Source organism: Nyctereutes procyonoides, unplaced genomic scaffold, assembly GCF_905146905.1.
Source record: "Nyctereutes procyonoides isolate TBG_1078 unplaced genomic scaffold, NYPRO_anot_genome, whole genome shotgun sequence".
NCBI lineage: Eukaryota > Metazoa > Chordata > Mammalia > Carnivora > Canidae > Nyctereutes > Nyctereutes procyonoides.
This window is the reverse complement of record NW_026575046.1, coordinates 21,856,849-21,928,937: the sequence shown is the minus strand read 5'-3', so window position 1 is coordinate 21,928,937 and position 72,089 is coordinate 21,856,849. Positions and strand designations below refer to the sequence as shown.

Here is a 72,089-nt window from a genome sequence, read left to right as displayed (position 1 = left end):
TCTTAGTATATTTCCAGTGTTCAATATGGTCTTATTAAGAATATTCTTCAGGCATGTGCATTAGATCTCTAGATTTATTCATCTGGCATAACTGCAAATTTGTACCCTTTGACCACCACCTTCCCATTCCCCAACACACATCTCAGCATCTAGTAACTATCTTCTTATTCGTTGCTTCTGTAAGTTCAACTTTTTTTAGATTCCACATGTAAGTGAGGTCATGAAGTTTTTGTCTTTTTGTGTCTGGCTTATCTCACTTAGCATACTGTCCTCCAAGTTCATCTGTGTTCAACTCTTGCTTTATTTGACTCCTCAGGAGCATCTGACACTTCCTTCTCACATGCTCTTACTTTGTCCTCCTCAACACCCCATGCTCCTACTTTACCCCTTACTTCTCTGCTCACTTTCTACTTCAGTTGTAGTTGGATGAATGATGGTGCCATTCACTACGTGGGGTCATCAGAAGAGAACTAGGTTTTAAGGAAAAGAACATAAGTTTGGATATGTTGAGGTTGAGGGCCTTTGAAGTATTCAGAGATGTTAAGAAGGTGGTTGTTTATATGGCTAGACATTTAGAAAGTGGTCCAATTGAAGATACAAATATATTTGGGCAACATTAAAAAAGTAAGAGGCTGTGGAGACTATGCCTTGTGTAGTCCAGAGAAGGAAGAATGTGTAGGGAAGGCCTGAGGGAACTAGAAGTTTTACAGGCTGATTAGGAAGTTGCTTAATTCCAAGCTATGTCATCTGTAACCTGGATAACCTCCTAATTGGTCTTTCCATAACTACTGAAATCTATTCTCCCCCAGGCCACCAATGTGAGTTTTTCCAAATGCAAATCTGATCATGTCAACCCCTGCTAAAAACATTTCAATAATAGCACATTTCTCTTAGGATAAAGATCAACATCCTTATGATAGCTTCACATCTCTGCCTAATATAGCCTTTTCTATGTCTACAGAGTCACCACATATTCTTCTTCCCTTCAGCTGTCATGTTCCACCTTACGTTCTTCAAACAAGTCATGTTCCTTTCCACCTCAGGGCCTTTGCACACAGTCTCCTCTGCCTAAGATGCTCTTCTTTGTTATTCTTCAAAACTCAGTTCAAATTTTACCCAAGGCAATCTTTACAAATTTTCCTGATAGACAATCTCATAGGATTCAGTATTTTTCCCAATACTAACCACCATTTATAATACATATTTATGTGTGGTTATTTTATAGATTTCTCACCCCTACTAAAAATGTAGGTTTCATGAGAGTGAGAAACGTACATTTCTCTTATCAATGTATCCCTAATATTTCCTAGCATCATCCCTGTCATACTCAGTATTTGTTGGATAAAGAAATAAATCCTAGAAATTATCTTCCAATAAAATTCCATGAAAATCCTAACCCCATTATGCATTAGCTTCTCTACTAATGCCACATAAACTGATAATTAATATCCCAATATCTATTCTCCCTTTCTATTGAAAAAGAATCACAATTTTTATCCAGGAGTAGGTACCATTATGGTCTGAATGCTTATATCCCCCAAAATTTATGTTGAACCCCTAACCCATAACGTGATAGTATTTGGAATTGGGACCTTAAGAAAGTAATTAAGTTTAGATGAGATCATAAAGGTGTAGCACCCATGATGGGATTAGTGTCTTTCTAAGAAGAGGAAGACAGACCAAAGTTTTCTCCTTCTCCCTCCCCATTATGTAAGGACATAGGAAAAGGTGGCCAGCTACAAGCCAGGAAAAAAGTTCTCATCAGGAACAGAATCTACCACCACCTTCTCTTGGACTTCCCAGCCTCTAAAACTATAACAAATATATGTCTGTTGTCTAAGCCTCCAGTCTACGGTATGTGGTTATAGCAGCCTGAGCTAAGACAGGCACTCAGAAAAAAGGGAAGGAAGTAAAGGAGGGAAAAAGGTAGGAGAAAGGCCGGTCTCCTTTGCACCCCAGTGGAACCACATGAACAGGTCTGAACTAATAGGATACAAGTGCAACCTCCTGGTCACATCCTTAAGAGAAAAGGCAATACCCTCTCCTTTCTCCTTCATGCTGGCAGAACAATGTGGTGAGCAGATGAGAGCAATACTGAAAATGGAATGACCACATGGGAAAAACTAGGCCCCTGATGACTCTCTATGCAGAGTTACCATAGCTGCCCAGTCTCATGAGAGAAAAAGAAGAAAATTTTATCCTATTTACACCCTTGTTGTTTTTAACCTCCATTACAAGCAACTAAACCAACATCTAATCAATACATTCTACTAATTAATATATTCACCATGAGAGTATTCCTTGGAAGAGTGACAAAAAAAAGTTGTCACATAAATTCCTCCTAATCAATAGGGCTATGCACAGAAGAAGGTTAAGAAAGAAGAAAAAAGGAAATCTAGATTCAGAAATAAAAAACAAAAACAACCTTCATCTACTTACAGCAATTTTTTTTTCAGGCCTACCCAAGTCAACCACATGTCCAGCTTATGGCTGAGCTTTGTCATCAAAATATTTTGTTGAGCACACTACCATCCCAGTCTGCCCTCCAAGCTCTTTAAAGCCTTCAAGGTCCTTAAAGAATCCATCCACCTCCAGCTGTGGTCAGTTCACTTTACATCTGCTCCCTTCCCCCGTCCTTTTCACCCTTGCAGCTTACCAAACCTGAGATTCCAGGTGCACGCTTATTTTAGACAGGAGGCAGAGGAAGGAGAAAGGGAGGAAGGGAGGGAGGGAAGGGAGGGGAGGAGGGGAAGTGAGGGGAGGGAAGAGGAGAAAAAGAGAGTCTCTCTAATTTAACCCAAATACAGCCCCATGAATTCATCCCACCTCATGCCACCACTTGCCCTCCAGAGACTGTTTACATGTGCATTGTGGTAACCGCTGCCAACGCACAGGTTGTGATCCCAGCCATGGCCAGACTCACTGGTTTTCCCTGGAAAATTCAAGGTTTTCCCTGCAGCTGCTCAAGGCAAGTTGGAAGTATCCTGGACTGTCGGTGACTCTGTTCACCTGTGTGCTCTGCTTGTTTATCTTTCTCTCAATACTTCTATTATCTCAATTCCAAATCATTTGCTCAGAAATTAAGCAAAACATGGAATAAGATTCGGGGCACCTGGGTGGCTCAGTGGTTGAGTGTCTGCCTTTGGCTCAAGTCATGATCCCAGGGTCCTGGGATTGAGTCCTGCATCGGATTCTCTGCAGGGAGCCTACCTCTCCCTCTGCCTATGTATCTGCCTCTCTCACTGTGTCTCTCATGAATAAATAAAATCTTTTTAAAAAATGGAATTCTTCAGAAGATTCTTCAGAAAACCAGTTCATGCCATTGATATATCTATATATATTACCACTCCTAAAAAAAATCAGTTAGTCTTTTTTTCATCTTTCTACAAAGGAAAAAAATAGAATCAATGAGAGAAGCTATAAAAGAATGACAAAATACATTAGTGTATTTTTTATTATTAGTTATTCTTTACATGTAAATGTCAAAAATTTGGGGAGTAAAATAATCATAGAATGAAGAGAAAAAATGAGCATGTCTTAATGATAAACCAAATAAATCCTATATCCCTCATCATTGCTACAGCATTTTATTGACTCTATGTCATGTTGCCCATATGATAAGATTTAATATAGAGAGAAAGCATTGCCTGCCCAAACATAGCTTTCTTCACCATCACCAACTGGCATAGAATCCAATATTTCACAACAAGAAATTAGGGATCCCTGGGTGGCACAGCGGTTTGGCGCCTGCATTTGGCCCAGGGCGCGATCCTGGAGACCCGGGATCGAGTCCCACGTCAGGCTCCCGGTGCATGGAGCCTGCTTCTCCCTCTGCCTGTGTCTCTGCCTCTCTCTCTCTCTCTGTGACTATCATAAATAAATAAAATTTAAAAAAAAATTATTAAAAAAAACAAGAAATTAATTTATTTAGCTTAAAATGATTGCATTTTCAAGAGATCCCTATAAAAATTATTCCACTTGCATATCACCTCATTTGCATAAAGCAATTTTATTCAATCCTCACCACAAACCAGTGAAACAGACACCAGTGACCTCATTAAAAAATAAGTAAAAATAAAAGAAAGTAAAGTCACGTAGCTTGTGAAGGCTGAATGAGAATTCAAACTCTGATACTGAGATCCGTGTTCTTCCTCACTTCATACTGCCCACTCTGGAATGCAGTCATGCCAGGCAGAGCTTTGCAATCAGGTCCTCCCTGCCTCAAGCCAGAATCAGGAAACCCAACTCAGATTTTCTTGCAGAGCAGAGAACATTGCAACTGTAATCGTACAATGGGGCCCACTTATTTATTTCCAGATGCCCCCTGTTCAAGAATCCCTTATCCTTATGTTTCTATACAGATGTTATCTTCTTATTTGCCAGAAAACATGACGATAACAATGACAGAGAGTTACAGGGCTTAACTGACACTTAATGAATTTTCCTTTTATAGGAGTCCAGCCAAGTATTCAACAAACCATGCAGCTCTCAATATAAATGGCATTTCCTCCATTCTGAAATAAGCTCACCCCTAACGGGTAGGGCTGACCCTTTGTCCTCTTAACTAAATGGAAAGTGCCTGATTTTCCAAAGGTCAGAAAGTCAAGGCTGACAAGGCCCTTATGTAACATCAATTGATAACGTTTCTTAAGTATAGGAATTCAGACACATTTGAAATAGACAGAACTGAAACTATTTCTCCTTTATATCTTGCCAGCGAGATTTAAAATATAAGAAATTTTAAATATAAGAAACAATTTTAAAATATAAGAAACAATCAGTTAAACAATAGCCATTTGTTACCCTCCGTATATAGAAGATAATGGCACCAAAAGTTTGATTTAACGTAGTAAAGACAATGAGGAGGCACATATAATTATACCTCAGGGAAGTAGCTCCTAAACTTTAAAAAAAAAATGAGAGAAGTCCTTCAGGCAAGAAAGAGAAAACATCATACAGATACAGATAGCGCATACAGAAACGAAGGGGCACAATTAAGGAACATACAATTGGTTGGTTAGAAGAAGACTGGAGAGGTAAGTATCTGACCCTTATCAGATGGATTAGGTGAGGCCATTTCAAGGCACGTAAACTCTTACCTGTCATTCCTTAAACTGGTACCACCACCTTCAAATTATGAACTCAGAACCTGAGCAGCTGACTCTGGGATCTGATCGGCCAACCTGAGCTTCCCGCAGCACTGGGCATCTTCCTCCCCTACCTGCTGTTATTCCCCTTTCACCAGCAAGGACACTGAGAGCAAAAGAAGTGAAATAACTACCCAAATGTATGCATTAGTGATAGAAGCAAGAACACAACTAACACCTCAGCCCGACCTCCAACTCCAATGAAATGTCCATACATCCCATGGAAATAATAACTTCAGAAAATTATAAATTCCCATCATTTGTTCTGTTCTATTTATCTTACAAAATAATTTCTAATGCATTATCTGGATCAATTGCCACAACAACCCTATGTGAAGAAAATTTAAGGCTCAGAGAGTTAGGGTCACCCCATTCTCTGCTGCATAGAAGTTATCTGAGTGGGGGCACTTCAAACCACTTCTGGTTTGGTGCCGGCTGATTCAGATTGCTGTTTGCTCAAATAAGCTTCAGCCTTGCATGGTTTTAATGTGCCTCAGTTTATCTTTTAGCAGTTCTGGTGTCACAGGAAGGAACGGAAGGACACCCCGACAGCCCCAGCAACCAACCAAGCATGGGCACCTGAGGAGGCCCTCGAGCGGCCTGCTTTCTCGCTGCCTCTGGAGGTGGTGGCTTAGTCTCTCTTGGACTTGGAGTCTAGTTCCTTGACTCTTGCACTGAGAGCCTTTGGACTTTATAACAGAGCAGTTTCTTCCCTCCCCACCCCTTCTTCTCCCCCCACTAGCCTGGAACCAGCCTGAACCGACTGGGTCAGACTTAAAAACCTGGACTGGGTCCGACTTAAGCTGAACTGGGTCCAGTGTGAGGCCTCAGGTGAAAAAAACTTTAAGGCTGAACAAGTAGGTTAACCTTATCAAAGATAATCTTGAATTACAGTGGCCCCTGTGGAGAACTTTTAACCATCTTAGATAAGCTTATCCATTTTCGAGGTGCCCTAGAGAAAAAGAAAGTCTCAGCCAAGCATTCACTATAAAGGTTTATTTTTTCTCCTCTACAGTTTCTGATGACCAGGAGGAGACCTGCTGGGACAATCCACTCATTCTAGAGAGTGCAGATGGTATTCTAAGAAAATTGGCAGAAGTCAGCTAAGGGTGAGAATTCTTACCAGAATCAGCTCTCTCAGCTCTCTATCTGTGGTGCCTGGTCAAGAAAGGAAGGTAAAATTTCACTCTGTCCCTTCTTTTCCAAATTCAGATTGCCAGGAAGGAAACATTAGTTATCAATTGTTTCTCTCCCAGGGACAGCTGTTGCCTTCTTGTTTGTCTCATTTGTGTCCTAGGAACTTGGGTAGGTAATCATCAGCTTGGGAACCCCAAAATATGGCCAGACAGAAATGGGGGCTGTACCCCATTTGCAGCTAGATATGGTATTAGCAAAATGAATTTGTAAAGAGCTCTGAAGAGTTTGACAGTAACTCTTCCTAGCATTGGCTCCAATAACATGCTCCTGAATTTTCTCTAGCCCTTTCCATTGCTCCTTCTTAGTCCTTAAGGATTTCCTTTTCTTTAAACTATCCCAGCTACAATCCCTGCTTCTCTTCTCTCCCTACCTTATTTACTCTCTCCTTGGATAACCTCGTATACAACCAGGACTTTTCTTACTATTAATTTTATTGACATTGAAACCCATCAGCCAAGACCTCTTATCTGGATACCCTGATGCACATCTCCAAATATCCTCTCGATTGCCCCACGGTTTTCTATTCTCATACGTATGTTCAGACCTGAACCCATCATCTGGCCACCCAATTTATTTTTATGTATACCTGTGTTGATGAATACTAGTTGCCTAAGCCAGAAATTTTGGAATCCTCAGCCACTATTTCACTTACCCTCAACCCCATTTCCAATTATTCCTCAGGTTCTCCACATTCTTCCTCCTGGATATTCCTGGAATTTGTCCATTCTCTCTGTTTCTACTGGCACTATCTCATAATTTGGTTAGTCCACTTAATGATCTCCAACTTAAATAAATCCCTGAAGACAGTCTTACCCTTTCCAATATACCTCCTACTCAAATTGTCCTCAAACTGTGGTCCCCAGTATGGTAACAGTCTGCAAATTGTTTGTCTCTTGCCCACAAGGAGATAAGGAGCTTGCACCAGAAGGTCACTAAAGCACACAGCTTAGTTCAGCTGACAATTTGTTTTGTTTTGTTTTATTTTGTTTTGGTATTCATTCTTTTTCGATGAAGGAAGCAAGGCATTACTCAGAATGTTGTGGCATAAATTCATCTCTTTGGGGATTTTTAACCAATAGTTCTTAGACCAGCTACATTGAGCAGTACTGCTGAGGCTGCACCATCTCTGAAGGAATCCCATGTTCTAGTCTGATCATACCCGCCCAGGTCAAGCCACATTGTTCTCACCCCTCTTTAAAGCTTGCCCTGTCCCTCTTCCCCTGGACTGAGTCATGAAAACCTTTTGTACTATGTGCTTACAGCAATAGGGACACCTATCATATTACTTTAAGCATTTTTACTCATCTATTTCCTGCCATGTTCCATAAATTTTAGCTGAATAAATGATTGAACCAATGGATGAATGGTTTATACAGGAATAAAGTCCTACAGAATCAGATGTGGTACATTTCTAGCCCACAGGCTTTTAATTAAATTAAAATATGTTAAGTATGTGCATATTTTAAAACAAATAGTTTATTGGCTTATTCAAGATGACATTAGTCATATGACACACCATATACCTGATACAGAAAATTCTTCTGTAAGTTGATAAAGAAAAATTCTGACCTACTACTACTATTTTTGGCAGCAATTTCTGTAGACAATTTACTGTCCAAATCAGATTTGGCACTTGAGATCCATTTCTACATCTACTTGGCCCAAAGCTTACTGTACATATCACTTGAAACCTACTTTTTCAAGACATTATGCTGTTTTTAAATTTTTATGAGCATGCATTTTAGTCCCAGGATAGGTAAATATGTGTGTGTGCTATATTCTTGAAGGCGCAAGGAATGTGATTTATGTAAAAAGCACGTACACACACACACAACAAAACAAATACAACCAACTGTCCTGTACATTGAGAAATATGAATATTTTCAAAGCAACAGCTTGGAGATATATTTGGAGCTATATTTTCCTGTTTACAGTTGGCAGCTGCTTATGCAACTGGCCACCATCTTCAAATATTTACACCTATGACTTGCAATTATCTCTGATGTGTAGATAATGTACAAAAAAGGAACATTTATTCTATCTTCCCCCCCCCAACACCCCCTCTTCTGCCTCTAAATGAAATCTCAAAAATGGCAACTCAGCTTGACCTGTTCAACAACCTTTAGGCCTATTCAGTGGAGAACGTGTATACAGTTTGACATGGGGAAGCTGCATTGCTTTCTAATTCCTTGCAAATGAGATCTTCATCAGTAGTATTGTGATTTGTTTGAAAGGCTGCAGATGTCCTGACTGTCAAATGTCTTTCTGTACTATTGTAAGCGGAGAAATACATTATCTAATATTTCTGGTTTAGGATACTTTGCTATTTTTTCCCTTTCTGGGGCCCTGCTCATCTCCAAAACCAAGTAAACAAAAGTTAACTCTTTTATTATTTGAATTATAAATCACATTTCTTTCATATTTTAAGAGTTCAGAAACTGGGATGTGTCTGAAAATCAGTGCATACATAAATGAGGCGGTTTCTTCTTTTCCCTGCTAAGTAGTTGTTATACTGGTGATGTGCCTAGTAACTGACAATACCTTAAACTTGATGAAACGCCATGTTAAATTCATAAAGATGTGCCAAGTAGTGCTTATTGAAAAACAAGTACACTGATGTCAAGTAACTTATTTTTTTAATGTCCTTCATAAAGGCACCCAAGTTACTGTTCAACAATATCATATTCATTTCCACTAAGGCAATATATGGAGTTCAGTTCGTTGCAGTGAGTCTTTCAGGAGTAAGTGTGAGGCTTCCCTGCTAAATACATACCCTAGTACATACTAGCATATGGTAGGCTCTAAAAATCTCTCTACTGAATGAAGGAGTGAGTTTAATTATTGGGCACTGGAAAATCACAGTGGGTGTCTAAGCTCAGCCCCACCTGTGAGCAAGAATTCAACAGAATTATAAGACCTTCAGAATCTCACAGAATATATGCCTTCCAACTGTTATAAAATTCCCCACCTGGCATTTGGTCTTTAGAGTTCTTATTAGAGCCAGGGGCCAGGGGGGAAAAAAAGAAAGAAATTAGGAGACTTCCTTTTCCTAAGTCCCAGATTTCTGTTGCACAGATCCAGGAGCAGAAGAAGGTACTATTTTGTTTTTATTTTTATATATTCTCTTTCCATACCCTTCATCTTAAAAGGAAATGAGAAACGGTCTTATCTAACCAATAAGTTTGAGACTGAACTCCATAATTAACATGACTTGCTTAAATTCATGCAGCTTCTAAAGTAGCAGACCTGGATTCGACCCATGCCTATTGACTCCAAAGCCAGTACTGTCTTCACTGCCATCAGTTCTGCCAAAGGAAAGCACCACCTCCCTAGACAAGGGGTTGCAAATTGACCTGCTCAGTAGCAGGTCAATCCTGATGTGATGCTCTACACAGAATCCCCCTAAAGTTCAAGTAAATCATGGTCTTTATCCTCACCCTAGGCAGAATAATTACCTGTATTGTCAAAGCTAAGAGGGCAGATTACACTGTATCTGCCCTCAACTCCATTTAAAAATTCTTTTCCTTTTTTCACAATCTACCCAAACCTTCTACCCATGGATTTTCCTAACCATTTTTCTAGGGCTATTTGCAGCCACCTCTGAGATCTTATATGTTAGAATCATGAAGAAAGCTTCACTTTATTTAGGTTAGCTTCTTGCAAAATGATATTTACTTTTGCCAGTGTAGTTTTATTATCATTTTATACTGCTTTAGCTTAATTCAATAAAGGCAACCAAGTTACTGGGCTTCATCTGAATTTTCTACTTTATTATTCACACATTTTCTTTTTTAACTTCCCGGTGTTATAATATGTGGTTTAGTCCCTCTAAAATTTGAAAAAACAAAACTAATGAATATTTTGGAGGCCATTTGTTTTTACTTTCAATTCTGTCCTCCTGAGCCTTCTGCCTTGACTTTATATCTAAGTATCGCCTTTCTTTTCAGCATTTTCTCTGCTTTAATTTGGCAATCATCAGCCTAAATTTTACTTTTCTTGGTCTCACTTGATTCTCAATTACAATCTAACTGAATTATGATGGCTATCACTCTGTTAAGCAGTCCCTTATGTCTACATCGCCAACCATTTCCTCTGTGTTACTCAAAAGACAGACATAAATTATTTCCTTTCTTGTTTGTTCCTTTAAAGTCCATATTGGGTAACCAACCAGTTCCCTACCGTATACACAAATGTGAAGTTAAACTGATTTCTTTTAACATCCTGTGGGCCCATTATGTCCAAATGGGTGAACACTTCCATAACCTCTTATTTATTCTTTTCATATATGCTTTCCTTGTTTTTCCGTTCCCTCAGACAGCATTAGCCACATTCCTCATATCAGTTTACCCTATGACTAAATTTAATTTTGAGTTGCTTAACAATGATACTACAGTTCTTTAAAGGTCTTCTCACTTTCTCAATTACTCCCAAACTTCATTTAGTTAGAAATTTGTACTTCCAAATTGGGTGAAATAGTCACATCTTGTTACATAGGAGAGGTGGGAGGGTGCACTTACAGTAAAGTGTAGATGAATCTGAAGAATTATAAGCTTTCATCAAGCTGTGTATACAAACGGAATTTCTAAAACATCTGAAATGTCTGAAAATAGTTTCTTCCCATAAGAAACTATTGCCTGTGGATGGGAATTAGGAGTCCTGGGCTGTCGTCCTGTCTCCATCATTAATTACAGCATGGCTTTGAGACAGTTTCTTAAATTCTATGTCTTATTCTGGAAATATGACTTTCGTTGTGATGTAATTAAGGCTAATAATTTACTCAGCAACCATTCTCTCAGAGACTGTGCAGTGTCAACCTAAGTCAGCCTTAAACCACATCATCACAAATTCTGAATAAATTAGATCAGAATTAATGAGTTTGAGCTTATTTTTTTAATTTTGAGAACCAGTGGCACAGGACTCCTTTATTAAAACAATTAAGGAGACCATTACTTAAAAGAGAATAGAAAAAGAGATCATGCACATCTCCAACAGCCAAATGAATGGGAAGGAGAAGGAATGATTTCAAACAGTAGCCAAATGAATAGGAAGGAGAAGGATGATGATTTCAAACAGTAGGCAATGTAAAAACTTATTTTCTATAGACCCAAAAACAGAATATGAGTAAGGAAATAAAAATGATAGAGAATATCCTTTTTTCCAGATTTATTGAGGCATAGTTGGCAAATAAAATTGTATATATTTAAGATATACAATGTGCTTTGATACATGTATATGCTGTGAAATGATTCCCAATATCAAGTTAATATATACATCACCTCACAAAGTTACTTGTGTGTGTGTGTGTGTGTGTGTGTGTGTGTGTGTGAGGACACTTAAGATCCACTCTCTTGGCAGATTTCAAGTATACAAAACAGTGTTATTAACTATAGCACCAGGCTGTACATTAGGTCCCCAGAACATATTCATTTTATAAGTTTGTTTGTACCCTTTAACCAAGATCTCCCCCTTTCCCCCACACCTCAGCCCCTGACAACCAGCATTCTGCTCTGTTTCTATGAGTTCAACTTTTTAAAAATCCAAATGTAAATGAGATCATACAGTTAATCGTTGTGCCCTCACCACATCCCAGCCAAACACATAAGTACATCACAAAAATTATGTTACATAATTCTGAATTAGAATGAATTCTGCTGATGAAACCAGGTCACTGAAACTGTCTGGCTAGTAAGCTAATTTTTGGTTAACATATTGTTATATCTCCAAGGGATCTAGACATTCTTGGTATACAGAGGACAAGATCTTACCAAAGACTGAGGTTATTTCATCCTGTCGATAATTAGAAGCTCACCAATAACCAGACCCCGGAATTAGTTCCATTAGGAAATGGAACCATGAGAAAAGCTTAGAATTGCCTTTGAATCTCATCCACGAGAGTACAAGATGACAAGCAGGTTATTCTTATGTGACTTGAGTCAGAGCTTTAAGGAGGAAGCAGCAAATGAAGATCAACAGAAGTTGGCACCAGGGTTCAGAGCAAGAAAAGCCTGAAGAGATGCTTGGGGTGGGAGGAAGACAAAGAGTAGACGACTTGCTTTCATAAGGTTTAGAGAATAAGATAAACCTTCTAGTCTCATAAAACTTATCTTTAATTTTAATAAATACAATGAAAAATCACCATTAGAAAAAATAATTTTGATTTAAAAAGCATGATTTTCCAAATAATTTAAGCACATTTTTTTAAATATCTGATTTTGAAGGATATGAAACTTGAGATTCCAATTTGCCACCAACATTTTAAATTATATACATGAAATGTCAGACCCATTCAACTGGTGATTATGCAGAAAGTGCACTGATACATTATAGTGATCAAAACCACCTACAGAACAGACACTGAGTGCCTAAAAAAAATTAGACATAGTCATAAAAACAATAAAACAGACTTTTTAATATGGGACTTTTTAAATTTTTTAAAGATTTTTATTTATTTATTCATGAAAGACACAGAGAAAGAAGCAGAAACATAGGCAGAGGGAGAACCAGGCTCCCCAGAGGGAACCTGATGCAGGACTTGATCCCAGAACCCCGAGATCACAACCTGAGCCAAAGGCAGACAACCACTGAGCCACCCAGCTACCCTGATATGGGATTTATTTTAATTTCAATCCCCTACATATCAATGAAATGCTAGTTTAATATTTAGAAATAGGTAAGAGGTAGATGGAGAGTGAGTGAACAGATGGATAGGTCGATAGAGAAATAATCTCTGAATATCTTTTTTTATTGTGTAAAAAATATATATCTGTGTATGTGAGATCTAAGAATTAACAAATTCTTTTTTTTGAATTAACAAATTCTTAATGGTGCATTACAATATTTTTAACTATAAACATAATGTTGTACAGGAGATCTTCAAAGAGAATTATCTATAACATAGATTGAACCCATGTAAGAAGATCTCTGAAAGTTAAGGAATTCAATTCTAAAGCAGAAGAGCTTTTTTTAAACCTTGTAACATTGTTGAAAATTCCCCCAAAACTCTCTAACTAGTGAAGATTTTATGACATATATATATATATACAAATGTATATTATATATACATAAAAAGCTGCATGGATAGTAGACTAGTTTTATAGTTACCATTTTGTTCTATTAGGTTTATATTTTTATATAGTTATATGTATTATAAATATATCTTTCCTTGAAACAAAAATAAAATACATTATTTTTTTATATAAATTAAATTTTATTGGTGTTCAATTTACCAACATACAGAATAACACCCAGTGCTCATCCTGTCAAGTGTCCCCCTCAGTGCCCGTCACCCATTCACCCCCACCCCCCGCCCTCCTCCCCCTCCACCACCCCTAGTTCATTTCCCAGAGTTAGAAGTCTTTATGTTTTGTCTCCCTTTCTGATATTTCTCACACATTTCTTCTCCCTTCCCTTATATTCCCTTTCACTATTATTCATATTCCCCAAATGAATGAGAACATACACTGTTTGTCCTTCTCCGGTTACTGTGGCCAAGTTCAAAAAGGGTGTTGCCTGAGTTCTCCTCTGGGATTTTGATGGAATCTTGTCTCACATTTAGATCTTTCATCTATTTTGAGTTTATCTTTGTGTATGGTGCAAGAGAGTGGTCCAGTTTCATTCTTCTGCATGTGGATGTCCAATTTTCCCAGCACCATTTATTGAAGAGACTGTCTTTCTTCCAGTGGATCATCTTTCCTCCTTTATCGTATATTAGTTGAGCATAAAGTTCAGGGTCCACTTCTGGGTTCTCTGTTCTGTTCCATTGATCTATATGTCTGTTTTTGTGCCAGTACCACACTGTCTTGATGAACACAGCTTTGTAGTACAACCTGAAATCTGGCATTGTGATGCCCCCAGATATGGTTTTCTTTTTTAAAATTCCCCTGGCTGTTCGGGGTCTTTTCTGATTCCACACAAATCTTAAAATAACTTGTTCTAAGTCTCTGAAGAAAGTCCATGGTATTTTGATAGGGATTGCATTATACGTGTAAATTGCCCTGGGTAACATTGACATTTTCACAATATTAATGCTGCCAATCCATGAGCATGGAATATTTTTCCATCTCTTTGTGTCTTCCTCAATTTCTTTCAGAAGTGTTCTATAGTTTTTAGGATATATTTTGAGAACCATTTGAATGGTAAATGGTTCTCCACCCTTTTATTTTCAGGTTGTAGGTGTCTTTCTGTCTAAAATGAGTCTCTTGTAGACAGCAAATAGATGGGTCCTGTTTTTTTATCCAGTCTGAAACCCTGCGCCTTTTGATGGGGTCATTAAGCCCTCACGTTCAGAGTTACTATTGACAGATATGAGTTTAGTGTCATCATGATATCTATTTAGTCCTTGTTTTTGTGGATTGTTCCACTGAACTTCTTCTTAAAGGGGGATTTTAAGAGTCCCCCTTAAAATTTCTTGCAGAGCTGGTTTGGAGGTCACATATTCTTTCAGTTCCTGCCTATCTTGGAAGCTCTTTATCTCTCCTTCCATTTTGAATGAGAGCCTTGCTGGATAAAGTATTCTTGGTTGCATGTTCTTCTCATTTAGGACCCTGAATATATCCTGCCAGCCCTTTCTGGCCTGCCAGGTCTCTGTGGAGAGGTCTTCTGTTACCCTAATATTCCTCCCCATGAAAGTCAGGGACTTCTTGTCTCTTGCTGCTTTAAGGATCTTCTCTTTATCTTTGGAATTTGCAAGCTTCACTATTAGATGTCGAGGTGTTGAACGGTTTTTATTGATTTTAGGGGGGGATCTCTCTATTTCCTGGATCTGAATGCCTGTTTCCCTTCCCAGATTGGGAAAGTTTTCAGCTAGGATTTGTTCAAATACATATTCTGGCCCTCTGTCCCTTTCGGCGCCCTCGGGAACCCCAATTAAACGTAGGTTTTTCTTCCTTAGAGTGTCATTTATTTCCCTTAATCTGTCTTCATGGTTCTTTAATTGTTTATCTCTTTTTTCCTCAGTTTCCCTCTTTGCCATTAACTTGTCTTCTGTGTCACTCACTCGTTCTTCCACCTCGTTAACCCTCGTCGTTAGGACTTCTAGTTTGGATTGCATCTCATTCAATTGATTTTTAATTTCTGCCTGATTGGATCTAAATTCTGCAGTCATGAAGTCTCGTGAGGCCTTAATGCTTTTTTCTAGAGCCACCAGTAGCTGTATAATGGTGCTTCCGAATTGGCTTTCTGACATTGAATTGTAATCCAGATTTTGTAACTCTGTGGGAGAGAGGGCTGTTTCTGATTCTTTCTTTTGAGGTGAGGTTTTCCTTCTAGTCATTTTGCTCAGTGCAGAGTGGCCAAAAACAAGTTGTATTGGAACACGGGGGAGTATCACTGGTCCGTCCAGCTGGTCTTCTGGGGGAGGGGCCTGCTGTGCTGATTCTCAGGTGTTAGCACTTGGGGGAGCTGCTCTGCCCCTGCCTGCTGCAGGGCTCAGCGGGGGTTGTTTACCCCGTGGGGCCCCAGGAGGAACAGCCGCAGTTGCTATGGCAACTCTGGAAGCCTGGATTCAGCCTCCGCAGGAACTACGGGGCTCGGGGCTCTCGGCTCTCCGTCTGCAGGGCCTGGAGGCTCCGGGGCGGGGCCGCTGATCTGCTCAGCTCGGGGCAGGAGCGTCCTCGCTGTCCTGGGCCCTCCCGGCCTCTGCCTGTCCCGGGGGAGGCCGGATCCTGGGCTGTGTCCCGGCGCCCTGTGCTCCGGGGCCTGCGCTGTTGGATTCGCGCTCCCGCCCTGCAGCCCCCTCCCTGGAGCCGCTCCCGATCCCCTCCGAGCTGCTCCGGTCGGTCCCTCCGCGCGCTGCAGCCCTTCGGGAGCTCGGAGCACTCTCCTGCGCTCGCAGGCGTCTGTTAGTGTCCCCGGGAGCCCGAGGGCATCCCCGCCCTCCTGGGTCCTGCTCCACCTCCCTGCGAGCCCCTTTCCGCCCGCCCGGGAAGGTTGGTGCAGCTCCTGCTCCTCCGGGACGGGGCTCTCCTGTCCTGGGGACACTCGCCCCGGCCTCAGCCCGGCTCCTCGCGGGGCCCCTCCCCCTCGGAGGCCTTTTGTTCCTTTATTTCTTTTTCCCCGTCTTCCTACCTTGAGAGAAGCGCGGACTCTTCTCACTGTAGCGTTCCAGCTGGTCTCTCTTTACATCTCAGGCCGAATTCGTAGATTTTCAGGATGGTTTGAAGGTTATCTAGGTAATTTGGTGGGGACAGGTGACTCGGGGACCCTGCTCTTCCGCCATCTTGCCCCTCCCAATAAAATACATTATTAAAGACCCATCTGGTACAGGGTAAGAATTTGCAGTATGATTTCATACAATTCACTTGGAATTCCAAATCGTACACATACGTTACATTTTGAAGAGGTTTTCTCCCCAATGGTGTAACAGTGTATTACTAACAATACCAGGCCCATTGATTCTGAAAAGGTTCATCTTTTAATATACTTGTTACAAATTTTTTTCTCTGAAAGAGTTAGCCCCTTGCTCTAAGAATGAAAACATCTTTCTTAGAAAACAAATGGCAAATGATGTGACTATTTTACAGGTTCAATATCAGTATTTCTTGCTACGTTTTCAGATTTTTCACTTTTAAAATTTGTGTTATTTTGAAACATGTTTTCATTGATCTAAACTTACTTTTTAGCTACATTTAGCTTGCGTTGCAGCATAAAAGTTGTTTTTATTTCTATTAGCCTTTAAGGCATCAAGTAACTCATTTTTCATGCCCCCTCTTAAGACATCATCCTAAGATTAAAAGGTTCAAAACTAATTTTGCCATCACCACAACTTCAAATGTTATGGATTTGTGTTTTTCAGTTAGCTTCACATTAGAATATAAACTCTTCTGGGAGTAAGTTTCAATCTCAGAGAGAACCTATTATATTGATAAGCTGCTTTAACTATTCAATCCCTAATGTCCATTTAATGCACTCAAGGGTCACCTATTAAGAGATTCGACATCAAATAAAGCTGTCCCAAAGTCCCTAAACAAATTTCAGACCTTGACTACTTCAGACTAATTAAATGGAAAGAAGGGAGCTAGCAATCTCAGAAATTGAGCTTGCTAGACAGTCTTAAGTAGATATAAAATGATGTCATTGTTAATTTCCAACCACCAGTCTATAGACTCTAGGGATTTCAAAACAGTTTGAAGCATCCTATCCTAAATCTGCTTTTGTAATAAGAAAATTTTATCTTTGATTCACCGTTCACCTTATCCTATAAATTATGCAGATTTGGAATTTTAGGGAGTATGCTCTATCTCATTGATTACCAATATAGCATTCAATTTGCAATAGAACTTTACATTTCTGAACATACTTCTTTTGAAGAAACAATTACACATTTGGTAAGAAATTGGTCCTTTATACTCACTTGATCTTCTCCCACAATTTCTATCTACAAATTTCTGAGTTCATTTAGCTTGTTCTTATCTTCTCCCTTGAATGAAATTGTTAAAAAGCATAAAGTGCAACGAAAATTAAAGCCAAGTTTCAAAGGTCAAATATAATAGAAGAATGATTTTTTTCAGTGTATTTACATACATACTGAAAAATGATACATGTATCATTTGGTTATTTATTCATTAATCAAATCCTGAACACTTATGCACAAGGTACTCATCAAATATTTACTGAACATTTATGTACAAGGTACTCTTCTATTCAAATAGAAGAAAGACATATTTAGATGGATCATTTAATTATTCACTCATTCATCAAATATTTACTCAATACTCATGCACAAGGTACTGACAATAAAAGATATATGCTATAATGTAATCTTGCTCTAATTGAGCTTATATTCTAGTAGAGAAGGACAATAAGTAAACAAATAAATGAACAAGAGAATTCTAGATAAAATAGTTCTAATTGTTTATAGTCAATGCAAGTAAGCATATATACTAAACATAGACACACATATAAGCATGTATAAAGATAAACATGTACAAAAGCTTGACATCTGTAATTCTAAATAACTATGATGGCATTTCCATCAAGCATTTGTAACCAAGAAAATGATGTTGGTTCTCAAAACAAAGATGTTTAAGGAGGATGTCTCAGAAAAATATGTTTAAAAAGAATAAGAAAAAGTAAAAGTGATAATTTTTCTCCAGATCCATTCAATTCTTTGGATGATACTTTAACTACATGCCCGTTTATAAGACTTATCAATGAGGCAATGACAATAGCCAATGATAGAATTATCACACCTGCTTGAAACTAAATAGATTATTAACCTTCTCCTCATTTACTAATAACTAAGGGAACAACCTTAATACAACTCAAGCTGATGAGTAAGTGGCTAGATGCCACTTAAATGACAATCTTTCATTCAGTGATATGTTGGACTTGGCTTATGCCCCACTCATGAAAGCCAATAATTAAAATGTCCGGAATTAGGTCATCTGGTTGACATCATGTTGGTAGCCTGAATCAGCTAGAGTGGGAGTGTTTACACCACAGAAATTGGCAAATTTTCTAAAGAGTCAGGGGTTTTGTGTTTGCTTTTTTAAGATCAGTAGTGAAATATTTCTACTTCTTCCAGTTCCAATAATAAATAATAATTATATTAAAAGCCACTATTTTTCAAGCCTAACTTGAAAATTCAGCATGTTGAGGTTATACACAACCTAATTTAATCTTTAACAGTAACCAATAAAGATAAGATTATCATTAACTCCATTTTACAATGAGAACACTGAAACACAGGAAGATTAAGCAAAATGGCTAGCATCGCACATCATTAGCATTAGCTAGCTAATGATGGAGCCAAAAATCAAACCTTCAGGTTCCAGAGGTCCTACTCTACACCCAAACAATAAACTGAGGGAGTCACCTGGGCCAGGATCTAAGGCAAAATAGCCACTAGCTCCTTTTCCTGACTTTACTTCAGGGCTGGAGCCTGGAACCTCAAAGACATCATAGACACTGTTGATCTGTCCAAAATCCACCCCTCACCCACACACACACGTACTCTTCTCTGTTGGTTTATAGAATCCTACCTGATATCTATATTGTTGATGATAATATTCTCAGGGAAGATATTCAGAAGATTTTTAGGTAATCTTGCTTTATAATGCAGCTCATTTCTCCTCTCTCCATAATCCTTTAGTAAAAATCTTTTAACCTTCAGTACTTCTGGAGTCATGTTTGACTGTGTGTGGTTTTCTTTACTATAGCAACATATGACATTGGCAAAAGAGTTGATGTAGGACAAGATCAGAGACTGCTGAAAAGGTATGTGATGTACAAAATTTACATTAGTCAAAAGTAATAACCTTTTTGTTTGAGACCAGTGTTAAGTATTGTTAATTTTGCTTATACCAAATCTGTTAGAAGAAAAATAAACCCACAAGGTCTGGAAAAGAGAGAATAGGTCAGGAAATAGGAATATATCACTAAGACCTGGCCCTCATGCCTTAGTGTGCAAACCAATAAACAGATTTCCTACCTAAAATAATATTGCTTTATAATATTAGTAACTATTACTACATCTCTCTGACCCATTATGGCATTATCCTTTTTCACATGCTATCACCTCTATGATGCTTGTTTCCCTCAGATGGTACTATTACTAATTATCTGTATATTATTGTAGCAACATTTAACTATATTCTGAAGTACGTAGTTTAACCTTTGAATCCTCAAACATACTGACAACAATATTAGCAGCAATGCATTTGATGCTTCTATTTTTTTAAAGATTTTATTTTTATTTGTTTATTTGAAGGAGAGAGGGAGAGAGTACAGAGGGAGAGAGTGAGGGAGAAACAGACTCCCCACGGAACAGAGAACCCAATGCAGGACTCATCCCAAGGACCAAAGGCAGATGCTTAACCAACTGAGCCACATAGGCACCCCTTGATGCTTCTATTTTAAAGATATTGGAAACTTTGACCAAAAGAAGCAGCTTTCTAATTCAATCTCAAAAACATTTTTTAAGATTATAGTTATTACCAAGCTATTTGATACAAGAGCCTATTTATAAATTTGCATTTTAAGATCTTCTCCCATGTATAGTGACATGAATATTTTATTGATGATATATTAAGAGAAGTCTGAACCTTCTACTAGAATAGTATTCTTAAGAATGATGACTAAATTTCATACAGAGTTAAGAATCACATAGATGACATTGACTTAAATGACAAAACCTAACCTTCAAATGAAAAACCTTTGCTCACAGGTACCAAGTTGCATTTAGTAATATTCTAATAAGAAGCAAAATAAAAAGTCATATTAAGCTATTAGAAGTTAATAATTTGTTTGAAATTTTTATCAGATTAAATAATCAGAACTAATAGAACTACAGCAGAGAATGAGGTAGGCATATTTTTATGGAATAAGAAAATTTTAGCTACGTCATACCAGCCTCACAAGTTGCATATCCCTAGAGACACTCACAACCAGCACAATTACTTTGAAAAATTATAAACACCAAACTGATATTTCAATTACATTAATATTTTTTTTACATTTATATCTTTACATTTTACATAATTCTTAATTTTTCTTCCTTCCACCTACTACTATATGCTTTTCTAAAGTCTCCATAATTTCCAAATTAAACTTTAAAATACCTCTTAAAATAATTTATAAGACAAATACTATTCCACTTGCATGTATTTCTCTGCCCATTTGTGTGGATACAGAAGTATGCTAAAGGGTTTAAAAATACAGATTCACCTAATACCAAATTTGGAAAGCACTCCATTGAGACATTGCTTTCAGTAAAATTTCAAAGGCGTTTGTGACACCTACCCCAAAATGTTACAAATCACTACCCAAAAATGTTTTTTAGTCTTTTGATTTTCACATTTCTTCTCAAATTCTCCTTATTTTTTAGCTACTACTGATGCAAATTTAGTGGCTTAAAGCAGTATTTTATTACTTCCCACAGTTTGAGGCAAAAATTTGGGAAGGGCTTGACTGGGCAGTTCTAGCTCAGGGTCTCTTAGGGGATTGCAGTAAGATGGTAACTAGAGCCCAAATGTCTAGAGGCCATAAACCTGGGGGCTGGCCAGCATCTCTGTCTCTTCATGGAGTCTCAGGCGAACCTCCATGTGGTTTTCTCACTTTTAGTTTGAGCTTCTTCACAGCATGGTGGCCTCAAGGCAGTCAGCCCACTTACGTGGATGCTGAAAGCTTCAGAATTCGTATTCCAACGTGCAAGACAGCAATTTCATACTCTATCCATTGAAGCAGTCACAAAAACCCACCCAGTTCTAAAAGGATTTTACCTGTCAATAGGAAGAGTGACAAAGAATCTTTGGACATTTTAAAACCACTACATCTTGAATTGTGTGCATTAAAAATTATCAATAAGGGGTGCCTAGGTGGCTCAGTCAGTTAAGCATCCGACTCTTGATTTGAGCTCAGGTCATAATCTCAGGGTCATAAAATAGAGCCCTGCACTCAGTGGGGAGTCTGCTTGAGATTCTCTCTCCCTCTCTCTCTGCCCCTCCCTACCATGTTCTCTCTCTCTCTCTCTCTCTCTCTCTCTCTCTCTCTCTCTCTCTCTCTCCAAAAAAGGAGTGCCTGGGTGGCTCAGTTGCTTAAGCATCGTCTTCAGCTCAGGTCATGATCCCAGGGCTGTGGGTTCGAGCCCCACTTTGGGATCCCTACTGAGCAGGGCTCTCTGCTTCTCCCTCTCCTGCTCCCATTCCTTGTGCACTCTTTCTCTCTGTCAAATAAATAAATAAAATCTTTTTTAAAATAAATTAATTTAATTAATCAAGATAAAAAGCTTCTGCACAGCAAAAGAAATGGTCAAAACTAAAAGACAACCTACAGAATGGAAGAAGGTATTTGCAAATGACCTATCAGATAAAGGGCTAGTACCCAAGATCTATAAAGAACTTATTAAACTCAACAGCAAAGAAACAAACAATCCAATTATGAAATGGGCAAAAACATGAACAGAAATTTTACCAAAGAAGACATAGACATGGCCAACAAGCACGTGAGAAAATGCTCCGCATCCCTTGCCATCAGGGAAATACACATCCAAACCACAATGAAACACCACCTCACAGCATTTGATAATGGTGAAAATTAACAAGACAGGCACAACAAATGTTGGAGAGGATGTGGAGAAAGGGGAAGCCTCTTGCACTGTTGGTGGGAATGTGAACTGGTACAGCCACTCTGGAAAACTCTGTGGAGTTTCCTCAAAGAGTTAAAAATAGATCTGCCCTATGACCCAGCAATTGCACTGCTGGGGATTTACCCCAAAGATACAGATGCAGTGAAATGGCAGGACACCTGCACCCAATGTTTATAGCAGCAATGTCCATAATAGCCAAACTGTGGAAGGAATCTTGATGTCCATCAAAAGATGAATGTATAAAGAATCTGTGGTCTATATATACAATAGAATATTACTCAGCCATTAGAAATGACAAATACCCACCATTTGCTTCAACGTGGATGGAACTGGAGGGTATTATGCTGAGTGAAGTAAGTCAATCGGAGAAGGACAATCATTATGTGATTTCACTCAAATGGGGAATATAAGAAATAGTGAAAGGGATTATAGGGGAAAGGAGGGAAAATGAGTGAGAAAAATCAGGGAGGGTGACAAAACATGAGAGGCTCCTAACTCTGGGAAATGAACAAGGGGTAGTGGAAGGGGAGGTGGGTGGGGGGATTGGTGACTGGGGGATGGGCATTGAGGGAGGCATTTGACGGGATGAGCACTGGGTATTATTATACTGTATGTTGGCAAATCAACTTCAAAATATATATATATATATAATAAAAATAAATAAATAAACCTTTAAAAATTATTAATAAGTTAGGTAACAGCAATTTTCTGCATAATTCAGGACCAAATAAAAAAGCTGTTTGGATCCTATATTATGCCAAACAATAACATTATGTTTTATGGCTTCTAATAAATATAGTCTGCAATGGCTGTGACTAATTTTAATTTTTGGTTTGCAAATATTTATACATATAACAAATTACATATAAAAATAATTCTATGATTCTCATAAGAATGAAAGATACTTCTCTAATCAGGAATAACCATGCCCTGATTTATCTCATGTATTCAGGTTTTAACTATAAAGTTTGCTCAAAGGTAGATATTGTAACCTAGAAAGTGGCACACTTTTGGCAAATTTTTGGTGAATTATTATGTTAATGTAAATTAAAACATTTTGGTCATGAGTTATTAATCTGTTTATTGATAAAAGGTAAAGGTTAGCAGGTAATTAACAATTCTTAAAGCCTCAGCCAAATTTCTGAGCTACACTTCAAACCATGAGAAATCTTTGTAACCAAGTATTTGGAAAATTCAGTCATTTATTCTTCAGCATCATCGTCCCTGAAACACACTTCAGACATTCAAATTTCCTTAATAACACAGATGTTATTTACCATACATTAATTTATTTAGAACCGTTTGGTATAATTTCTAAATGGCATACTTTTATTCTACAATTTATTCCTTAAAGCCTTGCTGCTGTATTCATGACAATATTCCTTTTTTTCCCTAAAGTTTATCTCTTTCACTTTTCAAAGACTTTCTCCACTTTTAATACTCTAAAATGTAGAAATGCCGTAAACCTGTCATTGCCTACTAACCCACACCCACCTCCATTCCACCCACTCCAAGCACGGGCCCCACTGAGGCTGGTCTTAATCTTCCTAGCCCGTCTTCATAATCTGTTCCCTTCCCATGTTCATTCCTCTTCACTGATGTAATTTCTCCCTCTCCTTCCCACTGTCATCTCCAACAACATGACAGACCTCCTGAGGCTCAGAATTGAACATGGAACCATTTGGGTCAGTGAGATAACATTTCCTGTCTATTTCCAAAATACTTTCAGCAAGTTATAAATTAAATTTTCCATGGGCTCTTAAATGTCAGTAGAATGATATAGAATCAATGGCCACAAAAAAGACAAACAGAAGATTCATCAAGATACAGGTAATGTCCTGGCACTAACTTTATTCAGCATCCAAAGGCCACAAACACTGATGTCCCATAGTTAGTATTCCATTAGCACGTTCCATCACTAATCAATATACTAGTAATTTTTTCATTTTCTGTTGCGGTAACTCATGATCAACTGTGAGAACACAGAGACAATTCCAATAACATATTTCATGCACCTTAGAATATGAATGAAAAAACAAGAAAATTCTAAATAAGCTTTTCAGAACACAGACACAGAGGAGACAGGTCTACAAGCCCCTTGGGCAAGATTGCCTTATTTATCTCTGTGTCCACAGTACCCAGGCCAATTCTGAGATCATCATAGCTCTCAATACATATTGAATGCTGAATTTATTACTGACAATCATACAATGTTATAACAAAAATAAACCTCAGAAATCATCTAATCTAACCTCTTATTTTACAGGTGAAAAAAACTGAAATCTAGAAGCTTTATTTTGGCAGAGCCTCAGGAATTTATCCAAAATTTAATAGCTAGATAGTTGACAAACCAATTAATCATTTTTCCATAATAGTATGTTTTATCTTACAACTTTTCTAGAAATTCTGTTTGTTTTTACTACATTTTAAAGAGATAATTTTCCAGGGAATGCATATTCACACTTCACATCCTAAAAAATAATCTTAATTGATACAACATATTAATTCAGTTGACTATTTCCACAGTCTCAAACATGTCGACATTAAATTTGGTTAGACTTCTTCTCATCACACCCCTGTCTCCTGACCCTATACAGAATCCTGAACCAAATGTTCTATTTTTTTTAAGATTTTATTTATTTATTTGACGGAGAGAAAGAGAGAGAGAGAGAGCACATGCAGGGGTATCAAGAGAGGATAAGGAGAAGCAGACTCCTCACTGAGCAGGGAGCCTGATGTGGGGCTCAAACCCATGACATTGGGATCATGACCTAAGCCAAAGGCAGATGCTTAACCAACTAAGCCACCTAGGTGCCCCCCAACTGTTGTTTAATCTGGCTCTGTTCATTGAGTCTGATGTTATTGTGCCCAGTTACATTATACATTGCTAATTTTGTAATACGTGAAGAATGACAAGGCTACTGAAATATCATGATATGAACTACAATAGAAATTTATAAATAGGTGGCGCCTGGATGACTTTGTCAGTTAAGTGTCTGCCTCTTTGTTTCAGCTCAGGTCATGATCTCCACTCAGGGTCGTGAGATCATGCCCCGTGTTGTGCTTCCACACTGATCATGGAGTCTGCTTAAGATTCTCTCTCTCTTCCTCTCCCTCTACCCCTCCCCACCTCACACTCTCAAAAGAAAGAAAGAGAGAGAGAGAGAGGAAGGAAGGAAGGAAGGAAGGAAGGAAGGAAGGAAGGAAGGAAGGAAGGAAGGAAGGAAGGAAATAATCGATTCTATATTTTAAAAAAAGTAAAAAATCATAAATAGAATTTCTTTTCAAACCCCCTGAACAAAAATCATTTATCTCTGTTTTGTGTAAAGACTCATATTCATTGCTGTGATGTGGGTTCTCTCCCTTGAGAAGCAATTAATTCTTTGGGAGCAATTAAATCAAACTGCTTGAAAACAGTGAGGTTCCATGGAAACTCCTTTCAATGACTTAAATGACTTTATATGTACACCTATCTCTTCTCACTAGCCTCCTTGCCATTTGCTTCCCACCCAATTTGTCTCTTTTTTTATATGTTTCAACAAGAGGTGCATGAGAGTAAAGGAGATATAGAAATGCCCACAAAGGGAATTCAAATCCCTTGTCCTTTGCATACTGCCCCTGATTATAATATCTACAAACCACAACATCAACATCTGGGAAATAGAGTTAACAGCATTGAAAAAAGCTTCCAGATATCATATAGCCCTATCTTTTCTACCCAAGTCAGACGGTCCCTAATGATAACAAACAGTTAAACATCTCCACAAAAAGAGCTGCTACAACCTCCTTTGGTATCTATCACACCAACTATGATAAACTGATGGAGTGAGTGTAGTATAGGCCATGTTCTCATGATCCAGATGGTTCTCTCTTACACAGTGGAATTACATGTCAACAAAACAAGAACATAGATGTCTTTTTAAAGTCACGTGCGAGAAATGCACAACCTAGCTTATGCAAGAGTTGTCAAGGGAGAAGAGAAGAACAGGAAAGAATGGAGAAGTGGGGAGAGAGAATTTGCTCAATTATACATTCATTCTCCCATGACATCAACATTTAAAGACCATATGCCTGGCCTTATTCAGGTATCACTATCAGAAGGCATGTGTATACAGGACATCTGGGTTGCTCAGTGGTTGAGTGTCTACCTTTAGCTCAGGTCATGACCCCAGGGTCCTGGGATCAAGTCCCACATCAAGCTCCTCGAAGGGAGTCTATTTCTCCCTCTGCCTATGTCTCTGCCTCTCTCTGTGTGTCTCCCATGAATAAATAAATAAAATCCTTTTTTTTTAAAAAAAAAGGTATCTGTATAAAAAAATGAAGACAAAAGTTGACCTTTTGCACAGACATTGCCTCTGAGAGATGACAAGTCACAAACCAAGCATTTAGGCAATTTGTTGGTAAAACACCAGATGTAAAATGAATCAGATGTCTCACTCTTTATACCGATGGATACTATCTATTTAATATTTTGATGATTTAGCCAATATATTATCTTAAAAATAAAGAACTAAGTTTTACTCAATACAGTAATGACAGCTTTCTCAATGGAAAATAGATAACCATATGTATAAATCAAGTAAATGAATAAATACATTATTGTTTGTTTCCTTGACTATCAAAGGAGAAAACAAACATTTATTGAATCATTTATTTTTAAGCTGTACAACTCTATGAGGCAAGTACTAGTACCTCTACTCTACATAAAGGGAAATTGCACAATTGGCAAGTGAGAAAGTGTCCAGATTCAAAACCTTAGCATTTCGGCTCCCAAAACCACATCGTGTTTCCACTGGGCCACACAGGAAAGAAAAACATTGTTATCTTCATGTTTCCCCTGCAAACAAGAATAGATTTGTTTTCTAGTGAGAAATGATTCTTACACACTGTGGTTACTGGAAATGTACTCTTTTAGAGGATTTGTTAAATAATGAAACTAGAATTTCGATTTACCTTTTGTGATATTGAAGTCTGTTATCCATGTAATTAACTATTTTATGCCTACACTACCTTGGTCAGGGCCTTATTCTTAAAATTTCTCGGCTCTCTCTTTTCATCCCACCTCTCACATGCACCTTTGGAGAATCAGGCTTGAAAGGAGAAGAGAATGGAGGTAGAAATTTCCTTAGGTGAATCCCTACTGTATGAGAAGCAGGCTGTTAGGAGCACTTCACACTCTCTCATATGTTAGAGTTATTCAAGTAAATGTCCTAGATCTCCTCCTCTTCGAGGAGTCTTTAATAAACAAAAGCCGTACTTTAATCACTTACAGATTCCTGTACTAGGCACAAATAATCTTTTGAATGAACTAATTTCGGCCAAATGCCTCTGGTTGAACATTGAAGGAAGACGTTTAAACCAAGTACGTATTTTTTGAATCTAATCAAATATTTTATTCAATAATACATTATTAAATAGCATGTTTCTAGAATCAGCTACCTTAAACTTTTCTGGAACAAGGAAGGCCAGAACCAACAGTTGCAGAATGTCCGCGTTTATCAGAACAATGTATTTTACTAATGAGGAAGCCTTGGTCTACAGAGGTTAAATAATTCGCCTAATGTCACATAAGATCATGGCAAGCCAGTACTGAAACCCAGGCCTCCCATTTAGGAATGAAGTGCCGTTTCTCTTCTGTAACTTGCACCATCCTTCTTCTCACATTTCTGAGTGAATAAATAAACTGACAAGTCTTACCAAATACGGAAAGGGATTAGACTACTAGTATGCTATGGACTGACAATATCAGAGCCAGCCCTTAAGGGATGTGATTCTTGCCTCCCCAAAAGAGATAATCTGACACATATTACATATGTGGACATTTATAATAAGTTACAACAAAATTATGCTGTATTTCCAAGTCACCTTCATCTATTTTAGCTACCTCTGAGGCTCACTGGGCAGTCACCTTTTTCTTATTTTAATCTGTTGTGTTTGTGCTTAGATTTTTCGAAGATGCTATGATGATAAATCAAATTTCAGTGAAGGTTTTGGAATGCCTCAGAACCCAAGCCTCAAAAATGTGTTTTTCCTGCCTGCTCCTTCTTTCTCTCTCCCATTTTGCAGGTTAGTTTACAACAAAGGGGATTCATGAATCATGATTTTGGATGGAAAACATGCTATCTCAAGGCATTCCCAGTGTTTTGTGGCTGCTGTGGAGATCATACAACAAACCCTGGGAGAGGGGGAGGCTGAGGAGAAAAGAGGCTCCACTGATATGCCTGTGGCTCCGTTTGTTTCTTAGCAAGAAACGAGAAGGAAACCACAAAAGCCATAATTTGCAGGTTGCCTTTGCCAGGGACACTCCTGAAGGCAGTACATCCCACTGCGGTCTTAATCTTGTGACTCTTGACTCAATTCTCTTGAAAGAATGATAATTCAGAGCACCATTATAAGTGCCCCTGCTCCACCCAGATCTTCTGCTCTCATCTTTTTAAAAACATTTCTTTGCTGCTTCTTTTTTTAATGTTGGTTTTTCCTTTAGCTCTTCTTCCTCTACTGTTTCCCTCATTATCATGTTCAAGGAAAAAAACACTTTTGTTCATGCCTGCTCAATGTCATAGTCTTTCTTATTTCTAGCAAAGTAACTGATATAAGAAGCATCAAGAGAGACACCTGGATGATTTAGGAGGTAAAGCCTGTGACTCTCAATCTCAGGGGTGTAAGTGTGAGCCCCACAGTGGTTGTAGAGATTACTTTAAAAATAAAATCTTTTTTTAAAAAAAGAAGCGTCCGGAGAAGCAACAGCTGTAAACACAAATCACAGAACTCATGGGGTGTCTGGGCAGCTCAGTGGTTGAGTATCTTCCTTTGGCTCTGGTCATAATCTTGGGGTCCTGGGATTGAACCCCACATCAAGCTCTCCACTTGTCAGGAAGTCTGCTTCTCCCTCTGCCTCTCCCCCTACTCATGCTCTCTCTCTCTCAAATAAATAAATAAAATCCTTTAAAAAAGAAATTACACAACTGATGGCAGGAGGATTTATGGAAAAGAGTTATTAAAATATGATCATATGAGGCCACCTAAGAACCCAAAAAGAATAAGGCAATTTCTCTGAGAATAAAAAAGTCACAGCTAATGTCATTAGCTAACTAGTCCTCATTTCTTTCTAGAGACTATAATCAGAGAACAAATATTAAGAGACCTGCATGTCACTCCAACTCTGCAGTAAATACAATCCTTACTTTAGATGAATTCCTTCACTTTTGTGTCTCCTAATAATGGCTAGAGATAAAAACAACAACAACAATAGAGGTTAATCAAAGAGTCTTAGAGCCTTAGTGTTAAAAGAACCTCACCCCTCTTCATTATGACACAAATGAGAAAACTGCAGTCCAGACAATTAGCCTCTATGAGATCCACAACCAGTTTGAGGCACAGTTGGCATCAGACTCCAGGACTCATATTTCCAATTCAAGGTTCTTTTTTCTAAAAGCTCATAGTGGAATGATTCCCCAAAAGGAATATTTCAATTAGTAAGAGAGAAGAATTCACATGTATATTAATTGGTATTCTATTTGCAATACTAGCATAAAAAAAAGTGTCTTTCTATTTTGTAAGACTCTATGCCTTGACCATATTGCACAAAATAACTAAAAAGAGAACCTCTACTGCCTAGGAAAATAAAACATATCACTGTTTAACATTACTGACTCAAAAGAAAGTTTTTAAAAATTATATATAGAACAATAATCACAGGTATATCAAACACCAGGGCTTTTTTGTTATACCACTCTTTGCTAATCAAATCCAAAATATTAGAGAACAAATAAGTCTTTGAACCACTCACAATTTCTTGAAAACACGAATCTGTTTTCTTGATGATTTATCCCCCAAATCTAAAACTTGTATAAATATTTAATAAGTGCATGAATGAACTTATTATACTTACCCCATTGAGCTTTTATGCTGTAAATCCTACAGCACCATCCATTGGTTGTCCTTTGATACGTAACAACCTGTATTGCAAGATTATTGCAGAAAGCCCAACATATACTTAAACCAAGAGGCAAAATGGTGTAGTGACTAACAGCCTAGGTTTTTTTGTTTGTTTGTTTGTTTTTAAGATTTGCTTATTTATTCATGAGAGAGAGAGGGGCAGAGACACAGGCAGAGGGAGAAGCAGGCTCTTCTCAGGAGCCGGATGCGGGACTCCATCCCAGACCCTGGGGGGGATCACTACCAGACCCGAAGGCAGCCGCCCAACTGAGCCACCCAGGCATCCCCAGCCTAGGTTTTAATTGCCATTCTACCAATTACCTGGGGCCCTTTACTTAACTTCCTGTGTCTTATAAGTTAAATATCAATGATGATAGTAACAGAATAGGCCTTGTTTAGTATGGGTATTAGCAAAAAAACAATAGTACACTCAGTGTTTGAGGAGAGTTTAATGAAGGGACTATTTACAAAGTTGTGGACAGGGCATCAGAGCACCCCTGAGCTAGCAACAGCAGAGAGACTTTACTACCCCTACGCCCAATACAGAAGAAGAGGAAGCTATTACCAGGACCCAGAGACAGACTATTAAAGACAATCAAAGAAACAGGAGCTATGGTCTTTGAGAAAGGGATATAGCCAACTCACAGGACCCAAAAGGAAGGGCACTAAGAAAATAAATATCATGACCTCACTTAGCTTCTACCTTCTGATCTCATCCTGGAAAGTCTCATTGGCCAAATGCGAGCAGAAACCAGAAAGGAAAATATTCGTTACTAAAGATCAGTCTTTCAAGGCACAGAGCATGTATGGAAGGATGGAGAGTGTCTGAAAGAGTAAATAGAAAATGAGCATACCTCATTTTAATCTTTTATGACGATTAAAACTGCTAATATACATAAAATACACACAGTAGTATCTAGCACATGAAAATGCTAGCTATTATTAACTCTTTTTGAGAGGAGCCACAATATAGCATAATAAGTTGAAGCCACACAAATCTCAATTTTGCCTCTTACTAAGACTGTGACCTGGAGTAAGTTTCTTAATTTCCCTGTCCCTGTTTCTTCTTCTGCAACATGGAGATAAAAATAAAACTCCCGTGGAGTTATATGATAATTAAATGAATAATACACGTAAAATAAAAGGTATTACTCAGTTTACTCAAGAACTATTGACCTAAACAAGATTTTGTTTAGCTCTTATGTAACAAGACCTGGAAAGCAATCCCTTTCTGGCTGAAGTATTTCCCTACTTACTCTAGGGAAGTATGTAGAAGGTTTGTCAATATAACCAGTACAATTAGACACTTCCTTAGAGCACCCTCAGGTAAGGAAGAGCAAATACAAGAGGAGACATGGTTAAGAGAGAAAGAGAAGTTCAGCTTTCATAGATTTAACAGAAACTCTAGAAAGAAAGCATCTTAATTTCAGTATCCTCTAAATTCAGGTGGCTTAGCATTGGTTTAATTTGAATAATAAACTTGGAGTTAGAGAGATGAAGAGAATAATCTTTCTGGTATTTGGGGTCTCTTCAAGACTTCATCTAGGGCTGGAACTCCACCATTTGCTTTTAGTTGTTTATGTGTGTATATCCATTTTATTTAGAGATAATGCGATCTCTTTTTCAAATTGCAATGAGGACAAACAGGAGCCTATCTGGAAAATGGAATATAATAATTGAACATTTAGTATACAAAAGGCATTGTGTTGGGCTCTGTCCAATATAGAGACCTTTATCAGAATTACTTTTATTTTTCATTTAGTAAAGCCACTAAATAATAGAGACCTTCATGTACAAATGCAAAAACATTTAGTGTTTTTTGGGATATTCCAAAACAGCTTCCCAAGAAAAGATATCTCAAACTCTTTCATCTTTCAGGAACAATTTTACACAAAAAAATTGTGAAACATTTTGCATCTGTGACAGCTAAACAATCTAAGCATTTCAAAACCAAGCTTTCCTTGGGTTTTCCTATTGAAAGGAAAAGAATATACTTTTTTAAGTTGGGCATTAGCACTCCCAGGTGTTATAGAATTTTAACTGAGACTTAGAGTAACTTTAATAGTGAGTTCACCTCTCTGCTACTCTGATCAGTCATGTTCCTGCTTTCAGCTGGATTGAGAGAGGATGGTGGGGTTAGTGGGGAGGGGATGGGAATTTAGCTGAGAGTGGACCAGCCAAACCAAACCCACACTTCAGGTTACTTACTCAGTTTGCCCAGCGCCCTGTCGTCAGTCCAAACATAGAGCCCACGATAGTCCCATTTCCTCTCACTTATTCTTTGATACCACCATGGAAGACTCTGGCCATTTAAAACTCAACAACCACATACCATTTCCAAAGGAGGAAAAGAAAACAGGTCCCACGTCTCCTGGAGTTGAAAATTTTTGAAATACATATTTTTAGTTCTTCAAAAAAAAAGTTTAGTTTTCAAAAACACTGTTTATAATAAATCATATGCCTCTGTTTTTAAATTGTAATCAACTATATGGTGAGAGCAGCTCTTTTATAAAAACTCTAAAATTAAAACAACCACTTAACACTCCAACCTAATGCCTGCAGTAAATCAAATGTCTTTGTTGTTTAGATTTTAGCTGAACAGGTCCAATATAAAAAAAAGGAGTTTTAGCACTATTTATAAGAAGAATTGTCTCTCCAAACCCATCCAAAAATTTTTTCATTCTTTAGGTAAAAACTTCAGCAGGAACTTTAAGTGGGGTATAGGCAGGCTACCAATAACTTTTTGTGCGACATTATATAACAAGGTCAAATTTAATGTACACACAAATGTACAGCAGCTTAAAAGAAGTGGTTGTTCAAAAAAGTGTCCAATAAATCATTGCCAAGGAGCAAGAAGGGATTTAAGGGCATTTGTGTTAAACCACAGCTCTGTCACTAGTATACTGTGTGACCTTAGACATATCACTTAACCCCTCTCTGCTTCTCAGCTTCCTCGTCTGATTTCTCTACTACTCACCCTATGTCTTTTCAGTTCTAACTTTCTATAGAACAGTCCAAGAGCATAGGGAGCATTCCTTTACATTCTCCCAAAAAAACATTTGCCTCTTTCTATAAATCTGTCCTGAGAAGACCATAATCCCATGGCTGTTCATTTCTAGACAAAGCAGGCTCTTCATTGTAACTAGATTTTCCATTCTCACCAAAAGCAGTGGAAGACAAAGATGAAAGCAGCACAGCATAGAGAAGAAAAAGAATCTTACTATAAGTCAGGAAAACCAGTTTCCAGCCCTGACAGTGCCACTGCTTGACTTGGGAAAAAAACACTTGAACTTCTAAATCTCTGTTCACTCATCTGTAAAAGATTAAGTTAGAATATGATCTACTCCTAAGAAAAACTGCGTAATACTGGCACATAAATAGACACAGACCAATGGAATACAGAAGAACGTCCAAAAACAGATGCAACCACCTATGGAAATCTAGAATTATGGTAAAAGGAGTATCTCACATGACTAGGACAAAATGGTCTTTTTAATAATAAGTGATGTTGGGCCAACTACATAGCCATTTGGAATAACGATAAACTTAGATCCATTCTTAACAACATATACAAGAATAAACTACAAATATGATTTAGAATCAGATCACAAAGGTATCTGGAATCATCCACAAAGGTGTCTTTTGTTGTGTTAATGGGACTGCACTTAAGGATGGGGACTGGTTGCCAAAGGGAGCTAATCACATGATTCAAGGATGGAACTTCCAATCCACCCCTCTAACCTCTGGGAAGGAGAAAGGGGCTAGATGTTGAATTTAGTCACCAGTGGTCAAAGATTTAATCAATCATGCCCAAGTAATGAAGCCTCTGTTAAAACCCAAAGGACAAGGTACAGAGAGCTTCCAGGTTGGTAAACATCTGCAGGTTTGGAGAGAGCAGCTCTACCGAAGAGGGCATGGTTGTTCCACAGCCCCTTTCTTCATGCCTTGCCCTATGCATCTCTTCCATCTAACTGTTCCTGAGTTACACACTTTTATAATAAACCAGGAATATAGTAAGTAAATATTTCTCTGAGTTCTGTGATCTGCTCCAGCAAATTAATAAGATCCAAGAGGGAGTCGTTGGAATCTCCAATCTATAGTTGGTGGGTTAGAAGCTCAGATGGCAACCTGGACTTGAGATTGACATCTGAAGGAGGTGGGAGTGGTCTGAATCTTTAATGTGTGGAATCTGATGTTATCTCTGGGTAGAAAGTGTCAGAATTGAGTTGAATTATAGGACACCCAACTGGTGTCAGAGAATAGCTTGGTGGTGTGGGGAAACTGCACACATACAGATGCATGCCTGTACTTTGGAATTGGGTATCAGAACTATAATATACAATAAAAGAATGATTAATAATTAGAAACTTTTGTATATCATAATCAAAGACTAAAAATAAATGGCAAATACAATACAGATTACAGATAAGATGCTAATTTTTCCTTTAAAAAAGCTAATTGTTCCTAATATTAAAAAAACATAAAAAATTTAGAAAAACACATCATAGAAAAATGGGCAAAAGACAAACAGAACATTCAGGAAAAAGATAGTTTAGAAAGCTCCTTAAATATACGAAAAGGTGTTCAAGTCCACTCATAATAAGAGAAATGTAAACTTAAACCAGACTGAGATATTTTTTTCTCTCATCAGACTGAAAATATTTAAAAGCTTAACAATACATTTTGTTGGCTACACTATGAGGGAACAAGGCTTAGAAGCAATAAATGAACCCTAGTAGCAGTGAGCAGCAAAACTGGTGCCCATCTTGTTTCCTAAACACCATTCTTCACTTAAAGGAAAACAAACTCCTAGGAGAAATGGCCATTCCAAGGTATCAGGGAAAGTACAAGGTGTGCCTGAAATAGCTTTTGGGACCAAAAATAAGAAATTACTCAACATGATGATGATAGCATAGCAAAAAGACATGGATACCACTTTGAAAAGACTCCAACTAGCCAAATCTATAATAATTTGAGCATGAAAAGAAGTGAGGCTAAATAATAGGTTATGAGATATTGAATAAAACAGGAATTCATAAGTCAATACTGACAATAAATAGGTAAATAAAGAAAGGGTTTTTCCAACACGTAACTGTGAAAGGAGGAGAGAAGTTTGAAAATCAGTGACAATGATCACAGTAATAATTGGTACAGGAAAGAATCATCAGTGGTTGCTAAATTTTGATGAGAAGGAGGATAATTTGCATGGTCCTAAAATGTCTCCTCATTAATTGCTCGTTAGTTGCAAGAGAGAAAATAGTAGCTATACAGTGGAGAAACCAGAGAACACCTTGGCCAGGTTATCAAAATTCAACATCACCAATGAAAAGCAAACAAATATTTACTTCCTGATTTGATAGTTTGAGGAAGATATGACATCCTTGTGTAGTTTTCTGGCTGACAATGCAAATCCTGAATCTGATCATAAGGAAATACACAGACAAACTTAAATTAACAGACATCATATAAAAACACGTGGCCCATTTTATTCAAGAATGTCAATGTTCCAAGAAAGATAAGGAAATGCGGAACTATTGTTACAGATTAAAGGAGACTTAAGGATCACAGCATCTAAATGGAATAGGTGCTCTTAGAATCTTCTTTTGAAAGAGAAAAAAATGTTTAAAAGGGCATTACTGGGCAATGTGTAAAGTTGAAATATGAACTATAAATTAAAATATCATCTCAATGTTAAATTTCCTAAATTTGATATCTATACCATGATTATATAAGAAAATTTCCCTTTCTTTCAAATATACACAAGAAAGTTTGAAGAGATAAAGGGGCTTGCTATGTGCAACCTAATATCAAATCATTCTAATTAAAAATAAATTCTAACATGGTCTTTTTAAGACATGATTTCTCACATACTAGAAAGGATAGAGTATGAGGTTTAAAGACAGACTTTGGTGCAAATCCTGTCAGTACTCACCAGTAACAATGACGTTTGGCTTTTGACTTTTAATAAGTTTTAAACTTTCAGAATCTTAGTTACGTCATTTGTTAAAATGGAATAAAAGCACTTGCCTTATAGTAGGTTGTGAGTCCAGAATAATCTATTTCTTAACAATTGCCTAGCAGTATAGAAAATACTGAATAAATTGCTAGCTTCCACTTTCTCCCTTCTAACTAAATGCTAGGGCATTTGGGAAACTCATTAACTCTTTTAGACTGCTAGGATCCAGTGAAACCTGTATGGGTATAGTTGTCATCAAATGAACAGAAGAAACCCCAAAGAGTTAACACATAGTGTGTCAAGCCAAAATTCTGTATCTGTTATGTGTAGAACAGTTTCATGGGGAAGTATGGCATTCTGTGATAAAGTTGCGGTGTCCTGGACTTGAACACCAGCTCCAACTTTTACTAGCTGTGGACTCTCCAAACCCCAATTTTCTCACCTTGCATGATTGTTATAAAGATTAGAAAACAGTTTCCTGGCACAAAAGGTACTTTAAGAAATGGTAAATATTATATGAATATGGATATTCATGAATGTCTACTGATTCTGTTTTACATTCTCAGACAAGAGGGGTTTTTTAAGTATAAATGAATATATTTTTTAGAAGACATCAGATTACGGAGTTTGTTAGGGTTTAGATGCTCAATCCTTCACACACACACCCCCCTTTAAGACTGCCAATCAAAGGCAGTCATCTATATTTAAGGAAATAACAACCAAGCGGAAACTGGATCTTACTGATCAATTGTTAGGAGAGAGCCCAATAATACACAATTCCAGAAACTATGCTGAGTATTTAGGACATAAAAGTGGCTAGTGATGTAATTAAGACCTAAAGAGAGAGGAAGGAGTAGAAACAAAAGACTTTTAACTTCTTTTCTGATTTGGGAGGAAGTAGACAGTAAAGGGACTAAGAATGGGAAAATAGCTATGGAAAAAAGGTCATGGTGAATGAAGTGCCACCCAAGTGGTTTGGGAGAGGATCCTCCTAAAAAGTTGAAATTGAGACCTCTGGAGAAGAGTCAGGCATCATGATAAGCTTCAGGGTTTAGGGGAACCAGACAATTTCTTGGCCCACTTTAATGATCTGAATGACCCTAGAAACTATTCCAGGATGGATTCTCAGTTTCCTTATGTATGTACTCCAATAGATTCACTTTTAGTAGTGGTAAATGAAAGGGAATGACTTTCTGCTAGTTTCTAAAGCTCTGTTGATAGGGCTAAAGAACTGAGCTTTCCTCCTGTGTGGATTTCTCCCAGATGTGCTATATGGGAACTCAGCCAATAAGATGTGACTTCTCATCCCTCCCCAATAATATGTGACTCCCCATCCCCACCATAGGAGTGATAACCAATTATCACTCCTTGATCTGAGGATAAAAGTGACTAAGAAAGTTTACAATTTAGAAGTCCCAAATTGAAGTCCATGGAACACTGAAATACCATGAAAAAATATGGCAAAACCACCAACCATGTAATTATAAGTTCAAAAAATCCAAAGGTACCAAATAACTGAAACTAGACCCCAGAATCTTTGAAAGATCACATCTGGAAATGTCATTCATATTGATGCAGACAGTGGCGCCATAATGAAACAAATCAGGTACGATGTGGAATACATTAAAATTTTGGAAGTATATTCACTTTCCAAATGTCAGTGTAACCATCCAGGATATTGTTAAGTCTGTCTTCCAATCCATATTTAGGTTAGGCCTCACCCACTAGGTACAAACTACTTGAGTACAAACTACCTCAAGTAGGTACAAACTTCTTGAATCTCAGCCAATCGAGAAGAGACAGGAGAATGAATATTTGCCTTTTCCTACTATAGTTTCTTTCAGGCAATAATGCCAATTAGAAGAACAGGTGAGGTATTGCGTATATTTAGTAAATGGCTAGGTACCTCATAAACTGGAGAAGCAACAGATCTCCAGGATCTAAGAATTTCCCAACCACATAGATTTGGGTTTATATATTTCTATAAGACCACCTCATAGCCTCCTCCTTTACCTTCTTTTGACTTGGTCTGGATTCCTTTCTTCTACTTCCTTTAGGAAAGTCATACAGGGTCACCCACCTTGAACATAACTAGGCCAGTTCTTCCAAACACTTCTTTATATTATAATTTTTAATGTAGGAGTGGTTTAGAGTCCCATTTAGCTAAGCACATACTTAGGCCTTCCTTGGTGGGAACACTTAATAACCTGAAAGCCAACTTTTTTGGTCCACATACTCTACTTCTCTGGTCAAAGCTATATAAGAGCTAGGTAATACTTACATTATATCTTGAAATTTCAATTGACATTAAGCTATTTTTCACTGTCTTGTGTTTTTGTTTTAGTTTCTTGGCAAAGATCTCTTTTCTTGTCCTTATTCCTATACACTTGTATCTAACATATTATGAGACTGGGTTTTTTTTATTTTATTTATTTATTCATGAGAAACAGAGAGAGAGAGAGGCAGACACAGGCAGAGGGAGAAGCAGGCTCCATGCAGGGAGCCTGATGTGGGACTCGATCCTGGGTCTCGAGGATCACACCCTGGGCTAAAGGTGGCACTAAACCGCTGAGCCATCCACGCTGCCCAAGACTGTTTTTTATATTTTATTTTATCCCTTGTCACATGGGACTCTCCCATGTCTTTGTTCTACTGACATTGAGCCCTGGGTACACCAGACATTGTCCATATTGGGCCAGTTAGAGAGACCAAAGAAGTTTAAAATCAGAGACAAGATTCTTGGAAAGATTCAAAAAGGTTGACATAGGACACACTGACAAAGCATTGCTGAGTGAGACCCTGAATGAGATGCCTACTACTTCATATACTTGAATTAGGTCAAGTAACCCATTATTATCTTTGCTTCCAACCAAGGCAATTGTATAACAAGAAACTCTAAATATACTAATTTTTTCTTGCCTTTCTGGACCAAAAGATCATCATTCAAATAATGCTATACATACCAAAACAAATGTAATAGTCATAAAATTCACAGCCAAGAAAAAAGAAATTCACATTAGTGAGAAACCATTCCTGAAGAAAGATATAAAGAAAATATCCTTTAAGATGTCTAATATAGCTGCTGGCCCATGAAAAATATCACATACATAAAATAGCATATAAAAGAAAATAAAAGGAGCTTCTAAAGCTCCAAAATTTTAATCAAGATCAATAGGATAAATAAGATGGCTGTGAAATTTTAACCCTTCAACAGTTCAGCTAAATATCTTGTGTTAAAAAGTAAACCTCAGGCCTCTAGGACATGTGTTTGCTCCCACATAAGAGTAAGGTAGTATCAATTCCTCATGAAGCCTTTTATTCTAAATTGTCGATCTTTTCTCATAGTTCTTTGAGAAGATCATCACTCTCCCTGCTTTTCAAGCATATTTTTCCAAAACTAAAATGGTTCTAAATTTATTTTTGGTTAAGCATACTGATTTCTAAAAGAGATCCTTTCCAGTCAAGATCTTCACCTTACCCTGTTAGTTTACAGCTTCTCCTCATCTTTCTAGAACTTACTATTTATCATTACAAAGCCTAGAGTGAACAAAATAAACATGAAAAAGGTGAAAAGCATAGACTACATTACTTCCTAAGATACTTTCTAGGATGCCCACCATCAAAACATCCCCCACCCTTCATCCCACAACTTCATTCCACACAAATCTATCCCCATGATCCCTGGTTCTTGAGCCATTTTTCTCCATCAAACCCATGCTATCATATCCAAACCCTTATTTGATCCCTCCATCATTAATTATATAAAAAACAGTGCAACTGTCCATTCTGTGTAGGCCTGTAAGTTAAAAAATATAAACAAGTTTCTGCAAACCAAGCCAAGCATTACTGTTGAGTAGAACATGATTTTCTGTGAGTTAAGCGTGTAACTGTCGCTAAAAAACTCTAGACCTATCAGACTCTATACCTATATTGCAGATCTTTCATGATTATTCAACCAACATACATGGTAGCAAGTCTTACCAAGGTGCCTCAAGATTCAACCCATTTTCCATGCTTCCTTGTTTGATTTCTGCCCTTTCAAGCAGGGTCATATCCCACCAATAGAGGATCATGCAAGAGAAAACAGGAGTTCAACTCCAGGGTAATCCAGAAGCATCTCTTTTCCTAGGCAAAACTAGGGATCGATACCAGAAGATGAGTCTTGGGTCCTATGTAACAAATCCATTCTTCTCCCAGCACTCCTGAAGCCTGAACCATTCTTTTCCCAGCATCCCTGAACTTCTTCCAGCACCCTTGAACCAGAAGATGAGTCATGGGTCCTATGTAACAAATCCGTTCTTCTCCCAGCACCCCTGAACTCCCAGCCAAGCTATAAGTTTTCCATGAACAAATTCCAGCAACTCATACCCTTTATTCCTCTTTTCCTTTGTCTAGAAAGAAAGGAATTACTAAAACAGACAAGTTCCAACAGAGGATTTAGTTAAGCTCATCCCAAGAAAACACTTTTTAAAACAATAAAAGAAAGATTATCCCTGTCTTGAGATTAAACTGATATTGTATAAATGTATAGAACTGTTTAAGGTTTGAGAAATTTCCCTCATCTCCTGGGTCCTGTCTCTTTCTTGATGCCTGGCTAATGCCCCTGGTTAAAATCATTATGCTGGCCTATGCGCAGCTGCTTCACCTAAACCTCTGTACTAAACCTTATCCAGGATTCCTTTTCTTGCTCCACCAGGCTGCCACAGACATTGACTTCTGCATCCTCTAACCATGGATTTGCCTATAACCTCTACTCACTTTGAACCTGTAAGTGTCCACCCCAATCATCTTCTTAAATTCTGAGATGTCCAGTTTTGCCTAACTTCTGAGGTTTTAACCTCCAGTTTATTCCAAAAGCTCTTATTAGTCACTCAACCCTCAGCCCTGCCTTCTTCTTCTGGCCCTGTCTCCTGACCTAATATTATAGACTGTTTCCCATGAAGTTCACATTCTAACTTAGAAAACATCATGGAGGTCTTCAGCCAATCCTTCAACTTAAGGAAGAAATGATGAGAGGCCTAGAAATAGCTTCCACCAATTCCCACGTCAAGCAGAAAAAAAGGATCTCAGCTGATAATTTCAAATAAAAAATGATTTAAGGAAAGAACTGACTGAGAACTGCATTTTTTTGGCAAATAAATCTATCAGTTTATAAAGTTAGAGTTTTTTTTAATGTTTCAAGGAAGGTTCCCCAGTCTCATTTGTATGCACTTGTTAAGTAAGGCTTTAATTGTTGCTGCCCAAAGCAACACTTTCACAAGAAAACATGTTAATTCTTTTAAGGAACTGGCATTACATAACCATCACATACTTCTCCCTCATAGATACTTTAAAACGGTTATTCAGTCTTGCTACAATCTTCCACACTTTTCTGCATCCTGATCTTAACATCAGAAGTGAAATTCCTAAAAAAAAAAAAAAAGTGAAACTCCTAAATGTGTCATACGTAAGTCTTCACATCAAGTTTTAGTAACCCCCTACACAACATCTCTAAATCATTTCTGCCTCAGGGTTCACCACTGGTCATTTACTCTGTGAATAGTGAAACATGCAGTGTTTTTGCAAATAGTACAATATTCCAGTAGAAGTCACAATGCCTGGGCCCCTCATTCCGTCTGCCTCTGGTTTGTGTCAGGCTGACACTCTGTAGGTCAGTTCACTCATCCTTAATACATTGTTTAAATATACAGTAAAAGCAATATTCTTAGAGTAGTATAAATATCATACCCCAAATTACAACAGTTTTATTTAAATATTTCCATCTTCTACAGAACTCATGGAGATTTCAATGGTTCCACAACTTGAGATTTAAACAGACCAAAAGAAACGCTCTGAGATGGATGATACAAAAGCAAAACATAGCAAGCAATATAGTGTTGTTGTTGTTGTTGTTGTTGTTGTTGTTGTTTTAATTATCTTTTCAAGCATCTTTGCTTTGCAACTTTTAAGAAGAGTGCTAGTGAATATATGAGTTGTTCTAACAGGTAAAGGTCTGTCCTGTAAAATACTTTGATTTGTAAAAGGCTTTCTCCATTCCCATTGAGGGACTTAGGATAATAAAAAGAACAGATGCTGGTGTCAGCAACACCAGACTGTATTCCTCATTAAGCGGCAAGACTAAGAATTAAATCTCTCTATGTAGAATGAAACTAGTGAGACTGTTAATTTGTTATACTCACTTTACACACAAGTCAGTAAAACACATGACCAGAAAGTCATATTTATCATTAATCACGGGTCTTACTGATGACAAGGATGCCCTGTCTTGATTTCCATATAGTCTGACTTTGCTAGTATTTAAATAGTATGAAGTTTACATTGGGTCTAGAGATTGCTCTGAAAGGGGAAAAACAATCTTCATTTTTACCCAAAATAATTGCTAAATAAATCTGTGCCTTACCTCTGAAATTAAAGAGTAATGTAAGATTCTTCCTTTCAATGTATCAAAAACCACCCCTCAAATACAGAAAGATAAAATATTTTCTTACACCATGAGAGTTCCTAAAGCCAATATTTGTACTTCTGTTTCAAAAATTGTTATAACACGTATGAATGTGCATACGAAAAGAGATTTCATTTGGAGAGACAGAAGAAAAATCAAATCAAGTGTCTATTTCAGTATTACATAGATACTACACATACTAACCCTCTCTTATGATGTACTCTAAAATGAATATAGATAAGCAAGCTTGGTTGAAATAAGTCACATGAAAATAACTTTTCTTTTGAGAGGAATGCATGGCACATCGTAACACAGTTTCCAGTCGATGAAGAGTTTCCTGATATGAAAGATAGCAACAGATAGTCAATAACATAAGGTAACACTGAGTCATAAACCAAAACTTTAGCTAAAAGCTTCAAAGACCCAAAGAATTACTAGTGAATAACATTTAAATCCATTGATATGAGAAGAATTTTAAGTATTTTTCAAATGCAGATGTCTTTAGAATAATGAATTCAGGGAAGACTTGACTTTTATTGAGAACTTTTTAAAAAGAAAACCCATCTCCTGATGTTGGTTCAATAGCGAAACTTCCTGAAATTCAATTGTTGTCAAGTGGGGCCCCCTTCCTCTCCTTTTTGTAATTGTGAGCAATCACTAGACACAACGTTTTCCTGAAGTATGAGCCAAGCCCCAGATGCCTGCCCAGATTCTATCCTTTCCAATTTACTCTGACATCCTCAGTTCCTTTCATAGGAAATGAACATTAGCCTCTTGTGCATCCTGCCTCCTCAGTGATGTCCCATCCGAAAGACCATTGTCAGAAACCAGTCAATTTTTACCTGACCCAGACACATAATTGAAACGCAACTCTACAGGTGTCTGGCAGATGAACTAAGAGAGAAGCCTCTGCAATTTCCATTTTCATTCTACAACCTCAATCTCTGGTGTTTAAATCATTTTTTTCCCTTTCCTCTTCTTGAATCTAAGTGAATGTTAAAATAGTTAATAAAGTGAGATCACATTGTGATTTCTGCCATTTCCTGAAATCTGCCTAGGTGGTGTATTGTTTTCATCATTTTGCAATCCATTCCACATTCTGGCAAGGGCCAGTTCCCAGTTTGACATGAGCTGTGGCATCATTCATGGAAGGATGAAGAACTTCTCCAACAGTCAATTGCCTGAACAATGTAATACCTACTAAGGTCTGACAAAGGCCTCAACCTATAGAGCTTCAGGAAGGGGAGAAAAAGGGAAAAAAAAATTTTTTTTCTTTATACACAAGTTACCTCTGATACAATTTCCTTACGAACTTGCTAGCAATTCTAGGAGCAAATGGACTATTTGTTCCTCCATGGGAATTTTCAAAGCCACAGGATAATGGTTTCAAAGAAAGGAAGGGAGAATGATGAAATAAACAACAATACTAATACCCTTTCAAGGAGAAAAACTACCAGCATATTTCAACTGGGTGGTCCAATTATTACAAATGAATATTTGTTTTTTATTTGTTTGTTAGTAGTGTGACTTATTCCAGAAAGGATTTAAAGCAGCTTCAAAAGAAACTTATAATAGAGCCAGATAAAATAACTGTAAAACACATATGGAAAAAAAAATCAAAGAAAAACTAAGGGGATGGAAAATGAGAGGGAGAAAGGAAACCAGTAAATAAAATTCATGTTATGCCCTTTGCCTTGCTAGGGGCATATCACAGATTATTACTACTATTACTAACTATAAATTAAAAAATCCACAAGTAACAAAAGCACTGCTTGGAGAATGAGGATGTAAGTTTGGAGAGCTCTACAGTTGTTCTTGAAATGAAGTTTATAGAATTCTCTGTTGGGCAGCCTTAAGTGTCACTGACAGGTGGACTTATTTCACATTGGAACAAACATGGACACGCTATGACCAAGATGCTCTGTTGCATTTTTAGTCTCAAAGTTCCTAAATATTCAAGCTAACCTGAAAGAGTGGCCTTTTGGGAGTTTATCTATTAGGGACCATGGCATGAAAATTTCTCCCACATTGAAGTATTCAGGATTTGTATCCTGAAAGCTGATATCCTAGTATTTCATGACAATGATAGGTGAGCAGTGGCACCGTCAAATAACACTTATAATCTGGACCCTGCTCTCTGTTGGCTGGAGAGCAGTTTCTTGTACATCTATGGAAGAAAAATCACTGGATTAAGCAGTGGGGGGAAATTACTTCCTTTGTCAAAAGAGTAGTCAATACTCCTCCATAGTTTGGATGATTTATTACTCTTCACTGTGAGGTTAGAACCTAGGAAATTGACTCACTATTCATGGAAATATTATTTTCAAGAATCTTATGAGTAGGGGAACCTGGTGGCTCAGTTGGTTAAGTGTCTGTCTTCTGCTCAGGTCAAGATCCTGGGGTCCTGGGATCCAGCCTCTTACTGGGCTCCCTGCTCAGCAGGAAGCCCACCCCTTCCTCTGCCCCTCCCTCTTCCCTCTCTCCCCTTTTCTCCCTACTCCTCCCTCTGCCCCCCCATCCCCTACCTCTCTCTCTGCCTGTGCTTTCTCTCTCTCTCTCTCTCTCAAACAAAATATTTTTTAAAAAAGAATTTATGTATTTGAGAGAGAGCGCACACACGAGTACAGGGAGGGGCAGAAAGAAAAGCAGACTCCTCACTGAGCATGGCAGGGTGATTTTTCAAAATTATCAGTGTCTGTCTTTCACTTTTCCCCTGAGTGGCAAAGAGTTGAGAATTACACTGGCTCTTCCTCAATAGCTGCTTTCTCTATTACCAAACTGGACATTTAGAAAACTAGACCTAAAGAGAAGTTCAACTGATTTAAAATTTCTCTTGACATCTTTTATGCTACTTTATCCTTCAATGACATCATGGACCTTTCTAAACTGGCCAAAACACTAGCAATATTTTAGGCTAAAGTTTTCATCTTAAGGCATAGGTAGTTTGTATTGACCGTTTCCTTGGCACCAGTGTCTCACAGTGTGGTCACGCTCCAGTGAACATCAACACGCTGAGTAGTGTCGTTGGAAACATAATGCTTCATTTCAGTGTGGAATTGAGATTTTCAAAATTTCCTCAAGATTGGTTCCAGCCCAAACCAATATGTCATAAAAGGTGGCCGAATTCTCCTTGCTATGAATAAAACACTCTTTTTGTTGGGAGGTTCAAAAGTGTTGAAGCTGCCTGCAGAGACTCTCACTTCCATTTCCAGAGGTCTGCTTGGGGTATCCAGAACCAGAATAACAACCTACCTATGTGCCCTTCGTTGTTATTGAGATTCAGTCACTAATCCCTGTATCTATAGAAGTAGAAATAACCTACACCATCCTAACCAAAGTGAATCATAACACCAATAATAACTATAGGAGTTCTTATTTACAGAAGACCTGCCTTTATGCCTGACACCATACTAGATGTTTTATTGTGTTATTTCATTTGGTCCTTATATGATAGGTTTCTTAAATTGGTTTTATAAACTCACATTTTACAGAAGAGGAAACCAAAAGTGAGAGAAGTAATTTGTCCAAGATCATGCAACAAGTGCTTAAATTTCAAAAGTGTGAGTTATTGAAAATGTCTTTTACCCCTTGAAGAAATACACCATATGAATTATAAATTATTTGAAACCTTTGAAAAATTTTTTCTTAGCCTACTTATAGCCAACCATGAAATTATTAAGAAATAAAATCAGTGAAGCATAGAAGGCCAAATGGACAGCACAAGATCTCCGGTCCAGACAAGCTTAATAGCCTGGTACCTTGTTTATGAGTCTGTTACAAGTTGCTATTTGATAGGCTACATGAATTAAATAATGGTCAATTAAATGTCAATAAGCTTCATGTCTTCCCAGGAAGATGGGGCTCGAGGGGCACAGTCTACAGTCTTTTTTTCACTCATAATTCACCCAGATATTAAAACTAGTTCAAGCTCCGTGAAAACATCCTATTTGTTTCAAGGAATCCAGCAAAACTCTATCCAACTGAGGGCTTAGCAAAATGCCTACAACTAATCCATGGCCTGTGGGTTCATTGGGAGCTAGTTTGGGAGGTCAAAGCTTACACACAAGGGAAAACAAAACATGTACAAATGTAGCTGAATCTTTCCTCCCAAAGCATGCTGGAAAACTCATGTAAATATACAAATATGCTGAGCTGTATTGTGAAAGGAGCCATTTGTTTTACTAAAACAAGTTGGTATGGTGCAAGATTTTTCTTGGCAAATAAACAGAACACAATGGAAAAATTTGTAAACAATGGGGCTTTCTGGCAATTTTTTAAAAACTGAATGAACAGCCTTTCCAAAAGGTAAAAAAAACCTCTTCCTTCTCCTCATCTCCCATGAGATACTCACATATAATCATTTTAAAAGTCAAAGCAGATGAAGAAATACAGCTCAGTGATCAGCAAAACTTGTTAAAAGGACCATTTGGTCACTGGTGACCTAACCTGCCAAATGTTCAACTAGGGGAGCTATGTAGGCCACACCAGATGAGCCAGAATGAGAAGTCTCTCTATGATGGTCATACTCTAGATAGAGTTCACGAGGTGAAGAAATCACTCCTCTTCCCAGAATTCCTCTGAAGTATAGTCATCGTCACAGTGACGGAGGTTCAAATAAAGGAATTGTTTTAATTACCAAAGTTACTACAGAGTCCAAAAGTTCTTGCTTAAACACAGGTTTCATTGGAAAAGTGCTGGTTGATGGTCAAAAATATAGAGGAAAAAATTTCCCCAAAGATAAGGTATATGATACTGGCTGAAAAAAACTGCCTAGTACGGTCACACCTCTCTCTTGAGCAGATTTCAGACCAAGTAGATGAAGTCTGTCTTTAGCAACCTGTACATCCTTTTTTCTACTTGGCCATTCAAGATGGTTGAACACACACACACACACACACACACATACACCATTGTGAAATCATTGATTCATTTCATTCTCTAATATGTTCAGAAGTGCGTTAACATCATGCATATACTAGAGATGCAAAGGACTGTGAATTCAATCTTTTCTTATGTCAATTTATGTCCAAAAAACTTTTTAAATGAGGATTGTATATACCTTACCATGTATAATTGTATAAAACCCCATATAAAAGAAGTACATTGGGTTTTGCTATCCAATTCCAATTCCTCCTCCATAAAGAACTGTAATAACCCCTTATTACTATGACTAAGGGATTTATGCAGGTACAATTCTAGATCCTCTACTCTGTATCCCACAGTAGGCTCATTGCATATGATTTGTACTGGGATATATCCTTACTTCAGGGTTTCTGGCATTGAAGTTCATAGATGTTGCTGAAGTATTTAAAGCCTATCTGCTCTCAACCAATTAACCACTGTTAATAATCTGTTAACAACGTGCATGTATACTTTTATAATCTTCTGCATGCTTGTATATTCGTATATAAGCACATATAATATATATGTATATATACATAATTTGATATGTATACTAATATAGGTGTTGGGAATTCTCTTTGATTTTCAAGATCAGCCTATGTACATACGTATGGGTTTTTTTTTTCCTCACTTAAGAGTATATCATGGAAATCCCTCCAAATATCAACTTAGTTCATTCCTTTTAATGGTTGCTTAATAGGTCATAGTAAGTGTTTGCCAGAATTTAATCAACCATTTCTCTGTTGATGGGGATTCATTTTATTTTCTGTTTTTTTTCCCCACTTAAAACAGTACTATCCAATTAAAAGAAAAGTACAATGAAGATATTTAAAAGCTTAATCCCTCCAAATATTAATTTAGCTCATTCCTTTTAAAGGTTGCTTAATAGTTTGTGGTAAGTGTTTGCCAGATTTAATCAACCATTTCTCTGTTGATGGGGATTTGTTTCATTTTCTATCTCTGCTCAGTTAAAACAATACTATCTAATTGGAAGTAAAGTACAATGGAGATGTATATAAAAGCTTAATCTATACAGCTAAGAGTACATGAGGCCTACTCGAAATAGAACACCAGTGAGGGATTAGACATACATGCTTTCTATTCCTTTGTCCCTCTCCCAATCCCTTATCCTTCCCCTATAAACCCTGCAGTGGTCTCTGGCTGGCCTCTCTGCTTCCGCTCCTGCCCTTTACATTCCATTTTTTCACACAACACTCAATGAATTGTGAAAATTATAAGTTATTTTATTTCATTCCCTTGTTCAGAATCTTCCATCAATGTCCGTTCATACAAAGCACGAAGTACATCGCCAACCATGTTCTACATAACCTGGTCCTTGGCCATCCTTCCAAACTCATTACCTGAGACTCTCCACACACTCACTCCCCTAACCCAATTCTCTTTCTTGTTCTTCAACTGCAGCAAGAAGCCTCCTACTACTGACCTTTGCTCCCAGTGTTCTTTATGCCTGAACACTTCTCTAGAAGTTCTTGGTTCCCTCCTTTACTCTATTCAAGCCTCTGTTTAAAAGTCCTCTCCTTAGAGAGAAACTTTCCCTAAATATCATACTTAAAATAGCCACCTACCTTGCTATATTTATCTTCAAATCTCTGCTCACTACCTATATTACACAACTATTATTTTCCTCCATTAGAATGTAAGCTTCATGCCTTGTCCTCCACAGTATCCCCAAGCGTGGTAGAGTGCATAGCATGTAGTAAGTACTAAATAAATATTTGTTGAATAAGTGAATGAACAAATAAATAAAGGAAAAGGGTTAAGGGGGGGGAATGTTATGATATAGATGCAATACATGCAGACTTTGAGTCTTTTAGGAGAGTTGTAGCAGAAGACATTTTGCCTGGATTTGCTCCAGCATGCACTTCATCTTGTATTAGTACTTTATGGTACTAAATCCTCTCCACAAGTATAGACAGAATTTTCTATGAAAGTAAACAGTTGTGTAATGGCCCAGGGATTCATTATGCCACTTGTATTATTGACACAGTTGCCTGAATTTTTCCTTCATTTTACTCTGTGGTCTCTCCCAGCATGGGCTGCAGAGTTACTGGAGACCAATGACTAGAGAGAAAAACATCCCTATATGTGAAGGGTGTTTTGTTTCTCTTTTGGGAGTTGTATGAAAAGGAGTAATGGAAAATAAATGCTGAGTTGTATTGTTTCTCATTTTTCTTTGAGTCCAGTATAATTCAAAAGACAGACACTCCCATTATCTCCTATTTCCAAGTATTCATAGTTTGCATATGTATTTGAGCTCCAGTAAAAAGAGCTAGTTAAGTAGTATGGAACAAGCATTCTACGAAATGGGAAGTGGTTGATGATTCAATTAAGCAGAGAATAAGTAGACAGGGCTAACTCTATTTTTAAAGGAACAGCCTATCTGCTGACTTGTCATGATCTTACTGCTGTTTCTGATCCCAGGGCTTTCCTTCCAAGGCAGCAAAATGAACTGTCTCCACTGCAAGCTTTGCAGAATCCAGTTTCTTATTACTGGGCAGACTCAGAAAACATCCCAGCGAATGGAAGAAGGTAGGTTCACTAGATGGTGGGAAGACCTGAGATTCATATGAGAAAAATCAGCCTCTAAATCCCTCCACCATTACTACAGCAAGCATAATAAACTGTGCCTTTCCTAGCTTAGGGACTCTCCCTTCATCCCTATTTCTACCTGAAGACATTTATTTTATGTTGATTTTGACTTAATGTCATCTGAACCAAGATGCTGAGAAAGACAATAAAGTGGAGTATCTGAGCTTTTTTTAAATTCATCACAAAGTTATATAGCTTACTATTTGTTAAACATTGCTCTAAGTATTTAAAAAGTTATTTAATCTTGGTGTCAGCTCTATTAAGTCAAAGCTATGATTAAATGACTTATTGATTTGTCCAGGTCACATAGCCAGAGATCAGCAGACCCAGGTTTTGACCCTAGCAGCATCATTCCAAGGTCCATGCTTAATATCATAACTGTGATCCCCTTTATACCACTTGCCTCTGACAATGTGGGAGGGCAAAATCGTATTTGCGATTTCTTCTTTTTAATTAACAAAGCTATTTGTAAAAATTGTCAATTAAAAAAATGGAATAGCAACAAAAAGCAACCATTATTTTCTGTTTTAAAGGATATCTACTGCCTTTGCAAAACCAACTTAAGGAGGAAGCTTTGCATTTGCAGAAAAGAAAATGGGTAAAATATTAATGTTCTGGATTTAGGTTACACCACAACTATTTGCCAGTGATAATTTCACTTGCACTGATAATTTTAAAACCTGTTCCAGAAATGATTCTGTTTCACAGGAACATCCATTTATAAACCTTGTAATCTGTGGTTAATTCCTATAGGATTTCATTTATCCTAACTTTCACAAACAAAGTTAGGCTAGGTTTGTGCTCCATATATACATTTGATTGTATGTAATTAAGACTATATGGTCTCAGTTTTCCTATTATATGTCATATTATTTTATAGCAATTTTTTCAGAATGTTCTATACTGTGGGGAATTTGTCTCATGCAATGTAATATGAGGCAGGAATTGAAAAAGAGATAATGTGCTTTGAGAAAGGAAAATGCTAAGGAGAAACTGTTTATAAAATATATAAACTAACAAGGAGAAGTTGAAGAATAGCATCCCACTAGCTTGCATTTTATAGTTCCTCTCATCCCTCAATCTAAAATCTCAAACAAAATCTGTTCTCTTTATTCCAAAAGGGAAAATTTGGCTACAGACTAATTAATGGATGGTCTAGGGTGTTATAGTTCGCAATAGAATAAGGACTCAGATTTTCTACTAATTTAAAAAAATCAATAAGAAACATTTCCTACCTTATCAAAATGGTCCTAATCCAAGGCATACTTTTAATTTTTTATGTTAGGGGATCCCTGGGTGGCGCAGCGGTTTAGCGCCTGCCTTTGGCCCAGGGCGCGATCCTGGAGATCCGGGATCGAGTCCCACGTCGGGCTCCCGGTGCATGGAGTCTGCTTCTCCCTCTGCCTGTGTCTCTGCCTCTCTCTCTCTCTCTCTCTCTGTGATAACTATCATAAATAAATAAAAATTTAAAAAAAATTTTATGTTAGTTTTTAAAAGTTGGGAGATTTTTTTTCCTTGAACAAGGTCATAAATAACAAAGAAAAAAAGTAGATCCCAGACTCTGGATCTGCAGCAGGACAGGGACAGGAAGCCACTGGGCAGAAAGGTGGATGGGGCTACTCATCACCTAAGACAGTCACAGCAAAGATGGGCTGTGGGAGACTGTCCCTTCCTGTCCTTGGAAATGGCATGCTGGGCAGCAGAGGGAGGCCACTGTGCTGTGATGAGGCTGCTGGGTGGTACTGTTTCTATGAAGAGTAACAAGGAAACCACAAAGAATTAAGATAAGTTATGGGTCTAGAATAGGCAGGTGGGCACCCTGCACACCTCCAGGCACCAATTATGAAAATGGTTAAATTTGATTCCTAAAAGCAACTCCTCAGGCTTTAGCCTATGGCTTTGTACATGGGCTGTATTTAACCTGGGTTGCTCTGTAGCAGGTGAGGGCCTCAAGAGGCCCCTGGAACAGCTTGGCCTCAGCTCTGGACAGGTGCCTAGACATGTGGGACAGGCTCTTCCCAGATGGGAAGCCATGTTCTTGGACTAGCTGAACCTAATTTTCAGGTTGCTTTCTTGTAATGCTATTTACCACAGCTCCTATTCCTAAGGATGGAATCCTGGCCTCTCTGGGTTCCAAGCCTAGAAGAGTAAGACTGGGATAAAAAGGTACATGACTGGTATTTTATTTTAAAGGGGAAAATGTGCATGGTCCATCTTATGAGGTAGGGCAAGACCATGTCCAAGGCATACTTTTAAGGCAAGTGAGAAGAAATGTTCAAAACCTATAAGATAAACTGGTACAATCACTCTGAAAAACAGTATGGAGTTTCCTCAAAAAGTTGAAAATAGAACTATGCTATAACCCAGCAATTGCACTACTAGATATTTGTCCAAAGGATACAAACATAATGATCCAAAAGGGCACCTGTACCCCAATATTTATAGCAACAATGTCCACAATAGCCAAAATATAGAAAGAACCCACGATATCCAATGACAGATATGAATGGATAAAGAAGAGGTGGTATAGGGGTGCCTGGGTGGCTCAGTCAGTTAAGCATCTGACTCTTAATTTCAGCTCAGGTCTTGATCTCAGGGTCATGAGTTCAAGCCCCACATTGGGCTCCATGCTGGATGTGAAGTTTACCTACAATAATAAACATAATGATGATGATTAAATAAAAACCCTGTAATCTTACATTTAAATATAAAATACCACAATAAATTCATAATTTACTTTCTCTTTCTGAGAAACAAATATTTATTAAGTACCTCTGAAAGAGCCTGAGAAAAATATTAACTCAGTAGTAATGAGCACACCTAATACACAGATCTCTAGATACTACTTTCTAGATTCCCAAGATGAGCCCAGGAACTTGTCATGCCAGAAGTCGAGAAAACTGTCAGATAACACTGGGGTCATGCCATAAGGACATAGAAATGAACTTGAATGAGCCTACTGTCTGAAGAGGGCTCTCACAAAGCAAAGAAATGTTTAGCATCAAAAAAAACCAAAAACATAAGAAAAAATGTAATATGAGGCAGGAATTGAAAAAGAGATAATGTGCTTTGAGAAAGGAAAATGCTAAGTTGGCTAAGATGCGGAGAAGAAGGAACCCTCATGCACTATTGATGGAAATGAAAACTAGTGTAGTCACTGTAGAAAACAGTACAGAGTTTCCTCAAAAAATTAAAAATAGTATAACTCTATAATTCAGTAATTCCACCACTGGCTATTTACCCAAGGAATACAAAAACAGAATTCAAAAAGATATATGCACCCCTGTGTTTATTATTACAGAATTATTTACAATAGCCAAATCATAAATTTGCTTATAAAAGCAACCCAAGTATACATCAATAGATGAATGAATGTGGTATACATATACAATGGAATATTACTCAGCCATAAAAAAGAATGAAATCTTGTCATTTGAATGGGTGACAGGCACTGAGGGGGGCACTTGATGGGATGAGCACTGGGTGTTATTCTGTATGTTGGCAAATTGAACACCAATAAAAAATGAATTTATTAATAATTAAATAAATAAATAAATAAAATTCTAATATCGAAAAAAAAAGAAATCTTGTCATTTGTCATCCACAACATGGATGGAGCAAGAGGGTATATAATGCATTGTAAGTGAAGGAAGTCTGTCAGAGAAAGAAAAATACCATATGATTTCACTCCTATGTGGAATTTAATAAGGAATACAAAGAAAAAAGGAGACAAACAAAAAAGCAGGCTATTAAATATAGAGAATAAAGCTGGTGGTTACAAGAGGGAAGATGGGTGAATTAGGTGATGGGGATTAAGAAAACATCTATCCTGATGAGCACTGAGTAATGTATAGAATTGTTGAGTCAGGGATGCCTGGGGGGCTCAGTGGTTGAGCATCTGCCTTTGGTTTAGACCGAGATCCTAGGGTCCTGGGATCGAGTCCTGCACCAGGATCCCACAGGGAGCCTGCTTCTCCCTCTGCCTATGTCTCTACCTCTCTTTGTGTCTCTCATGAATAAATAAATAAAATCTTTTAAAAAATGTGTTGAATCACCTGAAACTAATTGTACACCTGAAACTAATATAACACTGTACATTAATTATACTTGAATTTTAAAAAATACACATCAAACATATAAAAATCCATGAGGAAAAAAAATCCATGAGTTTATCAATACTGAAAGAAAAACTACAACAATCACCACTTCAGTCAGCATTGAACTTGTAAGGCAATAACTCATTATTCTGAAATAATAAACCAATAATATAGAGAAATAGTTAACTACTTAGCCTGTCTTTTCAACACAAATGCTGCCTGAGAACAACCAACTTGTTGATAAGGGCAAGAATACAATTCTATTGTACAAAGAGTAAGAGAACTATGTAATCATTGGTGGCTGCTAGGACCACTAGGTAAAGGTTGCTGGGAACCTTTAAGTTAGGAATCAGGCTGAAAATACCTGAACACACTCACCAGTGTTACTATCATTAAGAGTGAGACAACTCGACATTATATGCCTCCTCATGTGATCCAGTAAGTACACTGCACCTCCTATGAAGTAGTCTCAAATTTTTTTATTTGAATATTATTGTCTCCTAATTATTTTTTTAAGATTTTATTTATTTATTCATGAGAGACACGGCGGGGGGGGGCGGTGGGCAGAAACATAGGCAGAGGGAGACGCAGGCTCCATGCAGGGAGCCCAATATGGGACTCGATCCCAGGACTCCAGGATCATGCCCTGGGCCAAAGGCAGGCACCAAACCACTGAGCCACCCAGGGAGCCCTATTGTCTCCTAATTAAACACGCAATTTACAGACAGTATGTGAGACAATGGCATGAACTAGATAATTCCATGAAGATGCTATCAGCCAAGTCCAGAGTGAGGGGCATTCAACAGCACCCAGGACTTAGTTTCTTCAGCAGATTAATGGCATCAAGGAAAAAGGGGATGGAGGGGGTGAGAACCTGTTACCGATTGAAGAAAATTTAATAGACATTTCAACTAAATGTAAATTAGGCCTTCTTTAAACTTTGTTTCTAATAACCCAGCTAGAAAAAAAAAATTTTCTCAAAAAATTTTTGAGAAAACTGGGATATTTTTAAACGAGTTTAGATTTTAGATTATGTTAAGGAATTGATGTTATTTTTATTAGGTATGACAATTGTGATGATATTTTTAAGCCCTTATCTGATAGCAAAACATACTGAAGTATTTGTAGATCGAATGATATAAAGTTTGGAATTTGCTCCCAGTCCTTGGTCGGAATGGGAAGCAAGTCAAGGCAGGGAGGCAGAGAAAAAATAAAATTCGGCAATTGCTGACAATTGTTGAAGCTGAGTGTTGGATATACTGGAGTTCAGTACTCATTATCTTTGCTTTTATGGATGTTTGAAATTTTCCCAAACAAAAAGATTTTTTTAAAACTCTTGGTCAAGAGGCACCCAAGTGGCTCAGTGGGTTAAGGGTAGACTTTGGGTTTTGTCTCAGGTCATGATCTCAGGATTGTGGAATCAAGCCCCATGTGGGGGTCCACACTCAGCACAGAGTCTGCTTATCCCTCTCCTTCTGCTCCTCCTCCCACTCACATGCATTCTTTCTGTACCTCTCTCCCTCTCTCTCTCTCTCTCTCTCTCTCTCTCTCAAATAAATAAGCAAAACCATTTAAAAAAAAAAAAAAAACCTCTTGGTCAAGTTCAAGTGTGACATTTTCAATCATTAATAGCTCTACCCAGAACCTGCCTACCTTATCTTCCCTGCTATGTCTAACAAGTATCTATGTCCTGTACTTGACACACTCAGATGATGCTCTGTTCGTCTTCCATCCTCCTTACTCACTGAGTATCCCAATTCTACTTTGTCTCCAGCACAAGGAAATAAAGGATTGAAGACAGCCCTAAAAATTAATAGGCAACATGCATCAACTGGTTCCACAAGTTAGTGACATCATCAAAGCATCTGACTGAGGGCCAGCCTGGGTTAAGGTAATATTGAGTTAACTTATATCAGATCGAGAAGTGTGTTTGTCAGGACCCTTAATGCGGATGTTCCAGAACAATTACAATATTTAGATATCAAAGCTGAATGAAAAATGAGACATTCCCAAGATTCATAAACTGGATTTACAAACCGTCTCTGGCACCACTGCTTTCTCTATGGACCACATCACAGAAGGATCTGATTAGAAATAGAATACACAGACAGAGTATGTGACGATTTTGCAATCCTCTGATGCTTCGGGGCTAGTAGGCTGGATGTGCAAACAACAACACTATCAAATGATCCCCAAACAACATCTCAAAATCCCTTTATGAAATACTTGGTACTATTGAGAAAAGAAACTTGTGACACAAAGATCAGCTGGAAAGACACTGTTTCGCCATTTTAACTGATAAAAACCAACCTCCTGAGAAATGCTTCTGAGTCATAGAACACACACACTTCTTGGAGTCAGGCCAACATGCATTCAGATCCCACTTTCCATCCTGCCCCAGGTGTCCATCCGATGGACAGGCTGTTTCACTGTCCAGGCCTCACTCACTTAATTCGTCAAGTGAATATGAGAAGGCCTTTGTAACAAAGCTATTGTGAGGATTAAAGAAAACTTCACACACACACACACACACACACACACACACACACACATAAAAGTGCTTAGTAAAACACATAATGAGGACTAAATAAGTAGTAGCTATTACAGTTACATGAGTTGGATTGATGAAATACTCTAGCCATTTTAGAAGGGAGGCTCTAAAATGACTTTGCCACAATGCTAGGAAAAGGGAATTCAACAAACCATTTTAAAGACTATTTCAGGGGCGCCTGGGTGGCTCAGCTGGTTAAGCAGCTGCCTTCAGCTAATGACCCGGGGCTCCTGGGATCAAGCACCACACCAGGCTCCTTGCTCATCGGGAGCCTGCTTCTCCCTCTCCCTCTGCCTCTGCCTGTCACTCTCCCTTGTGCTTGTGCTCTCTCTCAGTCAACAAATAAATAAAATCTTTTTAAAATAAATAAATAAAGACAATTTATGGATCATTTATCAATGCTGAATACATGCTTCTCTGATGTGGTAGATCTCTAACTCAACTTACAAAAGCCAAAATTACATTATTGAAAATGCCTTGGGTGAAAAGAACAGTTGGTCAGTGGAAATTTCAGTTCTCTATTTCCTACTATCACTCATGAAATTTCCATTGGTCTGTTTGCCACATCACTTTGCTTCTCAATTCCTGCCCAGCCTGGTGTGCAGTTCCCATGGCTATGCCCACCTTGTGTGCTCATCCATTATCTTACCCCTAAAATTTCCTTCTGTCGTGTAAATATTTGATTATCCATTTTTATAAGAAAACTTCAAAAATGTATCAGTAAAGTCATTTCTAATGTGTGATCATTTCAGTAGGCATATTGCTCTGCAAATCTACCATTTACAGAACACGCTCATTGTGGAATCATGCCTTCAGTTAGCTGCTGCTTCTTTCGCCTTTGCTGAAAACTTTGTATACATTCGTAGTAATAATAATAATGGCTAATATTTACTGAGCACTCACCATGTGCTAGTAACACTACTAAGTCTAAAAATGCATTAAAAAGCATAATCCTAAGAACACCTCTCTAAAGAAAGCACTATTATTGTGCCCATTGTATAACATGGAAACTGAGATTTAGAAAAGTTCGATTACTTTCTGGAGTTCACATAGCTACCACAAGAAAGACCTGAAATAAGAGCTCAGTAAGTCAGATCTAGAATTCTTCCTATTATTTCTATCACCTATGAGTATTTAGGATTCTGTCTTGGTAGCTACCGTATAAACTCTTAGTATTATTTTTCAAATAAAAAAATACAAGCCTCAAACCAGTAAAGATCATGTCTCATTCATTTGTGTGTCCCCAGTGCTTTCACCTAGACCCTGGCACATAGATAGACAACCTTTGATGAATGAATAAATCAACTGATTTCACTCAAAAATGAAAATTTTTAGTAAAGTTGTTGAATTTTGCTTTATTTTGTTTTGTATTTACTGTAAGGTCTAATCTCTCTCTTTTTTTTTAAAGTTTTTATTTAAATTCCAGTTAGTTGACATGCATTGTAATATGAACTGCAGGTATACAATATAGTGATTCAGCCCTTCCATACAACACGAGGGACTCCACAAGCGCCCTCCTTCACCCGCATCACCTGTTTCACCCATCCCCCCATCACTTCCTCTCTGGTAACCATGAATTGTCCATAGTTAAAACTCTGTTTATTGCCCTTCTCTCTCTTTTTTTCCTCCTTTGCTCATTTATTTTGTTTCTTAAATTTCACATATAAGTAAAATTATATGGTATTTGTCTTTCTCTGACTGGTATATAATGATATATATATATATATATATATATATATATATATAATGGAATATTACTCGGCCATAAAAAAGAACAAAATCTTGCCACTTGCAAGAACACAGAGCTAGAGAGTATCATGCTTTATTTTTTTTTAGCCAAACCTGAAAATGCTAGTATTTGCCAAAAGACTAACATATTAATTTTTAAAAACATTCTTATCTATTAACTTAATACAAAATCCTTGAGGAGGTGCCTGGCTGGCTCAGTTGGAAAAACATGTGACTCTTGATCATGGGGTCATGAGTTCAAGCCCCACGTTGGGTGCAGAGATTACTTAAATAAAACTACAAAAAAAATTTTAAGACCCTGAGAACTTTACATGAGCAATAATTAGTAGCCTAGTATTTTTTAGGTTTTTCAAAGTCAACTCCGTTGCCCCTCTCACAGATCTCTGTTCTACCAAAATCCAGCTCTCCACCTATTCTATGTAGTCTGAGTAACCCAATGTGACTAGAGTAAAGCAAACCACCATTCAATAGGCCTCATATAGCACTTATTTCCAGTTACCTACAAAGGTCCCCTGATAATATCTGGCAATTCTCATTTCCCTAGTCCACTCATTGTTCCCCTGTCCTAGAAATCTAGTTCACACATCACTGACTGAACTATAAACACCTCTTCTCAGTTCTGGGGCTTATTTCCAACTTCACTGAGAAAATACAAGCCATCAGAGGAGTACCTTCCACATATTTCCCCAGCACTTCTACTCCTCTACCTCCCCTGCCTTCCTGCCTTTTGGAAATGGTGAACTGCCCATGATCCCATCAGGGCCAACTCCTCCACTTGTACATGGTTCCCCATCTGGTCTCATTTAAATCAAGGTTATGGCTTCTATAGTTCTCCTACTCTCTTCTGAATCATCAATTTTACTCTCTACTGGATCAGCAGCATTGTTTTCTTCTTGAGATATTTTCTTCCCTTAGCTTATGAGACATCACTCCCTCTTGGTTCTTTTCCTTCCATAGGGGCTGTTCTTACTTGGACTCTTTTGATGATTTTTTCTTATCTTTCAAAACTTTAAATGCTGGAGTACTAAGCCCTCTTCAGTTCTCTATCTTTAGTCATCCCTAGGCTAGCTCAAGTGTATAAATTCCATATATGCCTTCATGACCCCCAACCCCAGTCTCTCCCTGCATTCTTGTCTCTTATACATAATATTTCCACTTGGATGATTAAAGGTGTCTCAAATTTAATATATCCAAAGCTGAACTCTTGATTTCTAATCCTAAAATCTACTCCTCTCCAAATAATCCCCATTTCAATGAATTGAAATTCCATCTTTCTTCTTGGTCAGGATAAAAACCTTGGAGCAACCCTTGATTCTTTTCAACCCATAACTATCCATTCTAATAGCAAATCCTGTTGGCACTATCTCAACAATAAATACAGAATGTGATGACTGCTCACCTCCACTTGCTCACATACTAACTAGAACTGACATTTTACTTAGAGATTATTAGCTTCCCAACTGGTATCCCTGCCTCAACCCTCAACCCTCAACTCAATCTTAATCTGTTCTCAACAGAACAGCAGAGTGACTTTTTAGAAATGTAAGTCATCTTTTCCTCTTTCCTTCCCTTTTCTTTTCATTCCTTACCTTTCCTTCTCTAAAAACTGGGATCTACCACCATTAGGAGAAGCCAAACAAGGCAAGCATCCTCCTGATTGGGGGAGTGGTGGTGGCCCAGAGTAGGGCATCATAGCCTTGGGTGGAGTAAGTAGAGTGTCCCCACAGGAGGACTTCCTGTCATAAGGAGTTAGAGCCTTGGGGGACGGGGGGAGGAGAGCATCCTTAGAGAACAGTGGCCCAGGATAGGGAGTCACAGCTCAGAGTACAGAGAGGACCAGCACAAAGAGTCCAGCAAGCGATGTCAGAGCCCAAACAGGGTAATAAGGAAATCTGTGCAATAGGGTGGTCTGATGTAGGGTGTCCAAAGGAGGGGTGTCCTGTGAAAGATGAAGGAGTATACATGGGTATATGGAACCAACAGGTATAAGGCTCAAGAGTTCAAACAGAGAGAAGAGAACCTTCACAAGGGAGCATGGCCAGGGAGTATCAGAATCCAAGTGAGGTAAGAAGTATATCCATACTACTAATACTGTCTGGACCCTGGAGTGTGTCTATATGGGTAAAGGGCCAAGTTGCAGAAGTCAAGACCTAAGCAAGATGAAGAAGATGTCCATGTATGGGGGCAGCCCAGCAAGGACAAATAAGAATCTGAGAAGAGGTTTCCATGCAGAAAGGCAGCTGGATGTGGGTGTCAAAGCCCAAACAGAACAAGGATCTACACAAGAGGGTCAATGGACATGACATATTAGAGCTCCAGGGTAGTAACAAGAGCATCTACCAGAGAGGGTGCAACAGTAGCATTAGGAATCTGGATACCTCAACAGGGGGGTTGGCCAAATAAGTAAATATATTTAGGGTAATGGGAGCAAATTTTTTTGCTTTTGAGTTATAAATAAAGAAAGAGAAAAAACAGAATCAGAATGGAATTAATAAATATTGGTATGAACTTATGGCTTTCAATATAGATAGAGAAATAAATATAATTATAAATAAATATGTGTGTGGTTGTGTGTATATGTATATGGGTGTGTAGCTGGATTTTTTAAAAGTTAAATTCGACAATAAACTATTTACAAAGAACAGATCAAAAACATAAGGGCACAGAAAAGCTGAAAGTAAAACTATCAAAAAAGATATGCCACACAAAACTAAACTAACAAAGAAATCAAGAGCCAAATTTCAAAGAACTTTATATGAGATACCAAGGACTCCGAATCTAACCACCATCATGGGTTGGGTAATAGATATAATCTGGTTCACAAGCAAGACAAGTTTGTGGGTGGCAACTGGGTCACCCAAAGAGTGCTAAAATTGAAGTAACTGTAACAGTTTAATGAAAGGAGTATAGGTCATCCAACTGTGAGTTTTGAGTGTATTTTTTGTCTGAAGGAAGACAGTAGACTGTTCATGCAATCTAGCACAAGGTGACATTCACTTGGTAAATGCACCAGACCCAGAATCTGTTTCTCAGAAACACTATTATAACAGTATCCTAGAGTTTATCAGACTCAGGAAAAATTACTCTGACAAAGCTTACAAAAGCACGGTTTATAAAACCAGCATGCTGATTCACTAACATTTAATGGAAAAAAAAAAAAAAAAACACTTACAGGTCAGGCTGGCCAGCCTAGTGTCTTCCTGTACCTACATTACAAGCCATACCAGAAGATGATCACATCAACTTGGAATTTTATGTGGTTTTCCTCTGCTCCTTTCTCTCCATCTTCCTTTTCTGCCCTTCTTTGCCTTGTACCGTGTGCAGAGAGGCTAGCCCCAGTGATCCGCATGTACACCCCTACCCTCCTTGCCAGAGGCTTCAGTTGGGTTCAGCTCCTGAGAGGCACCTGCAGGAAATTAGAGAGTGAGAAAAGAGAAAAGTTGGGATGTTTCTTCCTTAGTCTTTCCTTGCTTGGTTCCACTTCTCTTGGAGGAACCCTCATCCCTCAAGAGCACTGGGAACCTCATCATTTATGCTCCAGCTCCACTGACTGGGCCCTGAGCCTGGAAACACAACCTCTTCCCCTTTGTATCTTCAGCCTCCACATAGGTAACAGTTTCCAGTTGTTGCTAGTCTCTATGGACCACCTCAGGGTCCTCGGTTCATTCCCTCAACCTTTGCACACCCCTGTACGTCTCTTTATTAGAATAATCTCGGCTGACTTGCATTTCCTGCAATTTGAATGAGTAATACAGTATTTGTGAAAAACCAAACATTTTCATATTCTACTTTGGGTGACCAACCATCTCAACTTGCACAGGACCAAGGTGGGATTCAGGACTTGCTGTTTTCCTGTTAGGATGAGTTGGTCACCCTAATTGGATAGTCAGGTCCACCTGACTTGTACATATCTTCTTACCATACCTATCTGGCTACTTCTTTAATTTTTTCTTGAAATTAGTTCATTGTATTACTTATTATTTTTATTTTTTCAAGATTTTACTTATTTACTCATCAGAGACACCAGAGAGAGGCAGAGACCTAGGCAGAGGGAGAAGCATGCTCCCTGTGGGGACCCTGAGTGTAACTCAATCCCAGGACCCTAGGATCATGCCCTGATCCAAAGGCAGATGCTCAGCCACTGAAGCATCCCATTACTTTACTTTTAAAAGGAATTTTAGGGCAGCCCTGGTGGCCCAGTGGTTTAGCACCACCTTCAGTCCAGGGTGTGATCCTGGAGACCCGGAATCGAGTCCCACATCGGGCTCCCTGCATGGAGCCTGCTTCTCCCTCTGCCTGTGTCTCTGCCTCTCTCTCTCTCTCTCTCTCTCTCTCTCTCTCTCTCTCTCTGTCTCATGAATAAATAAAATATTTTTAAAAAAAAGAACTAAAAAAAGAATTTTAAATCACTACTTTATTTTTTTAAGATTTTATTTATTGGGGATCCCTGGGTGGCACCAGTGGTTTAGCACTTGCCTTCGGCCCAGGGCGCAATCCTGGAGTCCCGGGATCGAGTCCCACATCAGGCTCCCAGCATGGAGCCTGCTTCTGCCTCCTCCTGTGTCTCTGCCTCTCTCTCTCTTCTCTCTCTCTCTCTCTCTCTCTCTATCATGAATAAACAAATAAATCTTTTAAAAAAAACTCTCTTCTTTAAAAAAGATTTTATTTATTTATTCATGAAATACAGAGAGACAAAGGCAGAGACACGGACAGAGGTAGAAGCAGGCTCCATGCAGGAAGCCCGATGTGGAATTCGATCCCAGGATTCTGAGATCACACCCTGAGCCAAAGGCAGACACACTCAACCACTTGAGCCACCCAGGCGTCCCTAAATCACTACTTTAAATAGAAAACTAATATAACTTGCCTTTGATTGATTGAAAAGAACATACTATAGAAACCAGAATAAATGGAAATTAAGTAATAATATTAAATTTAACCAGAAATTATTATTTGCTAAGGGACCTGAGCATGAGTCCTGATCTCTCTATGTTTAAAAGGGAGATTGGTATTAAAGACATACTGGTCCCAAAATGAAACTTTCTGCTTAACATATTAGAATGTCTGTAGAAAATTTTAAGTGGATCACATTTTCACCATATGAGTCTATGTTATTTAAGGACATGCATGTATTACCTACATCATCTTGTCTCTACCCTGTGGTATGTGCTCCATCCTCAGGGAACCATGGGGTAGGAGATGGTCAAACACCCAAGGTCAAAATCAGACTCTACCACTCTGCTGTCCCAATATCCACAGTCAATGTAATCAGCAGACTGACTGGGTGCTTACATTGGCCTAACAGAGCATACTTTCCCCTTGGACAGTGCTGGGATGGGCAGCATCACCAGATGCTTCTGACTTTTTAATTCTATGAGTCCAAGTCCTATTCTAATGGGCAAACCATTTCCTTTGGATACAGCAATCCTTTTACCAGGAAATAGCCAAATCCTTTAAACCAGGGACAGTTGGTCTCGTTAGAATAACCTTGTAAAATCTCTAATCTGATAGAATATGTGTTTATTACACATTTTAAAGCAAAGAATACAATCTTATTTCTTTCCATTTTGTGTTTTTAGAAGGTCACTTAATATTACATCTGTGTTCTATCTGTAAATACAAAATACTCTTGGCAACTTGTTGGAGTAGGTGTGGGTAGGTATACGTGCAGTGACCAGGTCTAGTGTCATAGAAGAGGTGACATTAGAGCTCAGGCTACAAAGACTAATTTGCTTTCTTTAGATGGAGAGAGAGAACAAAGTTAATTTAGGCAGAAGGAGCAGCATGTGCAAAGGCACAGAATAATGAAAAAATAAAATATATGCAGGGATTGAAAGTAGTTAAATATGGTCTGGGACACCTAACTCTGGGAAATGAACAAGGGGTAGTGGAAGAGGAGGTGGGCGGGGGGTTGGGGTGACTGGGTGATGAGCACTGAGGGGAGCACTTGGCGGGATGAGCACTGGATGTTATGCTATATGTTGGCAAATTGAACTCCAATTAAAAAATTTTTTTAAAATATGGTCTGGGAATGGACTATCAGAGGATGTAGTTCCTGAATAAATAAAAGAACCCAACATTTATATAATAGTAATTACTATGGCATATAGGTAAAAGACATTAGGATTTAAAGTCAGATTTTTGCTATCATCTCAGCTTCAGAAATTACTTTTTGTATTAACTTCAGCAAATTCTTAACATTATAAGCCTCCATTTCCTCACCTGTAAAATAGGAAATAATAATTCTACCTGTTTCATAGAATTATTATGAGGATTAAATTTAATAAAATCCTTAGACCAAATGTTCTCAACTAGGGGTAATTTCATCCCCCTAGACACGTTTAGTAATTTCTGAAGATATTTTTTATTTACCACACCTAGGAGAAGATGAGAGGCTGCTACTGGCAAGTAGTAGATAAAGATCAGAGATGCTGCTTTATATCCTACAATACACAGGACAGCTCCCCAACAACAAAGGCTTTTTTGGACTAATGTATTAAAGATGCTGAGGTTGAGAAACCCTGGCTTAACCTAATACCTAGCTTGCAGTATGCAGTCAATAAATACGGTACAGAAACAAGAGGAGGAAGAGAAGAAGGGACGATATTGTACAAAGGAGATGAGTTCACTGCGGCTGCCTTCTTGTTAGATAAATGTCAAACTATCATGAGCAGCTGTCATCAAATATACCCCTAGTCCCAGTCACCAGCTGTCTTTCTTCATGGACAATTGGTTGTGGGGTGACTAGATAAGAATTATAGACTGGTGGGCCCTGGTCAATCACCTGACCACAATGAAGTTTTATAAAACAGAGAGTGACCAAACCTCCCTATAAATGAGCCACATGGCCACCATCTCCCGTCCAATGAGCAAGTGTCTCAGGCCTGAGAACAACAAATGGCAAGACCTAGTAACCAAGGTCGGCAGTTCATTCTGTCCACTAGCCTTGAAATAACAAATTATCACAACTCAGTTCTGATGGACCACACATGTATTTAAAAGGGACCTCAGTACACTATTTAAACAGGTCTTGCATATAAAACCTGCGAAGCCAAAAGACTTCTGATGATCCTTCAATCCAGACGATGGAGTGGCAAAGCTAAGAGTGGCTGGGACCGGAACAGAAGATGCCCTGATGAGTACATGGTCTCAGTGATAGTGAAGCCTTTTTCAAACTGAGCTTCAGCTAACCACACTTTGGCAGAACAAAATACAGAAGCAAGGCTCTGCCAACAGAGTCTCGAGCCACAAACCAGAGAGCAATCTTCATGTATACATGATGTGGAAAGAACTGCTTGTCAGATGTTGGTTTTTCTCAGCCACAGCACACATGCGGTGGTATCATCTTCAAATTAGGAAGGACAATTTGATTCTTTGACTACCCAGGCATGCGGGGAACTAATGAAGGATAATGCCCTATGTTGACAAGTTAATGTCTCAGCAGGGAAGGCCAATTAGGAAATGTGTCAGTTAGGGTGCTGCCTATACTTCCAGAATCAATTCAAACAATGTCTTTGTTTGAACTGACATCTCAGGATAATGGATAAAATACTGAGGCTCTGGAGTCGGATGGAATTGGGTTTGAATACAAATTCTGCCATTCACTGACTATGCAATCTAGGAAAAGCTATTGAACGTCTCCAGATACCCATTTCCTTAATAGTAATAATGGCACTAATGGGGATGGGGGATGATAATACTGGCAACTTTGTGGAGTCGTAGTGAGCCTTAAATGTGACACTTCAGGTGTAATTTCTACCATCACCCCTAGCAGAGTAACTCTTTGGTAAATACCGGCTGTCTTGTGGCCATCATGATCCATCAAAAAAATCACTTACCTTTTCTTCACATCTCCTGAAATATTTCCTATATTTCAGCAAAAGGACACAGGTCCTGTCAATCATATTACATGATGATAACTGTAAGTTGGGAGACAGGGGTCCACGTACACCACATAGAGAAGCATAAACCAAAACTGTGACCTGTGAATTTGTTCATGATTCTTCCTAGACGTGGACATGGCCTTTCTTCAGTTTTGATGTATCTATTCAAATGTATATCCTTTTCTTTTTCACATTCATATTGCCACCATTTGGGGAAGAATACATACTTCCTTTGAATAATTTCTTCCTCACACTCTTTTCTTTCTTTGCTGTGACGCTTGCCAACCATTGTAGAAACCTTCAGGTACTGGCAGCAACAGAAGTTCCTCTGGGAGAAGTTTGCTGTCACTCACTGCAATCATTCAATCTCAGGAACTCTACTGAGAAAATAAAACCATCTTTTTCTGAAATTCAGAAGAAGCTAAGCTATCTAATCATCACACATTAGAACATAAGTGCCTCGTACTCGCTTTGGCAGCATATATACTAAAATCGGAATGATACAGAGAAGACTAGCATGGCCCCTGAGTGAGAACATAAGTGCCTCAACTGAACTTTAAAGGACAGTCTTCCCCCTAAACAAATACTTGGTAAATATAAGTAAGTTTCATAGATAAAGGCAGAGTTAGTAATAAGTTAGAATACTGGAATGGAATGAGAAAAAAAAAGGAAAGAAATCCAAACTTAATTAAAATGACATTTTCCATGATTGTTTTGTGACTTGGGATATATCAATCTTCACTGGTAAGTGAAATGTGATGAGAAATGTCAAGAATGCTAATATTTTTTTTTGAGGGCTTGCTATTTACAAGGCACCATTTTAATCTTTTATATATTGTCCCAACAATCCAATAAGGTGGAAATTATGGCACCCTCATTTTCTAAGATGAGGGAAAGGAAGTTTAGAGAGGTGAAGTCCCAAGATTACGCAGCAAAGAAGGGGCAGATCTGGGGTAAACTCAAGCAGTAAGAATCTAGAGGCTTCTCTTTCAACTCCTACACTTCAATGGCTCTAAATGAAAGAAAAGGAATATTGCCTATCAAACCACTTAAAATCTAGGCAATAACCCATTTCATGAAGTAACACCATGAAATGATTACTCTCATCATGTAACAATTTAAATGGTTTTGCTTCCAACCAAAGATCAATGCTGTATTTTAAGGAGAGGAAAGAGAGTTTTTTAATTCAGTAGGTTTGGACAGTTAGTCCACAAAACATTCAGAATTTGGTGATTATTCTTAATGAGTATTTTTTTTTCTTTCAAGAGCTTAATATTTTTACCAAAAAGGAAGATGAAACTTTCTCCAAGTACTCTAACAAGTATAAAGGGCTGTCTTAAATTTTTCTAATTTTTCATAGCCTTATTCTATTTAATTCACAAATTTCCCCCTTGCTTTCCCTTCAGTGAATAAACCATGAACCCAGTCTTTTCCTAATTGGCTCACAAGCACCATCTAGTGAAGAAGCAGAATAATTACAGAACAGTTCTTGCTGATGATCACGATTTAATCTGTACTAATTAAGCCTAAATGAGCACATTTTACCACTGTTCTAAAACAGAATGAGATTTGTTAAGTGTAAACATCATAGCTAAGGTTAAAAATATGCATTTCAAGTTTTGTTGTTTTGAATTTTTAGAAATTGAGAATTAGCTTTCTTTCTTTTTTTTTTTTTTAAGATTTTCTTTATTCATGAGAGACTGAGAGACAGAGAGAGAGAGAGGCAGACACAGGCAGAGAAGCAGGCTCCATGCAGGGAGCCCAATGTGGGACTCTATCAGGGGTTCCCAGGATGAGGCCCTGGGCCAAAGGTGGCATTAAACCACTGAGCCACCGGGCTGCGCCTTGCTTTCTATTTTCAATTCCCATTAGCCTTCCTACTACCAAAGACTATAGGTCTTCAGCCAGCATTTCACTGTACTGATATCCCAGGGTGGTGGTTTTGATATTTCATTTTCTATAATCATGCACTACTTTTTTCCTCCCTGTTTTCATTTATCACACTAAAATGACTTTTTTTTTTTTTTTAATTCATGAGAGACACACAGAGAGGCATAGACATAGGCAGAGGGAGAAGCAGGCTCCTCACAGGAAGCCTAATGTGGAACTTGATCTCAGGACCTCAGGATCACAACCTGAGCAAAAGGCAGACACTCAACCACTGAGCTACCCAGAGGCCCCTAAAATGCCTTTTTAAAATATATTCACCTAACCATTATCAAGGACAACCCCAGCCCTCAAGAAGCTTACCATCCAGCAAACAGACTTTAGGGAAATAAGGTATTACAGATGTTATGATAGAGTCTATGAGCACATAGACTATGTTAATTAGGACAGCGGTCTCCTAGAGAAGAGGCATTTTCCATAGTGGCTGGTCAATGGTGTCAATTATTACAGAGATGTCCAAGAAAATGAGTTCTGAGATTTACATTGGGTAATAAGGAGATTGCTATTGACTTTTAAGAGAGTGACTTTAGCTAAATAATTAGGGTAGGAGCCAACAACAAAAGTTTCTGAGGAGTGAAGAGGGTGTGGGCACAAGTAAACCACCCATTTGAGAGCTTGGATTGGTAAAGAAAATAGCTTTTAAGTAGAGAAGATAAATGAATGTCATATCAATGTCTTCTTGTTTCATTTTTCTTTTCTTAGTTCTCTTGTTTTAGAAAACCTTGATAATGTTCCACGATTTACAGCAGATAAACAAAACTATAATTAAAACCCAAGAGCATATTGGTTAGTCTCCTTAGACTATTATAGAGCTTCAGTTATGCTCTGCCTCTAATAATCAATACATTTTTATATTTAATTTTAATTTTACATTTATTATATAAACAAGTATAGAAAGACAAGTTTATGGGTGACATAGAGGAAGTAGAATGTGGTTTAGCAGAATTATTAGGCTAGTAAAAAGAAGAAAGGAGTCTAAACTATGAGAAACTGCAGTATGAAAGACAAGTTTCTGCAAAAACTCAATAAGCTCTGCTATAAAGAAGCAACCACTGTAGGGAACATGGACCATCAGAAGACAAGGAAGATCTCAGACAATAGCAAAGAATAGAGCAATAGAAATAGAGGCAGGATGGAGATTCTGTGTGGATATGAATAGCCACACCATTAAAAAAGAAGAAAGGAAGAAAAAGAAAACTCAGGAGCAGTCCTGCCCTTAAAAGCAAGTAGGCCATGTCCTAGGAGTGAAGTATAGGATCCTTCTCACGGGACCACACCAAAACAACAGATTCTCTATTTCCAAAAGGTGAAGAAGCTTTCCAGAAAAATCAGAAGGCTAAACACATGCGTGATGTACATTAAACTGTATTTCTTTGCTTCTTTGTTTAGCATCCCAAGAGTTCACAAATTACCAGTAGTTCCCAAATTACCAAAGTGTTATCTAAAAGCTAGTTGGCAAATCAGTTCTATGACAACATAGTATTGTGGTTCAGAGTAGAGCCAGACTGCCCAGGTCCAAATTCTGACCCTGTCACCTACTTAATTCATTGGACTCTGAGATTCTACATCTGTAAAATGGGGCACCTACTCAAAGGATTGTTCTTTTTTTTTTTAAGATTTTATTCATTTATTCATGAGAGACGCACAGAGAGAGGCAGAGACACAGGCAGAGGAAGGAGCAGGCCCTGCTGGGAGCCTGATGCAGAACTCCATCCGAGGACCCTGGGATTCCAACCTGAGCCAAAGGCAGATGCTCAACCACTGAGCCACCCAGGTGCCCCAAGGATTGTCCAGCTGTGATTAATGAATTATCACATTGATAGTTTTTACAGTCATACATGGCACATAGTGAGTATTCAACAAAGATTAGTTATTATTATAATTAGCATGCTGATAGGAATAGGAGATAGTAAGTAGTTCCTAAAATAGGAGGATCATAGAGCTGTGATTCTGGAAGAGGCCAGGAGAGAAATATATCACCAGGCATTTGGTAAATATATAGGCATACCTTTCTAAATACTTTAGAGAAGACTTTCCTCTAGGGGTTTAACAGAGCACATTTAAATTCCAAAGAGCACAAGAAGGTAAATAAATAAATAAATAAATAAATAAATAAATACTGAATTACATTTTTAAATTCAGTGACCAGATAACAGTAGGAAATGCTATATATTACATCCTCTCTTCTTGGAGCTTTACAATGAATGTTGTCAGTCCCTGTAATTAGAAAAATACCATTGAATTTTGTTTAATCCATCACTTTTGTGACCATTGAAACCATTTTTCTTTTACCTGTCATTAGCACCACATTTTGAGAAATGTTTCTCCAGGTCAATCACTTCCCAGATATTCTAAATTGAAGAATAAGCAGCAATTATCCCTAAGGAAATAAAAGTAGAAGCTTTTGATTTCACAACCCTCAGAGGATTATAAAAACGCTATTCATAAATTGAATATTGGCTAAATCATGATTGCCATTCTTGCTCAACCCATTCAGAGTCAGAATAGCAATGTTAAAATAAAACATTAAGCTCCAACACTTCCTTTTTTCTGCTCATGTTCGTAAACCCACTACAAATGATTTTCTGTTTAATTATTACATATTTTAATGAAGATAAATGTGAGAATTGCAAAGCTTATTAAAGCATTATAGTTCTGACTTAACTATGGTGATCATTTTGCTGTGTATACAAATATTAAATCCCTCTGCTGTACACCTGAAAATAATATGTTGTAATGTCAGTTGTACCCTCAATTAAAATAAAGCGTTACAGTTCTTCCTTAATAAAGAAGCTTTTAACTATTATTGCATGGAAAAACAGAAATAATATTTATGACAGGAGCCCAGTGATGTTTTTACAATGCATGCTAGTACTCATGGGAACTCTAATTAGTTTTCTTGCTTCTGAAAAGGTCTTTATCCAGGGGTAAGAATTTAAATGGATGAGGCATTGTGAGGGAGACCACATGCCCTAGTAAGTCTTAGCTTAGCTTCAGCATAGCACTTTTTTTTTAAGATTTTATTTATTTATCCATGAAAGACACAGAGAGAGAGGCAGAGACATGGGCAGAGGGAGAAGCAGGCTCCCTGCAAGGAGCCCGATGTGGGACTCGATCCCAGTACCCCGGGATCATGACCTGAGCCAAAGGCAGACGCTCAACCTCTGAGCCACCCAGGCATCCCCAGAATAGTACTTTTAACTTTGATTTCCCCTTTTGAAACATCTCATAGAGCTTTTAGAATGCCATGGGCCTACTCTCTTGCCTACAATACTAGTAAAACACCCAGTCCAGGGCAAAAATGTCTAAAGTAAGAAGGTAAAAGAGAAGGTCACTTGCTCAGAATCCCAGTTCATCCATCCATTCATTCATTTCTTTAACAAAAATATATTGAACACATTCCACGCACCAGAGTATATTTTGTATAAGTATTGAGAGTATTGAGAGTGCTACTGTGGGCAAAAATAAACAGGATCTCTATCTCCTTGGAGCTAAAATCCCAGGTGATACAAATATAATTACATGGAAAAAAGTTGAGTTGAAATTGCTCTGAAGAGGGTATTGGGTTCTATGAGCACCTTTCCTA

The 72,089-nt window shown here is 38.0% G+C and overlaps 1 pseudogene; it reads left to right on the top strand.

Moving 5' to 3' along the window:
- Positions 1-67,018: 67,018 nt before the first annotated feature.
- Positions 67,019-67,114, top strand: LOC129510015 (U6 spliceosomal RNA; annotated as a pseudogene).
- Positions 67,115-72,089: the final 4,975 nt, after the last annotated feature.